Genomic DNA, 71,358 nt, shown 5'->3' with positions numbered 1-71,358 from the left:
CAGCATTTCTTATCTGAACAGCCACCTGCTATTTCAAGACAGCCCAAACCCCACAGCTTTGGAGACATTCTTGTTTAGAGTCAGACTCAAGGTTTTCTAGCCAAGGTCAAGTCTATTGCTGTAAAATATTCTACCTGCTCCATTGTATCCTGCATCTCTAAATGAATTTTTTAAATGTAGGGTTTTAAATGTTTGAAAAGGGGACATTGAATTAGAGCAGAACAAGGCAAGAATAAAAGTGTTTTTAAACAGATTTGATTTTTGCTTTTTTGGCAAGTTTTTCAAATAGCTTTTGGTGACGCATATTGCTAAAATGGAGCCAGAAATAAACTGTTTACAAGAAATTTTTTTCCAGTAAGTGAAAATTCAATTATTTTGATTTGAAGGTTTTGGCATTTTGCTTTTTATTTTTAATAAACATTTTTAAATATTTGGGAGATCGTTCTTTAAAAGAAATAAACAACCACAGTCTGCAGAGGACTGCTCTCCCAAGGTGATGGTCCTTCTCCATCTGAAGAACCAGGCACAAGAAGATAAATCCTAGGTCCCAGATCTTCAATGAGAATTTTTACACCATAGGAAGGTCTAGCCTCAAAAGCTGAGAATGCATTTGCTTGGCACCCTTTTCAAGAAGCATGCACTCCATTACAAGTAAATGTGCATTATCACAGTAATACAATTGCCCTGACAGAGTGTTAATTCAGGCTGCATTTTTTTTCATTTTGCTTTCTGCTGGGCACTTCTGGTGGTGCTTGTTTTCCTGCATAAAGTTGCCTATATCCCCACTGGGGCTATCACATATATCACCTATCTGCCTACATCACCACTGGATTTCTCTTAAACCACAGCTAGTGTGGGTCAGCTCTGCATCAGATTTTATGAAAAGTTACCCTAAAACAGAAAGCATCATTTCAAGTGCATTACTGATAGACATTGTCTGCCTGGACTGACAGTGGACATTGTCTGCCTGCACTTGAGGGAGGCCCTTGTCACAGTCTCACTTAAGATCCTCAGAGAGAAGCTGTTGTTTTAAGTGCTGGATAAGCAGGCAGGGGTTTGGCTTGAGACCTCATTGAGTGGCTGGGACCAGAGGTTGGTGGTCAGTGGTGTGGAGTCTGCTTGGAGGGCAGCAACCAGAAATTGCACCCCAGGGGTCACACACAGAGTGCAGCCCTGTGTAACCCCTCATTAACACCTGGGATGATGGGGCAGAGGGTACCCTCAGCAGGTCTGCCAAGCTGGAAGGAGTGGCTGGTGTGCCAGAGGGTTCTCTGTCCATCCAGAGGGACCTCAGGGGGATGCAGAAATGGGGCCACGGGAACCTCATGGAGTTCAAAAATGAGAAGTGCCAAATCCTGCACCTAGTGAGGAAAAAAATGCAGGCACCAGGACATGCTGGAGACCACCCAGTGGGAAAGCAGCTTGATGGAAAAGGACCTGTGGGTGCTGCTGGACACCAAACTGGGCATGAACCAGCAGCATGCTCTTGTGGTCAAGGTCAGTGGTATCCCTGGCTGCATTAGACAAAGTACTGCCAACAGGTCCAGAGGGGTAATCCCACGTATTCACAGAATTAAGGCAAAACCTGGAGTTCTGTGTCCCATCCTCAGTGCAGACAGTCAGAGCCACTGTAGCACATGGGATGCTGCCTGGCCCTGCCTGGCTCCTCATCTCTGACTGCTCCCCATCAGCACAATTTCATGCATTTTGTCCCATCTAGTTTAAAATGTACCTTCCAACCCAAACATTCAAGGATTTTGTGTGCTGAGCCTATTACCATTTCTTTTTCATGATTGTGTGGGTCCATGCAAATAATTTTGGCACCTAACTTTAATAAAGAGAACCCTGCAGTCTTTACTATGCTATGCAAAATACTGCTAGCCCATGTTGGGAGGGTTAGAGTAACCTGCATGACCACACACCTCTTGCTGTCTTTTTTACTCCTTTTGCTTGGTGCCACTTTGGCTCAGGAGGGTTTTCCTTGAAGAGAGACTTTCAGCAGTGCTGGTAATGGGGATGCCATAAGGAGGTGCAGTGTCCCATCCTCACTTGCATTCCAAAATATTGTGGGCCAATCTCAAGTACAGGCTCCTTGTCCTCCTGTAACCCCTGGCACCAGCACAAACCATGCAGCAAAGCTGCTGTGTCTGCCTTAGAGGCTGGTTTGCTTTTGTGTTGAGATTTCACAAAGCCTTAATAACTCTCACTCATAACTTTACAACCAAAACTTCACTGCCACTGACCCTGAAAAAAATGAATATACAAACAAAAGTCTGAGAAGTGAATGCAGATGAGCTGAAGTAACTCACTGATGAGGACAGTAGTGGTTTAATATGTAAAGCATGTAACCTCTGAGTCTCTTGCCTTGGCTTAGCTGTGGTGATGGAGAAGAGAGAAAGACCAGCTGAACACAGGCAATAGGCAGACAAGATCCACCTGCCCTTGGCTATTGGTTATCTTTGCTACTGCAAGGACTCTCAGGAAGGAAAACCTGATATCTGACAAGATTTGTTATAAAAACCATTAGCACCATCTCCCTCTTACCAGTTTACCACATTCAAAATGGTGGTGTTGGGTAAATACTGTACCAGGGAAATTACAAATGTTAGTAAAAAATATCTCCTCCATCAGAGCTGGACAAGTCCTAAAAACACTGAGCTAAGGCACATTGTGACAGGCATAAAACCAAACAGAAAACGTCACAAGTTTGGTTCACAGCTCAACAACAGCTCCATACATCCTCATCTACCAAACAAATAAGGAAAATAAAATACTTAAAGAAAAGCATTGGGCCTTTGTTTTCCCTTCCTGGCACTCAAAACTTGGCCCCAGATCTACTGTGCATTTCATTGACCACTGAGAAAGTGTCTGACAAACTTCAATTGAGTTTTGGGATTCTAAGTAGACAGCTGGTATCCTCTATAGCATTAATTATCCCCAGTCCTGTCCAGTTCAACAGCCAGAGACAGTGCAACCCTCCTTCAGCTCCTGGAGGTGTTGATGGTTGCTTGCTGCTGTTCCTTTTGTTTATTTCAACTGGGGTGTTCTCCTCTGGGAATTAATCCCATCAGTCTTGAAGGTAGCCTTGCAAAAATAGGAATTATTTAAATTAAGGAACAAGTTTCTCAGGGAAGCTGGGGATTACACACCCCTGGAAGTGTTCAAGGCTGGATGGTGCTCTGAAGAACCTGGTCTAGTGGAAGGTGTCCCTGTCCATGGGGAGGAGTTGGAACTAAATGGTTTTTCAAGTCCCTTCCAACCCAAACCTTTCTATGATGCTGATGTTTGGAGAGGGACAAAGATATATAGAGAAAAAGTAGCAATGCCCAGGGGGAAAGGGAGGAGGCATTTTAATGCTTCAGGAACATTCAGGTTTAGTCCCTGAAGTCTAAATGTACTAATCCATTCTGATTTCCTGAAATGATTGAATACATACTTTAACAATATGGATTCTTGCTTTCAGAGCCCAGCCAGCATAAATCTCAAATCTGCATTGTCTGCAATATATATGCCACACTTTATTACCTTGGTTCACAGCTGATGCTTAATTTAATGCTCACCCTTTCGTGTTGCAAGATATGCATCACTTCACGGTTCTGCACCACGGTGCTCAAATTGCCTATGGTATGGATCTATATGCAGATTAAACCCCAGCATTCTTTAAGAACCTGGGCTCTCAGAGCACTAGATGGTGCTAGAGAATGCTCTTAGCCAGATCCGGGGCTGCATCCCCATAAATTCCCTCCATGTACCATGTGCTTTGTGCAGTGTAACAGCAAAATCTGCATCCAGCATCCACGTTCTCAGCAGAGTTTCAGACGGGCTGCTGGCATTGCCCATCACTTTTCCTCTCTGGGTGATGAGAAGTTGCTTGTTGTTGCCAGGGGCAAGCTGTCACCCTCACGAGTCAAGCACCCAGGTCATAACACTGCCTTCAAAAACAGGGCACACATAAAAATTTTTTTAAGTGTGCTTTTGTTTCCACTCTGGTTCCTAAGCCCGAGGAGTGTTATGATGCTATTTATGTGCTCCCTAGGAAAGCATGGCAGTGCTGGACACTAAAATATCAGAGCCAGGCATGGGTCTGAGCAACAAAGTTCAAACCACAGCTCAGACCTGACTGGGGGGAGAAGGGAAGTTTGGTTTTGAACCATCCAAAGTAAAGAAACCACTGTTAGAAACCAGAGGGAAACCACCCTTGGAAACCACCCTTTCTCACCAGATGAAAAAGACAATTAGCACACAGAGCAGGGAGTTGCACCACTCTGTGTCTGCTAAAAACTAGAGTAATTTTTTGGCTGGAGCACATGCTGGGAGAGAAGGGTTTCAGGGAGACCAGGGCAGCCTGCACCCAGCAAGAGGCTTTCATGTGCCATTGAGGGCAGAGGGAATTTTTAGCTGGTCCAGTAGGGTTATGCTGGGAATGTGTCCTGTGATGTGCAGAAAGGGAAAGCAAGCGAGCTGCACTTCACCTCAGAGATGCCCCTGGCACCAACATCAATGGGTCACTTTGTCACCAGCTGCTGCACCACGTGAGGACAGGCTCTTGGAGAGAAACCCAAGTGTTGGTCCTCCTGCTGCCAGGTGCCCAAGGACATGGGGTGTCCCAGGGAGCCAAGGCTCACAGATCCTGGCAGCATAACAAGGGTGATACAGGCACTTTCCCATGCTCCCATTCTGCTCCTGCTTGATGATGGCATTGAAACCAGATGGAAATGCTTTGGAAACTTATATATGATGTCATGGAATTACAACATCCTCACTAAATCAACCAATCAGACAACAGCTAAAGATCCACATATCCAGGGAGCTGAACTTGTGTTTTCAGCACCTTTAAGATTTTTGAGGGACACACTCAGATCTCATTAGGCCCATAGCCTGTTTTGAGACATCAGTGGAATCATTACCATTTTTCTTCTTGTTGAAATCAAATGAATTGTTTGCATGAATTTAAAGATATCCCTTGAGCACTCAGAGGAGGTGAAACTGCAAACCAAAGGGGGAAACCCCACTGCTGGGCCGGCTCTCCCAGTTCAGTAATGTGCTTGAAGTCTCTGCACTGCTGAAGAAACTTGCCATGGTGCTCTCATGTTATATCACCACAGCCTTCTAACCTCACACAAGGAGGGAAATTTGCTTTTAATTGATTGTTAACCTACCCGTGTCCCTCTGTGTGCCTTTTATTTACATTAGCAGTCTGAAAGAGCAAAGTATTCCCCTTCACATTTCACTCTGCTGGAGAAACGGGTTTGCTGTCATCACTCCTCATAAGCACAGCCTGAGACCTGCTTTCCCAAACTCTCCCTTCCACCATTTGTCTTTACTACCTCATAGCTGTCAGCTTTTCTTCTAGCTGCTACTATGAAATGAGCACAGGGTCGTTTTGGCCAAAAACCACTCAGGAATCAAGAACTGGAGGAGGAGGGGAGCAATTGCTGATCTTTGAGGGGAAAACTGGAGAAATCTGGGAAAGTATCAATTGAATGTTGCCCCCCTCAGCCTCCAGATCGAAAATCACCAATAATCTTACCCAATAATACATTCAAGGGAACTGTAAGCATTTATCCCAGCATCACCAGGGTTCTCTAATCCTTCTGCCACAAAGAAACCTCTTCTCTTCCGAAATAATTTGGTATGTGGAGAAACCCTAAAGTGGCATTCAGTTCTCCTATTGCAACAGCTGAATTAAACAAAGATTGAGATTGACTGTGCTCTGTGACTGCCTTACCCAACAGAATTTTCCTTAAGCAATTTATTTCATCCATGCTGCCTCAGTTTCCCCACCTGTAAAATGGACAGAATGGGAGCTTCTGGTTTGACAGTGTGTGCCAAGATGTGTCCAAGGAGAAATGAGTTTTCTAAGAGCTTGTTGATTTTCTTTCCCCACTGAATGGGTACTCAAACACATAGAGATTGGGGTGAGAAACATTCCCAAGAACCTGGGAGAAGTAAATAGCCCAAATTACTACAGAGAGTCCTTGTTTGACCATCCCATGAAAAACCAGCACATCATGTTTAAGCTCTTTCTGTTAGAAGCTTTAATAGACAATCAGATAGACACATTTATTTTTGTCAAAGAAAGAAACCTTCTGCAGAAAAGGCCACTACATTTCAATGTAGTGAAACTTCCAACTGGACCAGAAACTCTAAACATTTCTTTCCAGGCCTTTGCTTTCCCAAAGGAAACTGGCTAGTGAAAATTCAGGTAATTGCATCAAATACAGGGATTTCAGAATGAAAGAAGAGGTCCATCAGGACCAGAAAGAGTAGGCAAAGAGTAGGCAAAGAGAAAGCAAAGAGAAGGCAAAGAGAAGGCAAAGAGAAGGCACCTTTCTTTACTCTGTTCAAGCTTCTTGGCATCCTGCTGGGTAATTTACCCCCATTTTGCGGATGCAGAGAGAGCCCAAGGAAAACTTGAAGATGGAAGGGGGCTGAATTCTCACTTTTTTAGTGAAGTCCTAGCTAAGAACAGCCCACCAGAGGGGTGCTGGCTCACTACACAACTAGATACAAGCACTACAACACCCACTCTGTGCTCTGAGTGGGAGCCAGCAGGCGCCGGTGGTGGCCCCGACTGCCACCTGGGTGCTCCTGGGTGCTGTCACCACCTGTCTGGCACCAAGCCCCCCAGCACCCCAGCAGCCCTGAGCCGGGTCTGCCAGCGCAGCCCGGAGCCAGGCTGTCCCCTCATCCCCTCCCACCTCCCCCTCGCCGCCCGCCAGGACTTTGTGTCCTAAAAGCTCATTCTTTCCATAGCGTAAAAAATAAACCAGCATGTGCTCCTCTGCAACGCCGCCCGGCTCCACCACGGCCCCGGGTGGGTTGTTGTTGTCGCCCGGCTCTGCCTCTCCTTAAATAACAGAATTACAGCGGGGCTGATCCTGCGAAGTGCTGAGTAACATCTCGTCCCCAATAATTCAGGCAGGCACTCAGCGCCGCAGCCCGATATTCGCATCCGTGTCCTCCCGGATTATCAGGCTCTCCTCCTCGCTCTCTGCCCGGCCCCTCGGGGAGCAATTATCTGTGAATGAGAACAGAATAACTCTTTTAGCAGAAGGTTTCCACACTCGCGCACAAGGAGCGCTCTGAATGGATTTATCATGCTTGCTAAAAAGGGAGGTGGCAAAAAATCCTCTCCCCCCCATCCCTTCTTTTTTTTTTTTTTTTTTTTCTCCTATATTTTAAGGAGAAATCCCTGAAGCGGCAGCTGTTCCCCGGTGGCTCCACACACCAGGGGGAAAAGAAAAAAAAAAAAAAGAGGGAAAAAAATTAGAAAAAAAAAATGGATATAGTAAAACTTTTTAAGGGAGGCATGAATCGGTTCTTCAGAAAAACAAGGCAGTGGTGCCAACTGGAAATGTTTGCTTTGGGGGTGAGTTAGATGGCTGGCGTCAGCCAGGGCTAAAGACATGCCAGCGGAATGCAATATTGGGGAAGCAGCAGGTCACTCAATCACTGGCAATTTGCCCAGGAGCAACTGGATGCCTTCAGATTTTTTTTTCCTTGTGTGTGCATGTTGCTTTTTTTTTTTTTTTTTTTGCTTTTTTTTGCTCTTTTTTTTTTTTTTTTTTTTTGCTAGGCAAACAGAGCCCCAGCAGGAGTTTTGAGGCTGGGGAGCTGGAGAATGGTATTTCTGAAAGGCACGTTCCTGCAGGAATACCCCCGTGGGTCTGCTGGGCTGCACAGCGGTGACATCTGGCACATCTGGCAGAAGTGGCTGCCTTGGGATGGATGAGGCTGAATCCTGCCTGCTGCTGCAGATGCAGAGCACTGGGCAGCCCCAAAGAGGGGATGGAGCAGTGCTGCCAAAAATACCCTCCAGCAAACTAGAATGTTTTTTTCCTCCAGTAGCAAGAATCAAACACTACAGAAAATACTTTTGTTTATATTTTTGGGAAGCAGCAGGATTTTTTTTTCAAGGTCAATATGCTTTATGGGAGTGGAGAAATGAGGTAAAAGACAAAAAGAAAAATTTCCCCCAATGAACCATGTCCATTAACTCCCCACAGCACAGGAGGAGGGAAAGACCCAACAGGCATTTTTGTCTGCACATCTGTAGTTTTTCATTGCTATATCATTTGTGCAGAGTGCCAGGCTGCACGCAGAGCCCAAATAAACCAGGGAGGGAAAGTGTCCCAGCAGGAGAGGCTCTAAACGAGGTGGTGGCCTGACTTGCAGCAAGCAGCAGCATTAGGGATCTGTCTTTTTTGCTAACTCGGGAAATCAGTGCTCAGCCAGGAGATGAATGCAGCGCAGTCACCAGCACATGTTGGGCTGATGTCGGCCGTGGCAGCTCTCCAGAGGTAAAAAGGAGCAGTAAAATTGCCCTCCTTGTTGCCTTCTCCATCCATATGAATAAAACCCAATGTGTGAGAGGGAGGGCACCTCTTGTGAAAGCAAACCCAAAGACCAAGTTTTACCTGAGACTCCAAACTTGCAGGGTTCAGTCCCACTCTGAAGCATTTTCACACTCAAACAGCACCACCACACCCACCCAGTTTCCACCACTCCACAGGAAAAAGTCACCTGGGAGATTGAGGCTGCAGGAGGAGGAGGAGAGGCAAATTACTGCAAGAACAAATCTCATCAAGCCATGAAAAAATTGGAGAGAAAGCAGAGATATTGGGAGGCAAACCACAGCTATGGTCAGCAGGTGGGGATCCCTGAGGGGTCTCCTAAGCAGGGTCTGTGCTCTTCTGATGATTCCTGACCTGGCAGCTGCCCTTGCAGAGTTGTGACACAGCCACCAGCTCACCCAAGTCCAAAGACCACCAGGCTTTGAACTGAAACATCAGCTCAGGACACAATGCTCACTTGAAATACAGCTTTTCCTCCCCCACACTTTTGGTTTCCAGAGTCATTGGTCCAGCAAAGATGGTTTTAGCCTGATCACTCTTGTGTCTCCATCAACACCTTTCTTTTTACATTTTTGTCCTGATTTTGACTCTTGATCCAGCTATGGGTAGAAGGAACTAAAATGTCCTCAGCATTCAAGGTCTGCATTGCTCTCCTTTTCTGAGTTCATTTCCATCTTATTAAGATGCATCCTTTGAACAAGAGTTTGTCATTAGATCACTGGACCAAGGATTTATTTAATATGGATTGCATTCTCAGGTCAGTCTCCAGCTTCTTGTGTGATCTTGAGAAGAATCTCCTTTACCCAGATCCTGTTGCTGTAAAATGGATATTGTAACTTTTCCTCACTGTGCTTTTTTAAATCTCAAGAAAGAGACTGTTTCACACAAAGTGTATGCACAGCAAAACAGTGACAACTATTTGGTTATATTGTAAAGTATCTTTAACCCTTATTTAACAAAATACCCAAGTTTCTGATAATGTATTGGGGGAAAAAAAACCCATTTCACCAACTCCTTTCCCACATGATAAATTCTTGTAAAGAGTATCACACTGGTGTGTCCAGCCCATACAACTGCTCTAGATGCTGTAGTTGTCTGTTCAACCTTGACACTTAATTGCCTGCAAGTGCCTTAATTGCCTTGTTCTTCCCAGAACACCCTCAGTGTGGTCCAAGGGAGCACTGATGGGCAGTGAGGAAGGAAAGGGAGGACACACTCAATCACTCCAAAGGATAAATGTCACAGTGAGTTCTGACACCCAACCCTGTGTTCCAGGGCCGCAGATTGAGCCAGGGTGGCCAACAGAGACAGGCAGGGCTGAGCCATTTGCTTCTCCTGCCTCAGTGCTGCTGTGTAACTTGGGGAAATAGGTTTTGTTTCCCACGCCTCAGTTTCCCCATCTGGAACAGGGAAATAATTGTCTTGGCTTCTTTTTAAAGGCCTTTCACATGAACAGCCCTTTTAAAGAGGTAAGTTGTATTATAAGCAACGGACTCTCGTGTCTGCCAAGAACCAAAAGTGATATGAGGGAGATGAAATTCAGGCCACCTCATCAGCAAAGCATGTTGACCTGGCCTTCAAGACAAGGTTAGGGCTCTTGGTGAGAGCCCATTCCTTTTTGGGATGGAAAGGAGTGGACATAGACCCAGCACATGCTTTCCTATTATTAGTCATTTGTATCCATGTATTGCTGCAAACGTGTACAGCCCTCAACAACCCACCAAAGCAAGGGCACAGCAGCTCGACCTCACAATGGGGGATGAGGAGAAGCTGCCAGGTAATTTCCCTGTGGCGGCTCGGGCAGGATGGATACAACCAGTCCTCACCAAGCCTGCAAGCCCCAGCAGCTCCATGAGCCCTCAGTGGGACTGGAGAGGGACAGGAGCAGGCAGAGGGACCTGCCTGGGGACCAGCTGGGCATCCCTGGAGGGCCAGGTGGGTGACTCGTGTTTGGCCGGGGGAAACAGGCGAGGTGCAGGCACAGGCGAGGTTCGTGAGGAGCTCACAAACAGGCCTGGAAGCACGGCCGGGAGCTGCTTTGCACGGCAGGGCCAAATCCGTGGCTGGCAGCGCTCCTGGTGTGTTTGTGTAAGGATCCAGCCCTGGCCGCGCTGCGAGGCACCGGCTGCGGGGCTGGCATGCCAGCCTGGAGCCCAGACACCGGGACAGTGCCAGATGCCGGGCATATTTTGTCAGCTGTGCAGGCTGTGAGCTGTCACACGGCGCTGGCCGTGCACCTGTGCGACCCCGAGCCGCTGGAACAGCCGGGAACGGCGCTCGGATCGCTGAGCGCCCGTCCCAGCACGGGGTGAACCGGCCTCACCCCCCGGTAACCCCGGGGCTCTGCTGCAGCTGGCACCCATGCAAATGTTAATGCACCACTGCTTGCTGCTCACCCATGCAAATGTTAATGCACCACTGCTTGCTGCCCACCCACGCAAATGCTAATGCACCACTGCTTGCTGCCCACCCATGCAAATGTTAATGCACCACTGCTTGCTGCCCACCCACGCAAATGTTAATGCACCACTGCTTTCCGCCCATCAGGGTTCAGGCTGAGTGGCCAGCCCGGCTCCACCACACCTGGGTGTAGGGGGATAGAACATAAGAAAATAAAGGTGGTATAGAATGTAATCTTACCCCCTAAAGAGTTGCAGCTGCGTTAATTATTAAAGATTAGGAGCAGGCCTTATTTTAACAGGCCGCAGCTGTAGCCAATAAGAGGAGTGTTATAAAAGAGTGGATTGGTTGGCTGAGGGGAACTGGAGTCAGTGCTTAGAGGAGCTGCCTACAAGAAACATCAAGGAGGTACAAAACTCTAGCAATATCGAACCCTTGCAATGTAGTGACAATAGAACTCAACACCTGGGCACCCCAGATCATGGGATGCCCGAGGTTCCTGGTCCAGGCCCTGGAGCTGATGTGGCTCTAAAGGTCTCCTGATGTAAGTGTTGAATGTTTGGGATCCTCCAAGCAAAGATGAGGCCAGCATCTTTGGAGAAGAGCTAACACAGTGACAACTAACACAAGTGTCTCAGTGTCATGGTTTGATGCTGGTGCAATGTCAGTGCCCCCATGAAAATAAATTCTCCTTAACGTCTGCTGTGCGATGTGATCAGAAATAGAGCAAAGCAGAAGCAAGAGCAAAGTGAAAAAGCCAAGGAAAAAGCAAGAGTTAAGTGTGTTTAGTACCCAAAGGCAAGAGCTGCAGCAGGCACTGACTATTTGGAAGTTAAGATCTTCTCAGACATGGGGGATAGCATGTGAAGGGGTCAGGGAAGGAGGCATTGAGGACAAAACTGCATTTACATATTTTATCACCCCCTCCACAACAACCTGAGGACCAGCCCTGAGCAATCCTTGCACATCCAGAGGACAGGTCCTGCCATGTCCAGACCCTTTGCAGGAAGCACTCAATGGGTGATGGCCTTCCCATTCTCTACCTCCTTTTGCTGTTCACCCAAAGTAAGAGCAATCTGACTAATTACCAGAGCTAATTAGCATCAGGATGAAACATCCAACATGGACTGCAGACTCTTAAGAATTACATTTTGGTGCCATGAGACACATAAAAATTATTTCCCAAGCATCATGTGCACAGCCAGCTATGTGACTTTTCCTCTTTTTCCTCACCAGTTCTTGGTTCTCACATGAAGATGATTTTTAATGCCAAAGCATTGTGCTTCATCTCTCTTTATTTCAGGCCGCAGCCTCACCACATTTTGGACTGGTTGCAACCCATCTGGTTTCACTAATACTTCTAATATAATATTTATAACTAGCTAAGGGCTGATCATATGACGGGTGTAATCCATAAGTCACGTGCCAGTTGTGGTTATTCTACACCTCAAGCCATTTTTCTGTATTTTGGTGTCCATAGCCTGCTGGGGTATTTCTATGTTTTGTCACTGTTGTACCTTTCCATCCTTAAAGAAGGCTGTCTCAGTAATTGAGAGAAAAGGGATCACTTTTTTCCCACCCAAAAGTAGAAAATGAGATGAGAGAACAAACCAAAACCTCTGCTTGCCATCATCTTTGGATTTTCTGAAGGAACTTGTGCTTAGGAAAGTTGTTGAATCTAAACAAAATCATCTTCTCAACAAGTTCCTCCTTCCCGCTGCCAGCAGGATCATCCAACAGAAACCAAAACCAGGTCTGACAGCTTTAGCTCACCCCCAGCCAGCTGTGGCAGCCCAAGTTCATCTTCAGCAGACACAGGACACTTCAGACCATCAGGTGCCAGGGAGGAAGGAAGAATCTCTGTATGAAAGGGGGAGTTCCAGCTGCCTGCAGGTAACTTCCTTCTTGTTCTCTTCGCCCTTCTTACCCCACATTGCCAAGTGAGAGGAATCTCTGGAAAGATGCTCAGACACATCAAGAAATGTTCTTGACCCGTCCCAAATAGCACATCATAAAATACCTTGAAGAAATTTTGGGTGAGACCATATTTGAGGGGGAAAAAAAAACCTAAATAAACAAACAAAACTCCACTTTTTCCTTAGTTTTGAAAAGAATGAATATCATTAGTGTTAAGCCACTGGCACCAGGCTAGGATCTGGCCCCAAGTGGCTGCAGAGGCAGAAGGAGAGTGAATTCTCCCTTTCCACGGGTGCTTACAGTTGGCCACAGCCTGCAAGAGCAAATGATTTAATGATTCATGCTGGCAAGCAGGGAAGGATGACTTCAGGTTTGAGCTTCCCACATCACTTCTAGCAACTCCCCCTGCAGATCCAACACTTCAGTGGCCAAGACCATTGCACAAGGCAGAGCCAAGAGGTGCTGCCTTCTCAGCCTCTGGGGCAGGAGCATTTTGTATTTGGGTTCCCCCCAGACAAAAGAAGGAATGATGAATCTGACTCCATGTTCTCAGAAGGTTAGTTTATTATTTTATGATACTATATTATATTAAAGAATAGTATACTATATTATAGTAAAGATTACAGAAAGGATACTTACAGAATGCTAAAAAGATAATAATGAAAACTCGTGACTCTCTCCAGAGCCCCGACACAGCTTGGCCCTGATTGGCCAAAGAGTGAAAACAACTCACAGCAGAACCCAATGAAACAATCACCTGTGGGTAAACAATCTCCAAACACATTCCACATGAGCACAACACAGGAGAAGCAAATGAGATAACGTTTGTTTTGATTTTTCTCTGAGGCTTCTCAGCTTCCCAGGAGAAAAATCCTGGGTGAAGGGATTTTTCAGGAAATGTGAATGCCACAGGAGCACGAAGCTGGGTCCCCACGTGGCACATGGGAATCCAACAGCAAAGCAGAGGCTGTGCATCAAGCCCAGGAGAAGCTAAACCTCTCCTTTTTATGCAGAGCCTTTCAGCAGCAACAGCCTCTTCACCGTGGGTCATTTTATTCAGAACACAGTAATGGGATTAAGGAGCTCTTCACTGCTTGGATCGCTTCACAGAGGGAGGATCCAAAATCAACTGATGGAAAACAGGATAAGTCCTCCTGCAGAGGGAGCAGGATTGTTTGTGGAACAGAACGATCAAACAATGACGCTGAGCACTTCAAACCTGCCATGCCTGGAGTACCCAACCCTGGGGGCACTGGGCACAGTGTCAGGGCTTGGTTGGGACCCCATGGGGGGTCCTGTGGGGCTCTCTGTGCTTGAAGGTAGCAGAGGTGACAGGGAAAAGGAGCAGTCATCCTCTCAGGCAAATCTCACCTGTGAACCTCAGGGCTGGAGGCTCAACTCCCACGAGGAGCTCTTGAAGCAACTTAAAAACCTGAATTGCCCCAGGACTTGTGACTGAGCAATCCCAAATAACACATCCACCATCATCTGAGTGTGGTGTTTGTGAGGTCCCCAGGAGGTGAGAGATGAGGAATCTGACTCCATGTTCTCAGAAGGCTGATTTATTATTTTATTATATTTATATTATATTAAAGAATACTATACTAGAACTATACTAAAGAATACAGAAAGGATACATCAGAAGGCTTCACAAGAATGATAATGAAAGCTGGTGACTGACTCCTCAGTCTGACACAGCTGGCTGTGATTGGTCATTAAGTAAAAACAATTCACATGAAACCAATCAAACATGCACCTGTTGGTAAACAATGTCCAGACCACATTCCAAAGCAGCAAACACAGGAGAAGCAAATCAGATAATTATTACTTACATTTTTCTCAGAGGCTTCTCAACTTCCCAGGAGAAATCCTGGCAAAGGGATTTTTCCAGAAAATATCACAGTGACAATATGAGGATGTACAAAACACTCCTCTCCACTGCAGAGCTGGGTTTCCCCTTCCCCACAGACACCACATGGCCTTGCACCTTGCACAAACCCTATCTCCAAAGAGAAAGGCACTCTCAAATTCCTGCAGTATCTAGCTTGCCAAACTAATTTTCTGGTTCATCCAGCCCTCATGGGATTTGGCACTGGAGAGGGAGAATTGGCTGAGCAGCAGCAGCAGCAGGCACCTAGAGCTTGTGACAGGAGAGCAAGGCAAATTTTGGAAACCCATCAGGCCTCCACCATCAAGAACAGGAGTCACTCAACCAACCTCTCCAAGAGCCTTCGTGGGTGAAAATATTTTACACTAAAGGCAGTCATACATTTAACATGTACACATTATTTCAACTCTGACAAGTTTTAGGGGCTTGTCAGAAATTATTATCAGAGGCTTTGTACATGTCTTGTTTTTCTTCATTCTCTCCCACGACAGGGAGTGAAGTCTTGCGACAGTCAAGACCTTACTAAGGGTTTCCAATGTTCACACAGAGCTTGACACCTCAAAGTTACATTATTCAGGGTCTTCTTCATCTGGAAGAGTGAATGGACTATAGCTGGTCTGAAAAATTCAGTTTTCTTCTCTCACAAAAATTCTGACTTTTGCTTAAAATAAATAGAGACAGCTAAAAATAAACTTTCTGCTTTTAGATATACAACTTCAGTAAACATCTGAAATTTCATGCCAGAAAGAGACACTTTCCAAGGAAAAAAATATTGCTTAATCCACAAAGGCATTTTCTGACAGAAAGCATTTGAGAGGTAAATATTTTGGAGCAGCCCTGGAAATGCTCTTTTGCCTGGATCAGTGCAGTGCACATTGCCTATTTTAACTATCAGTTGGAACACAGAGATCTGGACCTTTAAATAGAGAAATCTTTATTATCCTCCCTTCCAGGTAAGCTCCATAATAGATCCTCAGAATGATTCTATGCTTTCCTCACATCCCATTTCCACCTTGATTGTGACTAGGTTTGATATTTATCGTGATACATCTGTGGATTTGAAAGCAAATTACAATCTCAGGAATGTATCAGGGGCTCTGAATGTCATTAGGAGCAATCAGTAGCAGGAAAAGGGTTTTAAGTTAGGGTAAATGTGAAAATTAAAGAGCCTCAATGTCTTGTTTGACTGTGTATCATGTTTGGCTCTGCTCAAAGGTGGGTGGAAAGCACGGGAATAAAAATGTCCACATGCACACTGGAGTCAGATCCACAGCACATATTTCACCAGGCTCCTGTTTCAGGGCAGCCAAGGTTGGCTTTCTGATCAGCTCAGCCCCAGAACCACAAAGAGAAACATTATCAGCTCTTTCTGGTGTGCTAATATCCAATTTATTTTTCAGCAGTGCAATTTCCTGCCTGCTCTTTGAACAGCTATCAAAGGACAAGACACCAGATCATGGCAGACATTCTTCTAGTGCTGACATCTGCTAAACAAGTCAGTCTGTTCCTATACAGCCCACTCAGTGCATCCTAAAATATTTTATAAGCCACCAGTGAAACAGGCAATGGTAATGTGGGTCCCTGACCTTTATTTGAGCCACCTTGATGTTCAGTGCAGATGGGGAATCACAATCCAGCAGCCAGAATTTCTGGGTCCACTCAGTTTAGGGTTTCTGTTACCTCCAAACCCAATGAAATCCACTTAACGCCATCTGGCACTCCATATCCTTCACAGTTTTTCATCTGAGAGCATTGGCAAATCTGCCTATGAAACTTAATCCAAAAACCTCTGAAAACCAATGCAAAGACAGTTTTGGATCATGTCTAAAAGTGCAAGGCTTTATTTAGAAAACTGCTTTCTACAGCTTTGCTGGAAGGTGTTCGTCCTTTGAACAAGCTCTCAACCAGCAGCAAACATATTCCAAAAAAACATCTGGACACCTAGGAAAAGGTTGGTCCCATTGCATTTAGAGAAGACCAGAAGTATCACTGCTAAGCCATTGCTCAAACTCATATGTGTCAGCTCTGTGGCTATTTTTGCTTTCGGTGACACCATTGATACCATGAATAAATATCAACGTGTTTCACAAACATAGGCAAGTACAGCAAGGGACTACTCACAGCCCATTTTCAGAGTTATTCATGGAACCTGAAGTCTCTGTGTCACTGCCTCTCATGTCCTCTCTGGCTGTGTCCCAAAATATTTCCCATACCGGTGCTGACTTCTGCCTTAGTTTTGAGGTCTGCAGCCAGGGAGGAAAAAAAAAAAGTGCCTGAGCACCTGGTTGTTTTCTTGAAGGTTTGGTTGCAGGTTTGCCTCAAGCAGTCACTGTTTAAGGAGTTCTTTTCATTGCTTTCTGCTCCCTACCATCCCTCTGGGTTGTGATTGTGTCTCCTGAGCATGACCTCTCCTACCCCTGGTCCACATCTCCCTGACTTCATTCCCATCCCATCTGTCCTTGTCCTGGGTCCTCACCTGTGCCACTGCTCTTATCAATCTTCAACTTAATCCCAGGATAAACTTTTATTTTCTTCTTGAAAGAGTTCCTAGATGTATTTTGGCCAAATCTTCAGCTCATCATCTTGCTTATCCAGACCACTGTATTCTTCAAATTCATATCCATTGACCACATTTATGTTTTTTTATTCACTTCTTATAAGCCCTGCCCAATCCTGGCCACCTTTCTGAGACTCTCAGCCTAATTTCTCTTTCCCTGTATTCTTTTGGTACAGTGTTCAGCAGGGCCCTGATCAGGATGGAAGTGAGAAGTTCACAGACCAAACTGTCAGAAAGTTGATAATGCCCACAGAGTATGCATTTATGTGCTGTGAAACATGTTAGGAGGCCAAGGTGGAGAAACTGTATTGAAAAACTGCCTTGAATTTTGGCAGGGGTTGTATTTTATATCATATTAAATGTAGGAAGACATTTACTGACTCGTACTAACCCAAGTCATGCATTAAACTGATGTATTGGTTACCAGTCACATCTTTCATATTTTAAGTAATTGAGCTTTTTCTCTACTTTCAGGATGCTGACAGGCAGTAACACAAAACTGAAGAGTTGTACTGAAAGGAAGCTGAAAGGGAAAGTTAGGAGTCAAATGGTTTCAGGACTCACAGACTTTATTTGAACAGTACCTAAATGTCAGTGGAGTGAAAAACAGAATAAAGTCTATCAGAAGCAAAGTATAGGAATGAACTTCAGAAAGGGAATATGGAAGAAACATGCACTCAGGTAAGCCAGTGTTAGAAGTCAATATAAATGTATTAAAAAACCTTCTGAAAAGCAATTTTCTACAGCTCTGAAAGCTCATAACAAAAGCTGCCTCACAGCAAGTAGTTTTCCAGACAGCTGTTCAGACTGATAGATGATCAATATGTGATAGATGAGCACTCAAAACACATTATCTCATGATAGCAAAGTCAAATAAATACTGAGGATGCATCCCACACTGCAGCCTTTCCCTCTTGAGAACACATCTGAAGAGATACCTCAAACTGAAACATCAGCAGGAAAGATTTTCCAACAAACTGATAAAATGAACAAGACCAATCTGCAAGACCAGACAGCATTCACCCAAGAGCTCTGTGGAAATCCAAAGAGGAAATTGCTGCATGGTTATCCATGGTGCAGAGCCAGCCAGCTGTTTCAATCAGCCTATGCCAAAAGAATAGAAGCAGTAAATGTGATGCAGAATGAAAAAGCAGTTTCCAGAGAAAGAATGGATAGAGACAAGTGTGATTCCATGTAAGGCAAACTGATAAACATTATGAAAAAGAACATTAGAGACATCAGAGAGCAAGGTGCAATGGGGAAGAGTCAAGTGTTGTATCTGTAGGACAAAATTCTGATTCACAAATTGAGTTTTTTGGGGCTGGCACTGAGGCAATGGGGACATGAGTGATGCCATTCATGTGGCTTTACAAATGTGAGAACCTGCGAAAAATTTCATGGTAAGAGCTACCCTGGATGGTTTTCTAAAAATGAGAAGTTAGTGCTCCACAGGAATTTAAAAAAGCAAAGAGAAAATTAAAAACTAGCAGGAAAATACTTCAGAGCAGTATCACAAATTTCTGCATATAGCTCCAATGCACCAATCTCACAGAGGATAGAACAGAACTGCAAAAGGCAAGAAAGGGCAACAAGACACCAGAGACAGGGAACAGTTTCCAGACAAAAGAGCAAGAATAGGCTAAACCCCTTCATCCTGGGAGAAAAACCAGCAGAGGGGATCTGAGAGAGGTCTGTGAAATCATGACTTGCATGGAGAAGGTGAACAGGAAATAACTGCAAATTATTATCCAAAATAAGTGCACCATTTCTCAAAACTTTAAGGGACAGATAGACGCTAACTAATGAAATTATGAGACACCAAGTTAAGAACAGAAAAAAAGGACATTACTCTCAGAAATGAGTTATGGGACTGTCATGGGCACTAAAAATTACAAATTAGTACAAATGGGCTTAAAACAGTAATGGTGGCTAGCTCCAGCAGGGCTGTTAAACACCATAATCCAAATTCAACCTCAGGAGATGCCTTTGGCATTTTGCAATTCCCTGGCTGCTGACTGCCAGAAGCTGGAATGATGTACCACAGGTACCACCACTCTGCACTCAATGTGCTTCTTTTTTTTATTATTATTATTTCTTCCAGTGTCTTAGCATCTTTCTATTTTATGATTTCAAGATAATCACAGCAGCATGACCCTGGACCCCATGTCCTTATTCACTAATATGCCACTAAAGAAATGTGTCCCAACATGAAGTTCAAACTTAACCAGAGACAAGGTGCTACATGAGATTTTGTGGCAAAATGCACAACTGGTTTGCTCAAATAATAAATTCAGCCTTTCTGATGAATGATTAATAGAAGAAAATGATAAATTTAGCAGATGGTAAGACCTCCATGAAGAGCAGCCTCTGTAAGCATCCTCTGCCTTTCCAAAACCTCAATTTCTCCACCATGGTGGGAACAGCCCACTGGAGATGTGGGCACATTAGCTCATCTAAGTGGATCTGTGAGTGATAGTACTCTTCCCTTTTCACCATTAAAAGCTCTTTCACACCTGGAGAATCTGACCAGGATTCTCCAGGTGTAAAAGAGCTTTTAATGGTGAAATAAATATGGAGTAATAAATAAATAATTTGGAATAAATATGCCTCTAATTGCACACTCTTTACATAACCACTAAGAGACACTGGGAGTTCCTGGGACCTTGCAGACCACAGTCAACAGCCACCACTGAAAAACCTGGCAAACAAATGTTTGCATTGCCCTCACCCACAAAAGTAAACTTCCACCCAAAATTTATAGGTTTTAACTAAAAGAGAGTCTGTCCTGCACCTATGTCCTATTTAAGGTCAACTGTCCTTGTTCTAAAATAAAATAATATCCAGTGAAAGACTTTAATATCTTCAGACCTCATAATTTTCACTTTTCTGGTTGGGTTTTTTGTTTTGTTTTGGTTTGGTTTGTTTGTTTGTTTGTTTGCTTGCTTGTTTTCAGGGGTCCTGAAACTTCAAAAGAGAAAAGCCTAAAGAAAGCTGTGTGCACATGACGGGGGTAACTAAGTTTGAGCCCATGTTGATAACTGGGCATCTTGCTGGTCCTGCAGGGGCCAGGGAGCACAGGGAGGAGGTGGGCTGGGGCAAGGAGGACACAGCACTGCTGCTTGCCAGGACCCAGGAGACCAGGGACACTGCAGGGAACAGCCCTCCAGGGGATTTTGGCAGAGCTGGGACTGTACCTCACGTCCATCTCCACACACAGCCCCTCTCCTGACCACAGGAACAACCTCCCAGCCTCAGACAGGTCCTAAGCAAACAAATGGGAGGATTTTATTGGTTTTAATGATGTATGAGGTCAGATGGAGCTGAAGCCAGACCAGCTGCCAGTGCAACTGTGCATAAATCAGTGCATTGGCTCACAGATGGAGAAACAGTTGAGGTTTCTGCAGGTCCTTACCCAGCTATTCAGCCTCCCATACATCTCACACCCAAGCAATGCTGGAGCCAGCACTGCTCTTGCTGAAGCCCCGGGTGAGCTGTCCCTGGCCTCCCAGGGTCACTGTCCAAGCTGGCCCAGCATAGCCCAGCCTCTGACAGTCACTGCAGACCCTTCAATAGTCCCCCCTCAGCTGCAGGGGGGCACTGAGACACTGCTTTGGCTAAAGTAGCACTTCCACTCGGGCTAGGCTGACAACTTCAGTTTCTTTTCAGTTTAAACAGCATTGCTTCTTCAGAAAGCTGAGCCTCTCCACCCGCAGCAGAGTGATCCAAACTGATTGGCAAGACTGCCAAGGACCCAGTGTCTCCCACCAAGGAGTGTGGTGGTGCTTCAGAAAGTCAGATGCCTGCTGGGGATTCAGTGATTGTAGGGCAAGAGGGATCTGTATGATTATTTAGTCCAGCTTTCCACACAAATTCATACAGTAACTCCTGCATCGTGTCCCCAGCTTAAAATGTAACATCTATTTTTGAATTGAGTCCAGTTTTTATTTCTACAATTCCATCAGTATAGACTCCACTATTCTTTTATGTATTGATCATTATGTTTGGCACAACTGCATTGGTTTTCTCACAAGGCTCATTTGTTGTGCCTTTGGGCGTCATTGCATTCTTTCTAAAAGAGAGGAGAGCCATTGGACAGCAGCAATGTCCTCCTCATGGAGATGTGGACAGGCAACAAAAGCATCTCACCCTCTGCTCTGTGCTGAGATACACTGACCAAAAGATATTTTCCAGACCTCAGATCACTGCTAGAGCCAAGGAGAGGAGAGGAGAGGAGAGGAGAGGAGAGGAGAGGAGAGGAGAGGAGAGGAGAGGAGAGGAGAGGAGAGGAGAGGAGAGGAGAGGAGAGGAGAGAGACTTAAATCTCATCATTCTAAACTAAGAGAATAAAATTAAGCTGCAGACTGTCATAAGCACTTCTTTCCTCTAAATGCATATTGACTGTGTCAAGTAAAAAATAAGCATTTAAAAAGAAATACAATTTTAAGTCAATGACAGATATGATTCCAATTTACATTGTGTGTGAATAATTCTCATTTCCTATCTCATTTCACTATCCTTCCTCAGTTTCATATTATTCAAGAGGACTCCCATAATCCTGCCCATGCACATTTGCCAAGTCTCCAAATAGCTTTAAAAAACCCCACTGATGAGAGACCACCAACTTTACAGGTTCTTACAACTCCCACTGTACATTTTATGGGTATTTAGAAATGCTACAAGGTTTTCATAATGCTGGAGAAATTTCACTTCTCTTCACTAATAATAGACATGTGTTTCAGCAGCCTTTCCTCACTTTTCCTCTCCTTGCCTCCCTATATTCTCAAATTGCTGCTTTTTAAGATGTGTTTTTCATAGAACTGTAAAACCAGAGACATTTTTTTCTATTTCTTTTCTTCTTTTTTTTTTTTTTTTATCCTCATATTAAGGACTGGACAAAACTTTCAGCCTGCCAAGCTTATGCTTTCTTTCTTTTTTTCCTTTTTTTTTGGTTGTTATTTAAATACTTCACAATAAAAGAATGTGCTCCCGATGGAATTTTTACTGCAAAAAGAAAAGTTCTCCCTTTCTTCTTTCTTATATCTTGTACATTTTGAAACACATACTGAAGCTCTGAAACCTCCTGAGGAAGATGGCTGCTGAAATGCTGTCAGACTATTAATGATAATGTCAGACTGCATGACACAGATTTAAACATTAAAAGAAGAAGGATTAAGGCTGCATCTCAGCCTCACTTTGATGATTCAACTTTACATTGATATCTTCAACATGCCACTTGCAATCAGACTTCTGCTTTTGCTCTTCAACAGCATTTTAAAATAATTCCTCTTGCCTAAGGAGGGTGTTGGAAACTGTACATGAGAGTAGATGTTCCCTTTTAACAAGTGCAGAGCTCTGGTTTTTCACAGGGTTTGGAGTGTGTTCTGGTTTTCACAAGTACAAAGCTGTCACCAGCTGAATCATCCTCCAGGAATGTTCAGGATGCCTTCCTGGGGAAAATGTCCTGTCCCTTGGGCACTGCTTTTGAGACATCTCCCTGGCACCCACCTGCAGCATGTCTTTCCTGGGCTCTGAAGAGAAGCCTTTCCAACATCCCAACTGCACCTACAGCTAATTCCTGCCACCTAGTCACTTATTTCCATTTCCTTTTCCTTTCTACTTATTTATTTTAAAATATATATATATTGTCTGAAGACACATTCTGGGTTTTCACAGTAATTTCTTACAACCACATTAGTTTTCATCAGGGCAGAGAGCCACCCAACAGGGTGTGTCACCCAGTGGCAGAAGGCAGAGTCTGATTTAGGGTATGGGGCTGATTTAGGGCATAGTGTGAGGGAGAGCTTGACCCTGTATGGGTGGAGTTAATCCATGAATGAGTAGCTCAGTGACCCAGGATACTGGGAGGACAGCTTACCACTTCTCCAGTGATTTTTACCCAGGACTCTTATGTTCTTTACAAGGACTGGCAAAGGGTTTATTTCCTTATTTCCAGTGCCTGACAACCCTTTTGGTCACAACATTTTTCTTCATATCCAATATAAATCTACCCTGGTGTAATCCGAGGCCATTTCCTCTTGTCCTTTATCTACCTTTGAAGGCAAAGGTAGCAGAGTTGCATGACAAGTGATGCTGGTGCTTATGCTGAAGTTATTTTCTCAGTTGGTCTCCAAGCACAGGAGCAACCCCTTTCTCACCTCACCAGTGTGTAGCCATGGCCACATCACCACATCAAATAATGCCAGGCATATCAAACAGGGCTGGGCTGGGCTATCTTTGCTCAGCCAAGCACAGAGAACCTCAGAGCTGGCAAAGGGAGGAAATGGGAGTACAGCAAGAAGGAGAAAGGGCAATGGGATAGGACAGTGGCACCATCAGCTTGGCTGTGCCAGAGAGGAAACCTTCCCTGGAGTGTGTCTGTGTCCTGCAAGTACCTGCATTATCCATATCTGTGAAAAATGGATCCACAGGACATGGCAGGACTGCTAAAATGATACAGCTCTGAGTGCAGACAAGGCTGACATAATGTGGTCTGCAGAAAGGAGAGGACAAAAGTTTCACTACAACTCACAGCCATGGTCCTGTCACTCTGCATCACTCCCCCACAGCCAGGTGATTCCCTCCATCTGCTCTTCACCTCATGCCATCATTCTGGCACGTAGGCACAACGCAGCAGGATGAGCTGCTGCATCCATATGGCACAGAGCAGGCAGCACCACCTGCAGATTTGTTTGCATTTGCTCCCAAAAGCCATGTTTCTCTGGTGGCATTGCACCAGGACACACTGCTCCCAGCCCAAATTCCAATGCCAGCACAGGCACAATGCTTTGTTTTCCAGAGGCCAGGTGGTGAGCTCAGGCATCACTGCCCATCCCCACTGCATGTGGGGGGCTGCCATGGCATGCACTGAAGGGATGGGTTTGCTCTTCAGGAAACTCACCTTTGCCTAACTGAAAGAGCAAACCTTCATCTAAACAACTTAAGCTGGTAGAAAAGGTTGCACAAGCTTTTTCACTGCAGTTTAAATCTCTCTCCCTTCAGTCTAGTCCCAAGCAAGTTCCAGTTTCAATCTCTGTGTAGGCAAAGAGGAGTAACCCAACAGGATGGTGACAGAGAGTCCCCCCCAGACTGCCCTGCTTTAACAAAGGAAGGTGAGTGTTGGAACCCAGGAAATTCCTCTGGCTGCCCTGGAGGACTGGAGCCCCTGCCCAGGAGGCTCAGAGACCTTGGCACAGAGCCCAAGACCCCAGTGCCTTTGATTTAGCCCTTGGAAAAAACAATTACCAACCTTATATGAAGAATTACAAGCCACGAAAGTTTAAGTAGAATGATAGTGAATTTATCACAGGGTGAAAAATAGATTTTTTGGGGCTTTTAGAATGGGGGTTCAAGGGCCAAGATGGAGGAGTCTGGGCATGTCCAGCCTTTCTCCTTCTTCCTCTTGGCCTCCATCTTCTGCTGTGATGTTGGCACTTTTAGATTGGTTTAGAGTAGAAGCTCACTGTCTAACATAGGTGATAGGTATTGGGAAGTTACTCTAAATGTAGTTTTTAGTATAAAAAGACAACACCACCCCAGGGCAGGCAGAGTGCCTCTGTCTGTCCTGCTGAGCGGACCTTGGCAGGACAGGAGAAAGAATTTTATAGATAAGGAACAATGAACAACCTTGAGACCGAGAACTGAAGAGCTCTGACTCCTTCTTCAACCGCTGGGCTGGGAAAAGAGACTTTCTAACACATCTTGGGGTGACTGTGAGCAGCAGAGATCCCGAGAGGTGATCAGGGTGGGAGCAGGTTTGTGCTCACAGTCCAGTCTGTGCTCTGGGGCTGGCAGCTGTCACTGCTGTCCCCTCTGGGAATGGGCACAGGCAGGGACGGGCTGCGGGCACGCGGAGGGACGAGGCCCAGCGTGACTCAGCCCTGAGCTGGGCCACCCCGGCCATCCTGTGATACCCATAACCACAGGGATACTAAAAGGAGAGAAGGGGAAGGTCTGACAGGGGGTTATGTGACTAGGGACACTCAGGTTTAGGTTTCTTCTTGGAAGCACTCCGAAACGCAGCTACCGCCAAGGGAGCAGCTACATAACCAGCACTGAGAAGATAAACATGCCTTAGGGGCAAAATGAGGGAAAAAATGGTGTAAATGGCTGCAAATGCCTTTGGTTTTAATGGCCTTCATCTGTTTACTGCCCAGATGGATTTGGTTCATGGAGTCAAGCTGGAAGAGCGAGGGGATTTTAGGGAGGCAGAATTTAATGGCTGAGACTGCAATTTTGGCCCAAGGTCCTCCTCTCATGAGAAGAGCCCCCAAATGTTTAACAGAGGCTCCCACTGAAGGATAGACCCTGCTGGAGGGGCTGGTGCTACTGCCACTCACTGGGATGCTTGGGAGAAACACGGTCAACTGAAAATCCCTTTGCTGGCTCTCAGCTTTGAGAGTTAGAGGAACTAAGATGAAAGATGGAGAAAATAGTCATTAAGGCATGCCCTAGCATTAGCAGCAATAATTCACAGGCTCTAGCTGAGGACATCAGGGCGGTTTGCCAGCACCACCACAAGGCAGGGGGGTGCTGCTACCCACGCTGGGAAGTCAGGCACTTCTGAGTTCAACTGACTCACCTGAAGCCCTTCTGCAAGGGAAAATCAAACTGCAGTGACACTTGGGACATGGGATGCAATGGAGGAGGCAGCACCGCTGTCACAGATACGGTGCTGAACCAGCACTCTGCACATCTTCTCCAGTACTTTCTCCACAACCTCTGCTTTCTCCACATGAGGAAACCCTTCCAATGTTTGCTCCAGGGCAGCCTGGCCACAGTAGCAAGAGGAAATTAGTCATCAGGCAGCGCTTGTGTTGCATCACAGACCTACAGGAGGCCAATGGAAGCTCCTTCTCCTCACCCCACACAGTGCTGAGGGCTGCTAGGTTGACATACCATGGGAGGAAGAGGAGGAGGAGGAGGGTAAGGAACCAACATCCCTTTCACTGCTGTGAATTCAAGCATCTCACACTTGCATCCCATTGATTCTCAGTACAACTTAATGTCTAAGGGGTTTAGATGACTTGAAAAGCCAGATGCCTCAATAACAGAGATACTTTTAAACGTTACAAAGGATCTCCTGAAGTCCCTTCCACCTCAAAATTTTCCTACAATCCCGATAAATGCAGTTTATTCTCGGCTGTACCACAGCTCTGACTGTGAACTGCACCTCTCCATCCCCCCCTCCCACTCTGTCTGCCCACTCTGCAGAGACCCCTGGCCCCCCAAGGCTGAGGTGAGGGGAATTGAGGGGTTTTGGGGTGCCAGCAGAAGGCAGTCCAAAGCTGGCAGCAGTGACCCACGAGTGCAGACTCCCTTGTTAGCCCTGTGAAAAGCAGGGCAGACTGTTGCTGCGGAATAATTCTTCCTAGCGGGTCCGAGTCGGTGGCGGAGCAGCGACCGGAGGATTCCGCGAGCGGCGGGAGGGATGCGTGTGTGAAAAGCTCCGGATCTCCCCCAGTTTCCCATCCCGCCGGGGTGCCCGCTGTGCTCCCGGGCACATTCAGGAAGGCGACGTGAAGTCAGGCACCCCATGCCTCGCAGATGAGGGTTTTGATGCGGAAAACCAGTGATAAGGGAGGAGAAGCGGAATGAAGCGGGTTGGAAACCAAAGCAAATCCCAGATTTCCCTGGGGAAGCAAAGCAGGGGGCTGGGGGAGAAGCGCACACGGTGGGTCGCGGCGAGTCTCCGGGGGGCAGGATTTCTCTTCCATCGCATGGAAGAGCGAGATTAAAGAAGAAAGTGGGAGTGGGGTGGGAGGAGAGGGAAGGGAAAGGGGGGGGTAGGGGGGGATGAACAAAGGAGATTGGCAGCACAGCTGTTTTGGGAAGAAAAAAAAAAAAAAAAAAAAAAAAAAAAGGCCAGCCTTCCTGTTTCTTTAAAGCCGCTCATCTGCGCGGCGGCCGGCTGCCGGCGGCGGGAGGCAGGCGGGCTGCGGGGAGCTGCGCGGAGCTGCGGCCGGGCGCACGGCTCGGAGCACGGACGGACGGAGCCGGGGCTCCGCTGCCCGCCGCGGCCGGGCGGGCGCAGATGGGCGGCAGCGGGGCGGCGGCAGCAGCGGCAGCATCGGGAGCGGCGCAGCAGCAGCAGCAGCAGCAGCGGCGGAGCGGCCGCGGCTGAGCTTCGCCGCGCAGCGCCCCGCGCCATGCGGAGCGCGCCGCTGGCCGAGGGCGAGCCCTGGCCGCGCCTGTGCCCCGCCGAGCTCGGGGGGCTGCGGCGGCTGCGGCGCAAGCACGGCGGCTGCAAAAGTTTCCGCGTGGAGCTCAAAGTGCTGAGCGGGCGGCGGACCGGGCTCCGCGCCCCCCCCGCGCCGCCCCCCGCCGCCGCCGCCGCCCCGCCGCCCGCCTGGGAGCCGCGCAGCGCCGCGCTCGGCCCCGCCGCCGCCGCCGCCAACAGCGCCTTCCCCGCCGCCCCGCCGCCGCCGCCCGCCGCTTCCCCGCGCCCGCGGCCGGGCGAGGCGTCCGGCGTCTCGCCCGAGATCAAAGCGCTGCAGCAGACGCGGCGGCTGCTGGCCAACGCCCGGGAGAGGACCCGCGTCCACACCATCAGCGCCGCCTTCGAGGCGCTGCGCAAGCAGGTACCTGCCGCCGCCCGGGCACCGCTCCGCCCGGCCCCGCAGTGCCGGCGGGGCGCTCCGGGCAGCGCTCCGCCAGCCCGGCCCGGGCTCTGCCCGCCGGGACCCCGCGGGGTGTGCGGGGAGCGCCCGCGCTGCCCCGGGGCCAGGGGAAGTGAAGGGCAGGAGCAGAGTGGCCGCCTGACAGGAGGGGAAGTCGGTTCAAAATGCCTGGAAGTACCAACCCTAGAACTGTGCTAACACTCAAGATAAAAAATAAGGGCTTTTAATTTGCTTGCAGTTAGAAAGTTTTGGACTTTTTTTTTTCCTCTCCCGGAGGGAGAGTGGTGTAGAGAGCGAAAAATAAAGCAAACCCGATAAATCCCTCCGAGGGAGAGCAGAGCGTGTAGAGAGGCACTTGGTCAAGCTGGGAGCTGGGGTGATGCTCCTGTAGCTAAAGCACGTGTACTTGCCAGCTGTCCAGCTCGGTGAGCTCCCCCAAAGGGATCACCGGGAATTTGGACAGCACCGTGCTCCTGTCGACTTTAGTGCAGGGTGCCTGATCCCTGAGAGCCCCTGGAGCAGCCTGTGAAATGTTCTCTGTGCCCTGTGTGCTAGGGATAGCCAAGCTGAGCTGAGGTCCTCTGCCAGTTAGCTTCCCATGTTTCTTACTGTCGTGTGTGTTTGAAGTGTGTCTGGTGCTGGGCTTTCTTGCTGAGAGGACTTGAAAATCCTCATGGTTGTCTGTAAAGGATATGTTCACAGTGTCAGGGTGGCACTTTTGAAAGGTAAATGAAGGGTTTTGGTCAAAATCCTTCCATTACCTCCCCAGGATAAGAAGAGATGCATAGAAACCACAAGGCTCTTGTATCTTTTGCACGAGGATAAATCAGTGCCCTGGCCCCTGTACTCAGCCTTCTCTGCATGTAGGCACTGTGTAGAGTGCAGTGATAGACAAAGATGTGCTGTCACATTGTGCAAGCCCAGCTGTGCTGCCTTTCTGTTAAATGTTGATGGGACTGTTCCCGGTGTGCAGGAAGGAGGAGATGCACAGGGCTCACTCAGAGTGTGGTAAGTTGCAGATGAGGCTGACTGTGAGAGGTGTTAAGCATCACCTCTCCCAGGATGGTCCCTCCAGCCTGGTGGGAGCAGCGTGCTCTGCTTGCAGGGCAGCTCACACACGCAGGCTTTTCCCTATCATCTTCTGGACATTACTAATCTGAGCCATTCCCCAAGTGTGCTCACTTTAGGACTCAATCCTCTCTCCTGCTGAGAGGAAATCTGCTTGTTCCTATCTTCAGCATGCTGCCTGGAGTTCTCAATGACTGCTGTGTCCTGGGTAGCTGCACCCCAAGAGTTAATCCTTTCCCATCATCTACTTTGACAAACAGATTTCAGGGGCTGAGACCAGGGCTGTGTGTCAGGAGAGAATTGCTGGTGAACAACTAAACTTAGAGCATTTTTGATCACTGTGCAGTGGTGGGATCTCACTGCTCCTTTTATAATCCCAGTAATCCAGTGTGTGCTGGGTGCTGTACCCCAGTGCTGAGAGGCCACCCCTTGTCTGTGCAAACTCCAGACTTGATATATTTTGTTTCTGTGAGCTGCTTCCATATTTCGGTTGTTTGGTGACTGTGTGTAACACGCCTGGAAGTGTCAGTCTGATTCTCCATGGACAGACATCTACACCACCAAAACCGCAAGGGGAAGTAGCACTGATTTCCCAAATCACTGGCAATCTTGTTCTAGGCTGAGCCTCAAGCACAAGTCGGGCAGGCAACAAATTAAAGCCGCACTCTTTTGGGAAATGGGCAACTCTTGAAAAGCCTCAGATTCCTGGCCTTGGCCCTGTCTCTATAAATCACTTCAGCCATGGACTCAGCTGGGAGCCCAAAGAGCCTGGAGAACAAGCTGCTGTCCCCTCCTCCCGTGAAAGCCGGTCTCTAGGGTCAGCACAGGAGCAAACTGGCAGAGCTGTGCTCAATCTGCAGAGAGAAAGAAATCATTCTCTGGGAAATGTTTGCCACGAGGTTTTCCTAGCAATTTGCTGAGGGGTGGGCTGGCTGTCCCGACCATCATTGGATGACATTTGTATTCATTTCTTGTTGGGCTGCCAGCGGCACGCCTGGTGCCGTCGGTGACATCAGGTGACAGCCAGCTTCATTGCACACACGCACGGCGCTGCCTTGGCACTCACGGCATCCGCAGCCCTCACGGCAGACGGGTTTCTGGGGTGCTGCTCAGATCAGGAGACAGGAGGTTCCTTTCTGTCACACCTTGGCCAGCAGGTGGGCAGCAGGGCTATGGAGATGCCCTGGTGGAGGTACACGCAGCAGGGAAGCTTTCTCAGGGCAGCACCAGCTTCCCAGGGCATACCAAGGGCCTTCAGCCCCTTGAGAGAGGCAATCCCTGTGTGCTGTCTGCTGCAGGCCTCCCCTCTTGTTCCTTGGTGAGCCCTCCGTCCCCTCCTTGTCATCACATATCAGGCTCTTAAGCAGCTGGGAGGCTTTTCCTGAGGCACTGAAACTGATCCGTCCCTGCAGACAGGCGGTGAGGAGCAGGGGATTGCGCCGTGCTTGCACACAGCCCACCCTGGCCCCACGCTCCTTTGCCTGGGGGTCAGGTGCTGCGAGTGGAGCTGCTGGAAGCAGGAGCCTTCCTCAGCCTCTGGTACCCAACACCCACAGGTGGTGTCATCCCTGTCCCTGCTGGATGCACGAGTGGAGACACCCATCCTCACTGGCACACGTGAGGTAAAACCCCATTGCCTGCAGGATCAGACCCACCACGGCCACGCTGCAGGGAGCCCATCCCTGCTTGCTGAGGAGGAGGTGGAGCAGGAAAGGGAAGTCATGCCTCTCTGCAGGACACTCTCCCTGTCTCAGCAGCCCACCCGAGGGCAGGCGCCTGGCACACAGCAAGCACAGCGGACAGATGGGCTGACGGCGGCGTCCCGGCGCTCCACAGCTGCCTGCATATGGCACACATGTTTTGGCTTGTGCTGGCTGACTCTCCAGATGGCAGGAAGGGCTGTGAGTTTTTTTTTTTTCTCCCAGTTCTCGGTGGAGGAAGAGCCAAACACAGTTGTTTTGCTCAAGGAGAGGCTAACCCAGCTGTGTCCCTGAGGACTGAGCTGTCCCCAGCTTGCCTCAGAGGCCAGGGCCCCGTCAGAGGTGGGAGGTAGGCGGGCAGCTGCCAGATCTGGGAAGCTGCCTGCTGTTGGGAGAGACATGTCCTTGCCATTGTGTTCACCCCTTGGTGTCACAGCCACCAGGAACGAGGATTTCTCTCCCTCTCTGAACTGAGCTGCTGCCTTTGCCATACGCCCATAGCACTGAAGCTGGACTGAAGAGCAGATGCTCCTGAGAAAGAGCTTCTTCCCCCTGGTCTTGGTACTTGTGGTCTTCAGCTATTAAGTCTGGAAGAGATTTCTACCCCTTAGTCCCCCAAGTATCCTTTTTCCAAGTGATCCTTCCACTGACAGCAAGCTCCTGAGGCTAACAGTGTAGTTCTCCTTGGAAAACACTGACCTGCTCTGAAGCACTTTGAGGTGGTGAGATACTTCTGCTGTACTTGGCTGTCCCTCTGCTGCTGCTTTTCTCATGTCCCCTTCTGGGGACTGCTCCTGTCCCTGTGACTGGGAAGCTCCTATCTGGAGCACTGCTCTCCTGCCCTCAAATGCCCTGGCAGGTGCTGGTCAGTGAGTTCTTGCACTGCCCTGGCTGCTGCAGGACCCTCCACATGTGACATGGGGGGTTGTCACTTCCATCTTTTTCATCTTCCTCTACCTCCCATCGTGGGTGGTCAGTGAAGCCAAACATCTCTGATGCAGACAGAGACAGCACTGAGGTCACAAGGACCTGGGGTCACCTTGTCCTCCATGTGAAGACCTCTACCCATCCTTTTGCTGGTGGGTGTTCAAATTCATGGAGTGGTGCCACTGTCTCGAGGAGACAAGATGTGACAACAACATTGCCTACCTTCAAAGCAACTGTTCTCCATGCAGTGCAATTCTGTCTTTTTTGTCTGCAAATTTCTATTGGCAGCAGGAGACTCATCCTCCAGCAAGTCCCATCTGTGAAACTGAACCATTGTAACTTTTATTGCAGTATGGCCTTAGCCACCAGGTTTTCTGCTAGAAGCCTTAGCCAGAAGAGAATTGTGCTCTTCACCATGAGACTGCATGGACAGCCAAGCAAACCAGTCTGTTGCACTCCCAGGAGCTGGGATCGAGCTCCTCAGCTGTGCTGACAGACCCTAAGGTGGCAGCAAACTCTCCCTGGATGGATGGAGACAACCACAGCAGCCTTCCTGATCTGCAGCCTGCCTGGGCTTGCACATCTGGTTTGTCTCTGGAGCACTGCTGTCCAGCTCCTCCTGCAGAAAGTGATGCATCGAGCCACAGTGAGCTGCAGCCTGTGCCGGCAGCGAATGTGTCCACAGACATTTATCTTCCCTTGAAGTGCACTGGTGTTTTCCTAAATCTTTTCACCACCACGTTGCCAGGACATTCTCTGCCTCAGCAGCTGACAGCCTCACTCTCTGCACTCGTGTGGGTTCTGGAGATACTTTAGGGTTTTATAGGGCTTTTTAGCTGCTGGAATGGAGGCTTTTCCCCACACACACACACACACTAGTATCCTTTCACTTTGTGCCACTGGCATGCACATGGCTGCTGTGGCTTGCTGTTAAATCAGTGCAGAAAAGACCCTGCTCCTTCCCGTTGGGAGCATGGTGGGACATCAGGAGCAGAAGCCTCAAGGCTACAGGAGGAGATTTTGTGGCTGTGGGGACAAACTGTCTGCAGGGATTTGAGGGGACAAACCAGGCAGTAAATGGAGGCAGGAGCTGTGGCTTGAGCCACAAGCCAGCAGAGGCTGAGGCTGCTCTGTGGATGCATCATTCCGTGCTCACCCTCTCTGTGTGTCATCCCAAGGGTGGCTGTGGTTTGTCACCTCTGCAGGCGGGACCCTGCATGTGACCAGTGTTGGTGACATGTCCTTTCTGTGTGGTGGGGAGGCTGAGAGCTATCCTTGGTCACCTGCTGACATCTCCCAGCCCTATTCCCAGTGATTCATCCCTCTGTGATCCTACCAGCAGGAACCCCTAGGATGCTTTAAAACCCAGCTCCTGTAGACAAACCACCCATTGAGCTCTCGGGGCCTGAAGGCTGGGCAGGAAGGTTTGGCTGTTGGAGAGATGCAGTTGGACTTCAGGAGAGCAGGAGCATCTTCCAGACACAGTGTGCAGTGCCACTGCTGTGTGTTGTCACTGAACAGCCCAGTGTTAACCAGAGCATCTCCATGGCTGCTGCCAGTCCCAAGTGACACTGATGGATATTTGGAGCCCAGACTGGGGCAGCCCTGTGGTTTAACAGCTAAAGAAGATGACAAAATACTGGCCTGAAGCAGCACAGGAGGAAAGAAAATAAGGGAGAAACCAAACAAAAGGACAAAAATCCTGAAAACAATGGCTGTGTGTCACCAAGAACAGGGCTTTTTTGCTCCCTTGGCTGCTGTCTAGCTGATTTTATCCTTTGCTACAAATCCTGCTCCTGTTGGGAGGTGTTTGCTCTGCCTGCTGCAGCCACCCTGAGTTAACCTCTGTGTTTTCTTATGGCTCCCACTGAAATTGGAGAAAAGAGTCTGCTTTTCTCCATCAAGCTTTGACTCCAGCCTCTGCTCCCTGCCTTAATCCACTGTCAAATTCCTTTCTGGGCTGCAGTAGGGAGGTGGGACACTTTTCAGTACCTTGCAGCAGAGCTCCCCAGGCTCTTTGTTCCCAGCCTGCATCTCCTTTGGTCAGTGCCATGTGTATTCCCCAGGTGATATATCCCATCCTGGTCCTCGTTTGCACTGTCCCCTGTGCCATGCAGGGATGCAGACAGAGCCATGTGTGTGCTGTGGGAGCCTGTGCTCCTCTGCAGCTGCCACAGGCTCATGATCACAGCTCCTGGGGCTCAGCAGTGACAGCAAGGGAGGGGAAAATCTCATGGTGTCCAGCAGTGGCTGGTGACTGAAGAGTCACCAAGTCCAAGCTGAGTTAATGCCATTATCTCCAGTGGAGCTTGCTCTTGTATTTACCAGGGGTTTTGGATCCATTGGACTTCAGAGATGCAGATGGCCACTACTAAACTTCCACTCAAAAAAGTGTTTCCCTACTGTAGTGCTGGAAGGCAGCCCCTTTCAGAGGAGATTTTCTGTGCCCAGTAGCCCTGGGATTTCTCCTCTGATAATCCCAGGAATTGTCTGTCTAGTTACTATTTTGGGGAGTGGTTCAAAGAACCAGCAATGTGATATTTTTCAGGCATGATACTGAGGATGTGTGCTGTGTGCCCTGAGGACGTGCAGGAGGCTTTGGGGGTGCAAAACCTCTGTGGGAAGTTCAGGACAACTGTCCAAAAGGGAGCAGAGCCAGGCCTGGGGCAGCATTAACCAGACTGCCATTTGGAAGGGATTCCTGGGGTGAACTCACCCAGCACCACACCTAGGTTTTGTTTGGAGGAAGCCAATTCATTCGCTCCAAGGAGTGAACTCATGTTTTTGTAATGTGAGTGATGGGGGAGCCAGGAGCTGGGAGGGAACCAGGAGCTGGGTTGTTTGACAGCCTGGACCCACCCAAGAGGCAAAGGCACCTCAGTCAGGACTGGGGCTCCTGCCTGAGCGGTGCTGCTTTTGTTCTTGTTGGCATTTTCCAGCTGGGTTTGGGCCTGGGCTGAGCACTCTGCTCCCCGTGGTGAGGCAGGGGTGAGGCTTGCTTTCAAACTGCTGGGATTGCATTGCTAGCAAGGGCTGCCCCTTTCTGCCACTGCATTTGGGGGCAGAGAAAACAAAAACCTCTCAAAGACCCATGGCGTGGAGTAGCTGCCCATTGCTGGCTGGAGTAGAGCTCTGTGGAACATCTGACACTGTCACACCACAGATGGTCAGGGGAGGTGACTCTTCCCCTCTGCTCTGCTCTGTGAGGCTCCACCTGCAGTGCTGCATCCAGCTCTGGAATCCTCAGGGCAGGAAAGATGTGGATCTGTTGGAGCAAGCACAGAGGAGGCCACCAGGTTGATCAAGTGAATGGCTGAGAAAGTTGGGATTGTTCAGCCTGGAGAACAGAAGGTTCTGGGAGTTTCTTTAGCCCCCTCACCCCTTCCCCTTAAAGGAGGACTATAAGAAAAATGAGAACAAACTGTTTAGTACATCCTATTGTCATAGGACATGGCATAATGGTTTTAAACTAAAAGAGGGTAGATTTAGACTAGATATAAGGAAGAAGGTTTTTTCAATAAGGCTTGTAAAACACTGGCACAGGTTGCCCAGAGAGGTGATACATATCCCATCCCTAAAAACATTCAAGGTCAGGCTAGACAGGTCTCTGAGCAACCTGATCTAGTTAAAGATCTCCCTGCACACTGCAGGGGGTTGGACTAGATGACCTTTAAAGGTCCTTTTCAACTCAAACTATTCTGTGATTCTTTGGGGCCCTTTTCCAGCAGCAGTTCCCTGAGAGCCATGCCATATATCCACAGATGGCCTCAGATCTGGCTGGGTTCAAACCCAAGGGTGCTGCCCCAAAGGTCCAGGTCAGGGTAGTGAGCACCAGTGGCACAGAGGAGCCATGGGTGGGTCCTGGTTGCTGCTGTGCTTCAGGAGGGATATTTGGGAATCAGCTCTGAAGGGATCTGATAGGACTGTGAAAGGATGTCCCAGGAATACTTGCAGGCTTTTCCATCCTACAGCTGTGTAAGTCATCTTTGTCCCACCTGGAATATTAGAAGGACTCAGGGCCTGCAGCTGTTGAGAGCAAGGTAGGGAGGCCGAGTCACCTTGCTGGTGAACCTGAACCAAGTCATCAGATGGGTCCTGCAAGCAGCAAAAGGACACATTTGTGTTCACTTCACCCCCAGATCTGGGCGGGAAGAGAAAAAGGCTGGCTCCAAACCCTTCCCAAAAACACCCTACAATGTAACATATCTTGAATAGAGGCAATGATCTGGTCAAGGCCTTCAGCTTGTTAAGGATCTTACTCATGGAATCACAGAAGGGTTTAGGTTGGAAGGGACCTTAAGGATCATCCAATTCCAACCCCACTGCTGTGGGCAGGGGCCCTTCCACTAGCCCAGGTTATTCAAAATCACATCCAGCTTGGCCTTGGGATGAGACATCCTTTCAGGGATGAGCATTCACACATCCACAGCAGCTCTACAGATGCCAGCCTGGAGATAGTTTGAGATCATGCAAGAGGGGCTTCCCCTGTCAGGGCTGACAAGCCAGGGACACTGTCAGTCCCCTGCCCCACCCTGCCACTGTTCCCCCAAGGTGCCTTAGCCCCAGGAAGTGTCTGACTCACCCTGGGCTAGAAAGGGATGTGCAACAGCCAGAACTGTTAAGTACTGGACATTTATATGAACCTCTGGAAATGTTTTTGGCAGGAAGCTCAGCACAAACAATGAGGCAGCGCCGCTGGGCTGCGTGTTGGGATGCAGGGAGAGGCAGCCAAATGTTTTCCTGGGGGAGGGGGGCAAGGAGAGGGGCCCTGATGTGTTTTAACTCCAAGCATAAAAAATAAACCAGATGAATTAGCAGACAGGTAGATTCAGCAGCTTATTATGGCATCTTGAGGAACTAGCTGTCAGGAGGGCTTGGCTTGTGCTGCATCTCAAACTCTGCCTTAGAGCAGTGCCTTAGAGCTCTACACTGCCTTAGAGCTGTCCCATCTTCCCTGCTGGGCCTGTGGGGCCCAATTCTGCCCTGTGTGACCTTCTGTGGAGAGGATCTGTGCATGTCTGTACTGGCAAATCACATTTGGAGCACAGTAACAGAGACACCTGGACCCCCAGCACTCAACACCCTTCTTTACCCCAGCATTTTCACACAGTGTAAAAGCAGACTTGGTTTCACAGATGTTATCTGCACAGGTCCAGAGGGTGTTTATGGAAATGGTACCTATTTTATAAAGACAGAAGCTCAATGGTGTGAGGAGCTTAATGCTCCCAAAGTGCACAGGATGCTCCTGGTGTTGCCATCACAGTGAGCACACTCTGTACCCTCACATGGCAGGGTGACAGCTGTGCCCTTTCACCCATCTCCAGCTTTCCCCAAACTCCTCCTGCAGCCTCCTCTCCTGTGCCATGTCAGAACCAGCTCTCAGCCCACGGCTTTGGTGGGTGACAGTGATGCTCTGGGGAGCTGCAGTGGATCTCTGCCCCCCTCAGGAGGGCTGGCTGCAGGTCAAGAGCACAGCAGACTTCCCACGGACTTCAAAGGAGCATCTCTGGTTTTCCAAGGGCGCTGCCCCTGAGTCTGAGACGTCAAGGATAGAACAGACCTGTTAGGTCACATCCCTTTCTATTTTCCTGCCAAAGAAGGGCTCTTCTGCACAGGAATATGTCCCAGGAGCATTCATCTTGCCTTGCTTCAACTCCTGCCAGCCTGGGGATCACTGATAAGACCCATGAGACTCCGCAGAGCCCTTTGCAGACACAACTAACAAACATCCTCTGGCTGGAGCTCTGGTTCCTGTGGTCCCAGCTCACTCTGTGCTGATGTCCCAAAGCTGAGGATGGTGCTGGTGTCCTTGCCTTTCTAGCAGACAGCTGCATTCCTCAGGACTGGTGTGAAATATCAGTTGCAGTTCCTTCCTAATTCCTTTTAATAATCACTGCAAATTTTGCAGGCAAGATGGTGAGCTGTGCTGCTGCTCAGCAGAGACCAGTGAGGTCAGATAAGGGAAATATTTTCATTAACTGCCCAGGAATTCGAGCCTGGTTCCCCCTGGCTCTGGATGGACCTGCTCAGCTCACAGCTGCCCCATTAAAGCACTGAAGTCTGTTCAGTTCAGGCATGAGGAGCAAGAAGGAAAGGGTTTGGTCCTTGCCAGGAGCATGACAGATACCTGCTCACGTTACTGCCTGCCAAAGACCTGTGTGGAGGCTCTGTGGGAGCTGGGAGGGTTACACCTGCAGGGCCACACCAGCCTCAGGTGTTTTTCCCACCTCTAAAACACTCTCTCTCTGTTTTAAGTTGGACTTTGAAGATTTCTTGGCATCCAGGTGTGCCACTGACACCCTTTACTGCAGTTTGTACAAATCTGTCCCCTCTTTCCTGTAGACTTTGTGTTAAAGAAGAGGTAATACCAAAGTTACACACAGACACACTTGGGGAAGTTTTGGCTCTGGATTTGAACTAAGTGGCTCATTCCTCTCCTAATTTCCCATGTTTAATTCAAAAGGAAACATTAAAATGGCAGGAGCTGAGCCAAGACAGGGAGGGTTCCTATGAAATAGTTTTTCTAACACTGTTACCATAGCAAAAAAACCTCTTATCTCTTAATGTTGGTGCCCTGCACCCATCACAGGAGTATCTGAACACCTCAAGGTGAACCTCTTCCCATGGGCATTCCGGGCAGCTCCAGTTTGGACTCTGCTGCAGTAGTGTGGGAAAAGTGCTGTGTAATCCCAGATGAGGGTTTTGTCAGCTGTGTTAGCACTGAAATCTTCCTTGCCTTTTGTAGCAAACACGTCCTACAAAATAGTTTGGGTTTTGTTTTGTTTCTTTTTGTTTCCTTAAGAAAAAGAAAAATCCCAAAACACAAAAGAAAGAGCAAAACAGATGAGGAAAGGAGACATTAGCCTGCCTGCTCGTGTTGTAACTGGACAGCGTCTGTGCATCAGCCTCAAGGATTTCATGGTCTATTTTCCTTCCACTCAATTTAACTTCCCTCTTGCTCTAATTCTGAAATTACTCCCACATTTCACAGAATCCTTCCATTTTAGTTTCCATCTTGCTTTGTTCTTCCCTGATGCCGTTTGATCTGGGGTCTCTGCCGCTTTCCTTGCGTTGGCGTCCAAAGAGCCTTGGGTGTTTCTGCTGCCTGGAGCTCTTGCTTTCAAAATAACTCAGCTCATTGCATCTGGGGACCAGGTACTGAGGGCAGGGGCATTGCTGGGAGCATAATGCTGGCAAAAAAAAAAAGTGAAGGCAGGGATTTAGAGAGAGGTTTTGTCAGATAAAAAGGGGCTCTTAAACAGAATCTCTGCGATGTCCCTGCTGATTGCAGGGGGAGTTTGGACTAGGGGACCTTCAAAGGTCTCTCCCAGCCCAAGCTATTCTCTGATTCCTTGTATTTTTAGGGGAATCAGTAGTAGATGGTGCTTATGAAAAAAAGGCCATTTGAAGTTTTATGGCTGGTTTCTGGAGAGGCACCTCAGCCACATCACAGCTCCAATCCTGTGTTCAGTTTTGGGTCTCTCTTGACAAGGACATTAAGGGGCTGCAGCATGTCCAGAGAAGGGCACAGAGCTGGGGAAGGGTCTGGAGCACAAGTCTGATGAGCAGCAGCTGAGGGAGCTGGGGGCCACAGCCTGAGAAAAAGAGGCTTGGGGGGACCTTCTGGCTCTGCCCAACTCATGACAGGAGGGGGCAGCCAGGTGGGATTCGGTCTCTTCTTGCAGGTAACAAGTGATAGCACAAGAGGAAATGTCCTCAAGTTGTGCCAGGGGAGGTTTAGATTGGGTGTTAGAAAAATACCTTCACTAAAAGTGTGGTCAATCATTGGAACAGGCTGCCCAGGGAGGTGGCAGAGTCAGCATCCCTGGAAGTGCCCAGAAAATGTGTGGGTGTGGGGCTTGGGGACAGGGTCTAGTGGTGGCCTTGGCCGTGCTGGGTTAATGGTTGGAGTCCATGTCCTTGGGGGTGTTTTCCAGCCTAAAGAATTCTATGTGTTGTACAAGACATGGCCCATAGGATCAACAGCAGTAAAACCCTTGTGCTCTTGGGTTAGGGTGAGCCAGGCAATCAGTTTGGATTTCCATAAGCACCATGGCAGAGGTTTTCCCTAGGAAGAAGAAACCAAGCAGCTTGGCTGGGAGTGTGGATCAGTGATCAGTGTAGAGGCAGGCAATGGTGGGTAGGGAAACAGGGCCAGTTCCTGCAGGGAGGGACATCATGGATGGACAAACCAGGATCTGACTCTGAGCTTAGCTCTGCTTTAAACAGGGAATGTCAGGTTCCACTCCCTGAAATTGTGGCTGTGTGAACTGTGCTGAAGTTCATGACTCTGAGTGATGAGGTAATCATATGGCAGAAGAAATAAATACCACACAGATAAAGTGGAGTGATGCATATGGAAAAACCCATACCAGAGTCCACATATGAAGTGATAGACCCTGAACTGACCATTATTTCAGAGAAGGGAGACCTTGGGGTTTCTCTAGATGGTTCAAGGAGAGTCTCAGGTCAGTGTCTGGGAGCAGTCACAAATCAAATCAGGAATTAGGAAGAAAGGAATATTAAACAAAACAGAGAACATAAGCATCTGTTAGATATATGCACCCACAGCATGAACACTTTGTGTTGTTCTGATCATCTCGTCTCCAAAGGGACTAAGAAAGGTTCAGGAAAGAGCAGCAAGGGTCCTCAAAGATATGGGATGGCTTCCATAGAACTGTCTGCTGAGGGGGATTAATCTTTTTCTTTTGGAGAAGAGGCTGAAAAGATGATGGTGAACTAAAAAACATATGTCACACAGGAGGTGAATAAATATCTGTTGTCTTCTCTTCTAATACAGAACTGTAGTACCTCAAGGAAAGACAGTAGGAGCCAAGTTCAAAACAAGCAAAAAAAGAAAAAAAATTACATAGACTGGAGAGAACGCTTTGCAAAAAGATATTGTGATTCCTCAAAATCAACAGGGTTGGTTCAGCTTACCAGAGCAAGTTCATGGGCAGAAAAGATCTATCATGGGTTGCTAAATTCAGGGATGGTGAAGTGAAGGAGGTGATGGTAGCTGGAGCCTGACAGAACACTTGGGGAAATCCTGTCTATGCCTGAGCTGTTCTGCTCCTCCTTTGGCATCTGTGTGTGGCTGCTGGGGGGTTTGTGGAGGGGCTGGACCCATTTTACCCTCTGTAAAGTCAGTGAGAGGATTCCAGGGGTGATCCCATCTTTGTGTCCCTGTGGAGGAGAGAGAAGCTGAGGCACAAGCACGGCAAGAGGAAACAAAAATCTGCAGCCCTAAGCTGAGTGTGACACCCTAGAGGGCTGTGGAGAATGGAGACTGGCATGGAGGCAGGTGGTGGAGAAACATTGAGGTGTTCCAGTGATTGATGACTGTGAAGACTTTGGCAGGTGGTCAGACAACCTGAGGGGCTCGGATGGATTTCAGATGAATGCACAGCTTCAGTTTCCTGTAGGCAAGAGACTCTTGCTCATTAAAGGCTGAGTGACCTTCAGCAATTTTGCAAACTAGAAAATGGGGTGCCCAAGCCTGTCGAATTCAGAAGACCTCTCTTAAAGCTGGACATATTAAAGTTTTATGCCTAAAATCAAGTTTAGATGTAGAGTTTTGCTAGATGATGATTGAAAAGCAACCCACCCTTCTGCAGCAAGAACCACATACTGCTCAGTTGTTGAGACCCATTCAGTTTAGTTTGAATTGTTCAAATGTTTCACATTAGACTAGAAATCTTTAAGGGTGAAGAAATAAATTGCATAAGATACACCCAGCTCCCTGAAACAGGCTCTGTTTTGGTCTCTTTTGTGGGCTGAGGTACCATGATGGAGTGTTTAAACAGGTAGAAATTACTGCCTGCTCAAGGTCCTGCTACTCAACAGCACCATGTTTTTGCACGGGCTGAAAGTCGCAATTGATGATGTTTGAGCACAAAAATACCAGGCTGTGATATGACTGCTCATACCTTCTTATTGCCCTATTCTGCAAGACCTGTGATGACATGGGAGCTAATTGTGGGGAGTAAGTTACTCCAGACAAGTTACTGGGAGTCATGGGGATGCAGGTTTCTAAGAAACAGGGCCTCCAAGAAGTGACCTGAGCAGCAGGCAGATGTCCTGGGCCGTATCCTGCCATCACATTTTAAGCAGAACTGCCCTGCTGAAATCAAGAGGCTTCGTGCTGCTTTCATCCCCATGGAGATCAGCAGGGGAGTTCTTCTTAAAAACCTGTTGGGACCATATGGTATTTTATCACTAGAGTTTCTATTTGTGTTAAAACTGCTAAGAAAATAACTGAGAGTTGTTTTGTCATGCTTCAAGCGAGATATTTTGTTTATCTGGCCTAATTTTTAATTATTTCTTTTTCCCTGTTGCCCTTTCTAGGTTCCCTGCTATTCTTATGGTCAAAAGTTGTCCAAACTGGCCATCTTGAGAATAGCCTGTAACTATATCCTTTCCCTGGCCAGACTAGCAGACCTGGATTACAGCGCTGACCACAGTAACATGAGCTTCTCTGAATGCGTGGAGCAGTGCACTAGGACCTTACAAGCAGAAGGAAGATCTAAAAAAAGGAAGGTATGTTACAGCCTCTCCCCCAACTCACCCCCTAAAAAATGGTAAAAGTTACAAAAGGGAGGGAAAAAAAAACTGAAAAAAAAATCCAAAGTGGTTTCCTTCTTTTCTGAACCTTGTGAAATTTGCCTGATATTTTTTATTCCTTGCCTTTCTCTCTCTCTGTTTTTCTCCTCCATCCATCTGATCTTGTAATAACCACATTCCTCCCTAATCAAAAGCTTTTCTCTCCTCCCCGTCCTCTGCGCCGGGCTCTTCCCCTCGTTAGTCGCCCATCGTGTGTTTCAACACGAGCTGATCCCATTAAGAGTCATCTTGGGACTGTTACTTGTTAAACCAAACCAACCTTGAGTCGCCTTTGGGAGCCTGTAAAACACTGTCACCCTCCTGTGTTTTCTGTTTTGTTTAATCTCACACTTATCTCTGAGAAAAATCACCCAACAACAAAAAAAAAGGTAGCTAATGGAGACATTATATGTATAAACACATTAGTAAGATGTATGACCTGAAGGACGTGTGGGTATCTTGAGGAAACAACGTTAAATCTAATTATGCCTTGCATTCCTTTAGGTTACTTAACACTGAACCAATTAGGTGAAATCATCGTCAAGCGGCGGGAGGAAGAAGCAGAGCGTTCTGCCAGTTTTCCTCTCAGAGAGTGACATGGGTGAATTAAAGGAGTGATTGATGTCTTTGTTCAGGCTTTTATGACAAAAAGAGTTTTGTAAACTTGAATTGAACTTCCCCCTGCTCTCTGAGCTTGCTTGTCAGGCAGGATAATAAATCAGCAGGATTTTAATGGATGAATGGGCAGCTAAGCTGGGGAGCAGGCTCCTTCCCCGGTGTTGTTAAGATCTGCCTCTGATTCGGGCAGGTTTCCTCACTTTTCCTCCTCTTTAGCCCAACAAATCATCCTGCAGCAATTCAGTTTATAAATAAACACAATAGCACACTCCCTGTTGCTTCCTCTGGCTGTCAGGGGCTGTGTTTATGCCCACGGAGCAGCAGTGCCAGGCAGAGAGAGACACAGCGCCACATGCCCACAGCTGACAGCACTGCCTGGGGCTGGGAGGTGAGGGGGAGCTCCAGGGCACAGCCCCAAACTGGGGGTTCACTCTGGGCTCTGTAGTGCCACAGGCAGCGGTGACCCAGGGACACTGAAGCAGTGCCACCAACCCTGGGGCAAGGTGAGAGTTGGTTCTTGGGTCTCCTCTCCAAGTTAAGATGGGGGAGGAGAAAAGCATAATTTTTGGGGCTTTAGCAGGTTGCTGGTTGGGTCTTGGAGCCCCTCTCCATGTCAAGAAGAGGATGAGCATCCTTTGTGAGGCTTTAGTAGATTGCTAGTTAGGTCTTGGGTCCCCTCCCAAAGTCACAATGGAGGGAAAGAAGAGAATGAGCATCCTTCATGGGGCTGCTCTTCAGGCTTTGGGTGCCCAGTGGGCTGAGACCCATTGTCTTGGCATATGTAAACCAGTGCAGGCTTAAAGACAGGAAACAAGGAGCCAGATTTTAAGTGGCTCCAAATCCCAGGGTGTTTACATCTGAGGGTTAGAGCTGGGCCCATCCTTAATTTAAAAACTAAATGAAGATTTAAGAGCCTTCCATTTACAGTGGTTCCCTTCAGAGTGGATGCGTGGAGAAAAGCCCCAAGCCAACCAAGAGTGCCTGAACAATGGAACATTACCAGGGCACCTCCCAGTCACCACCAACCCACAGAAACAGCATCACCAGGAGAAAATCTGCCTTTTCTCCACATTCTTGAAGGACATCCACCCTAAACTTTCTCCAAAAGCCCCCTCAGAAAAGAAAGCCGGGCTTGGTACCCGAGGCAGGGTCTTAATCCCTGCTCTGCCTTGCATTTCTTGCTGGAAATTATAGTTCTGCTGCCAGTTTAGGGCAACCCCGGAGCACACAGATTCCCTTAAGGATGACAAGTACAGTTTTATTTCCAGCAGTATTTGCTCAGGTGATGGCAAGAGCACATCCAGCTGCTGATGAAGCCAAAACCATCAGGTACCACTGAGTAACTCCGGTAAATCCCCGTAGACGGGAGCAGGGATGCAAAGCCTGGGTTGGGAGGACTCATCTTGCACGTCTCCCTTTCTCCTTGAGCCAAGCAAATCGTGAGCACAGGGGAGGAAAAGGCTGTTGTCAGAGGGAGATTACAGATCTGGGGTGGCTGTGCAGCTGATCCAAGCTCTGGGTGTCAGGTGGTGAGAAGGGATGTCTCTCCTGGGGGGTCTCACACAGGCGGCTGGATGAGGATACAATGGCTTGGCCCAAAATCGCCGCGCCCTCATTCATGTTGAGATCGGCACGTTTTTGTGAGCTCTGTGTGGTTTTAATCAGGTCTCTGAAACCACTACTCACTGAGCAGTTCCTCTGAATTATCGACCTTGGGGTGGTTGTTATTTTGTTACTGGTTTTTTTGAGTTTCCCTTTATATTCTCTCTTTAAAAAAATCCCAGCGATCCTGAGCACAGACCTGCGCTCCTTGAGCTGCACGTTGGGTCCACAACACCCTTATCTCCTGTCATCTCCATTTTATTGTGTGTCTGCCTCTCTCACTCTCTCAGCTCTCTGGTTGCAATGTGCTGTGGCACCGTGATCTTTTCGCACAAAAAAGTAGCTGGTTGGAGTTTGTTTTGGCAGGCAGAGACTCCAGATGTTGCATTTGCTGGATTGTGCGTTGCCTTTTGCTTTGTTTTTGGGGGCAAATTATCCTGTGTCCCTAACGCTAGGTTGTTGTTCATATTTTGCTGTTGCAATAGGAAATTTACTGAGTGGTTTTACCCCCCCCCCCCTTTCTATTCCCATTTTTGTTAATTAGAAAAGTTGGCTTTAGTCTTTCAAAAGTTGATTAGGAAAAAAAAATCCCCTTCTCTGTCTTAACTACAGTTATAAGGTGATTTTAGTTCTTGCGATTGAGACTTGACTGAGGGTGTTTGGTGATGGGAGATCTCATTTATAAGCAACAAAGGAAGCTTCAGATGCCTTTTCTTAAAAAAGAAGAAAAAAGCTGACTTTGGGGGGGGCGGGTGGTGGTGAATTCTGATGATAGTTTTCATTCTTTAAAGCTGCCTCTTGCTTGGTTATAAATGATCTGCACTAAGCCTTGTCCTTAACCATGCACCCAAGAGTTGCACCACGTTGGAGATCTGGGTTGCAACACCCTCAGCAGAGCCCCAAGTCCTGCAGGGGCCACACTGATATCCTGGAAAAAGGGGGGGAATTGCCTTCAGCTCCAGCCAGGAGCATTCTCCAGCAGCCCAGAGAAAGGAAAGGCAGCAGCAGCAGCAAGAGAAAGGGAAGTCCAAGTTTTCCTTACCCCCAAAGTACCCCGTTTCTGCATGGCACAGGATGCTCAGTGGCCAGGGGTTATCTGAAAGCCTCACAGGGATTCTGTGGTGTTTGGGGTCCAGCTTGCTGGTCCCCGAATCTCTTCTTTCCAGCTTTTCCCCCCCAGGGCTGAATTCTGGTGCCCTGCAGGAAAGCAGCTCAGGGTCAGGATAAGGTTGTAGGGTGCATGGCTGGGGGCTCTCCCTGGAATTTGTAGGCTGCAGAGCTGTGTGTGCATCACAGCCCCACAGGATCTGACCCGAAAGCTGTGGGGCAGAACTTTATTCACAACCACAGTCACTCAGTGCACACAGAGCAGGATCCAGCCACGGACCAACACCCTGCACAGCACACCCAGCACCCAAAACCCCAAACACCCATGGCAAGGCTCCTTCTCCTTCCCTTCCCCTCGGGATCAGCCCCCGTGCTAGGCAGCAGCATCGCCGCGGCCATGGGAGCTCAGCCGGAGCAGGGAGGGATGGGTGAGGGATTTTTTTTTCTCTCTCTCCTCTCTCTCTCTGCTTCATCCTCCCCCCGTCGCGGCTCTTCTGGCAGTCGCAGACTCCAGATGTTCGGAGCGCGAGCTGGGAAGTCCTGCTGGCGCCACTTGGGGCAGAGGGCAGGGGAAAGGCACGCGAGCTGGAACCCGGAGTACTCAGTCACTGCAGGACTTGGCGCATTCCCCAGCTCGCTGCTGGCACATTCCCCAGCTCTCTCCTGGCCATCTGTTCCAAAAAAACACTTTCAGAACCTCATCATCACTCAGGATACAACACTGCGAGCAGCTGTTAGCGAGGCAGAAGGGGGGGAAAAAAAAAAAAAGAAGAAAAAAAAAAAAGAAACACACACATTAAAAAAAAAAAAAAAAAACCAAAACCATGCGAAAGGTCTCTTTGTGAGAGAGGAAACTGGGTTATGAATAACAGGCGAGCTGTTGGAGCTCAATAAAAGTTTTCGGCTGGAATTTAGTTTCTTGTTTTTGTGCCTGTGTGTGTGTGTGGATGAGCACAGACGCAAGGAATTAAAAATTAAAAATAAGCTGTATATATGTCTTTTCCCAGATAATTAAATTATATAGAAACATATATGGAATGAAAGGCTTCTCTGTTTGTTGCAGCCTGCTGCACTAAAAGGACTGACATTATGTATGTAATTATTGCATTATATAAAATAGTTATTGTGGTGTTGTGCCATGCCTTGATGCCCCCTTATTGCTATTTTGCTAAAAGCAAAGCCCCTGCTGTAGGTAACACTCATTCCTGCTGAAAAAATTAGAAGGAGGGCGTTCTGCAGGCATATTTACCTGCAGGAGTGAACAAGTTGAGGGTTTATATTATAAAAGAGAAATGGTAGTGGCAGACTTGATTTGTACAGCACTGAAACCATTTGCTTGGAGCATATTTTTTTGATAACACTGTATCATGACTCGTGATTTATTTTGACAAAGCCCCGAGATAAAGCCACAGCTCCCACCCCCTGGTTTGTGCGGATGGTCCTGGCTGCAGGGTCTCGCTGTTATTGATCATCTGATATTGATTATCAAAACCATTCAGAGCCAGCACAGTAAAACCTTGATGATCTGCATGGCATTTCTTCCTCGTGGCTTCCCATCCTGTGTGGGGAGGAGGGAGGGAGGGGGGGGGGTGTCTCATAATGAGATTCGACCTCCCTTTCCCCTGCAGTTTGCCTTAGCAGAGGTTCCTCTTTAAAAATAGCTTCATTTCCCTGCTAGGACTTGCCGGCGCGAGCGGGCAGCCAGCCAGTCTGATCCCCACGGCCGCCAGCTCCGCGGGCTCCAGGGAGGAGCTGGACCACAGGAGAGCAGCAGCCCGCCCTGAGCTGCCTGTCCCTCTGTCCATCTGCCACGGGACGGCATCCCTGGGGGCGCAGAGGGGACTGGGTGTGCCCAGCCATGAGTTAGCCCTGCTGCATGCTGGCTGAAGGATTACCCACCCAGGGACCTGGTTACAAACAAGGCAGTGAGAGGGTAGTGAGATTAATTTGTTTAATCACTTTATCACTTGTGCCTTTTATGTCCTGCAGCCCAAAACAAGGATTGCAGGTGGGGCATGGGTGCTAAGGCTTGTGATGAGCTCATGAGCAAGATCACCCAACTCTGGGCAGGGAGGCAGCAGCAGGTACCCCAAGGGCATCCCCAAGGGCACTGCACACCCTGCATCAGCCCCCAAAGAGCAGGGCCAGAAGCTTTTCCTTACAAAAGGATGTGATGTGGTACTCCCCTGTTGCATCACAGCCCCTTTGCTTTAAAGGGTGTTGGAGCAGTCATGTCAGCAGTCACAGCACAGGGGTGGGACCAGGGATTTGCTCCCTTGGTGGGAGCAGGATCCCAGCAGAAGGTCCATCCCCTCTGTAGCAAGGGTGTTGCCAAGAATGGGGTGAGATCCACCCCGCAGATATTGGGTAACTGCAGCAAAAGGAAGATGTGAGTAGAAGAGACAGGAGAAGCCCTGGAACAAAGGCTGACTCAATTCCAGAAGTGCTTTGATTTATAGAGATTGAAATGCTCCGGGATGCTGCAAACTCACCAAGGTCATTGGGCCAGTTGTCAAATTCAAGAGCCATGGGAGTTCTGATGTTATTAGTTTAAAGCAGACCCAGGCTCATAAATCTGTCTTCAGAGCTCCTGGCTGAGTGAAAAAGGGTGGAGGGGGAAATAAAAGCCTCTTCCCACCAAACATAACCCATGGCCAAGCATTGGGCAATGCCTGGGGACCCATCAAGTGGTGCCAGTGAGGTGCGCTGAGCATCTCCATCGTGTTGCAGGGGCATCTCTCCATTCCCCTTCCCATTTCCTGTGTCTGGAAGGTACAGCACAAATGCTCTGGCCTGGTTTGTGCATATTCCCTCTTGTCCCCCCATGGTTGATCTTCTGCAGTTATAGAGACTTCAGAGCAGAGACCTGGCCCTGAGACTCCTCTTCCTAAAGCCATCCTGCTTCCCCAAACCCACAAATGCTTTTGATCTCTCTGCTGTCTTTTAATATTAATGACAGCAGTCATTGCTTCCCTTCGTTTACATTTTCTTTCCATAGGTAAATGTGGGATAAATTAAACAACCTACTTTTCTATTACAGGTTATTAATATATATTACCTATTGTTGAAGGGTCCCAACAGAAACATTGGCAATACATAAGGCTGTTTGTCATTCTCCCACCTGAACCTCATTTATTCAAAATCCCAAATAAAGCCTTGAATTAGAGCAAGTTCCTACATCTTCTCTGAGCAGCACTAGGTAGGATTGTCCAGAGACAACTCCAGGAATCTGGGGTCCAGCAGGCGCCAGCATTTATTGCATGGAGGATGACCTGGGTGCTTTTAGTGGAATATTCTTTTCAAGAGAAACCTTGATGGTCCTGGGGCAGTCCTGACCTTCCCTGGGTCTGCACTTGACAGGAGGGGGTGAAAGGAAGATTTTAGGTTCCCCTGTCCCTTAGCCTGTCATGGATGATCAGCTGTAATTGTTGATCTCACAGCAGCTGCCCTAATGATAGCCATAAATCAAATAAACACCAGTAGGTTACTAGTACTTTATACCCTGATGTTACAATATGCAGTGATGGAAAAGGAGAGGCAGTATAGAAACAAAAAGACTGGGGAAAAAAGTTTTTCAGGCCAGGCTTTAAGGAGTTTGACCTTGTTAAGACTGACAGAAATATGGCTGACCTGTTCAGGCAATTGGTGACTATGTCCAAAGGACTTTCAGAAGCTGTACTGCGCCCTGAAAGGTTCTTAAATCCACTGGCAAAAAGCAAGAAACACTGGTAGCCCTAGCTAAATGTGATCTCATTTCCAAGTTTCTAATTCCTAAGTTATTTAAAAGAGGATTTAGGGCCCACGTGATGAAGGCAGTTTGGACAATGGGGATGTGATCTCATGAAATCCTCAGGCCCTGAGGATTTTCTTCTGTTTTGAACTATGTTAACCATTGTTTGTGGGATATTTGTGGGGCTTATTTTAATGCTGAAGGGGGTTTAGATGAGATTTCCTCGTCTAAAGCTGCCATGGTTTGGAGTTGACCATTTTCCTACGGACCTGGCCATAATATTCTGTAGCCCAGTGTAATTTCCCAAGTAATCTGCCACAGCTGTGACTCACAGGGGATGCACAGGCACATGGGACAAGTTGCAGTCCCACAGACTGAGCAGCCATGCCTGCAGAAAACTCAATACAACAACTAAAATGTGGAAGGAAAGCCCATCTCCTGCTTAAACCCATCTAGTTGCCACTCCTTTGCTTTCTGAGATCAGCTCCTGAAGTGAAAATAGCAGGTATTTGCCATCACTTCTAATTTTTTTTTTTCAGTAGGAGTTGGACCCAACACCAAATTACTGCGTTGTTTTTCTTCCCCAAGCCTTCCTCTTCCTTTCTGCCACTCCCTCTCCTCTGTGCAGGCTCTGGCCTCCATTGTGGCACCTACAGATGGTTCCACTGTGAGCCCAGCTCTTAAAAATCGCAGCTCCACGGCCAGCAGTCCCCAAGGATGGTCCCGTGTGCGTCAGCGACGGTCCGTGCGAGGGACACCACGTGTTCACTGATCTCATGGTGCATCTTTCTCTTTCCAGGAGTAACAACCAGGGAGGGAGGATTCAGAAGAGCTTCCAGCCAGAGTTACATCTGGTCTTGGCAAAGGTTGCACGATCCAGATGAAGACTGAAAGCAGCTTTTTTGCAGAAACCCCTATTGGAGATGACGATTGGCCAAGGAACTTTCTTAATCTCTGGAACAGAAAGGAAAAAAGGAAAAGAAAAGGAAAAACAAAAGGACAGGGATGCTTCTTATTGTTGTTAAGCCAGCCACCTTTTCGTACGTGCAATTTATTTAGCACTTTTCCCTTTGCTTAACTGGGAAATGTTACCCTCTCAGCTCATGTGTACAGTAATTTTTTGTTGTTGTTGTTGTTGCTGTTGTGCCAAAGATTTGATGGAGCTTCTACACCGTGTCTTATTTTTGCCTTAATGTTAAATCTTTGAGCCAAAGAAAAGTCAGAGGAGCCATTCAGATCGTGGCAAGCAGGCCAGCCAGCTGTCGGTGACAAAGCCCAATTTCTGTACCCTTCTGTGAGTTACCTCTTACTCTGCAGCCTGCACTTCCCTGCCTGCAGCCCTGGAGCCAGCATTTGGTGTGGGCAAGAGCTGGGACAACACCAAACCATGCTGTGGCGTTCAGGTTTGCTTCTTCCTTTGAGCTACTCTGTAGTTCTGCCTTTTGGGCAATTTCCTGATGTTCCTGCCTCTGTGACACATCCACAGGGTAAAAGTACTGACACAAAGTGAGAGCTGAAACAGGAGCTATGAATTTATTTTTTTTTAATAAAGAAATAAAATTAAACAAGCAAAAGCAAATGCCATGTAAAGCAAAGAGAGAGAGAGAAAAAAAAAACCAAAAAGAATTCATAAGAAAGTTCAGCCAGGCAGAAAGAAGTGCAGCAAAATGATTCAGCCAGTGTTTCAGGTTTGTGAAGTCATTTTTTCCAAGGGGTTTTTCAAGTGGTCAGAAACCCGTGTAATGCAAAAGCATTTGAATCCTATACTGTACCTTTCACTTCAAATTGAAGTTAAAAAAAAAGAGAAGAGATGGAGAAACATTTGCTTGGAGTAAGCAGACTTTATAGGTAATGCAGTTCGTGTGCAGGACATCTGCTAATGATGGAGGGACGGAGCTCTGTGTTCAAGTAAAAAAATATGAGTTTCCAAACCAAGAAGATTAACATGTTTTGTTAATCTCAAGGGGAAATGTTATTTGTGAGGCCAGATTCACGTCCTGGCACTCAGTGTGAATCGGGTTCCCGTGTATCTGACTTAGGCCAGTGGGGTCTGGCCCAGCCCCGCCAGGCCCTGGGGCGGGTGAGGGGAGTGGGCAGGCAGGAGGCACTGGGCAAGGGAGGGAATAGTCTCTGTTTTACTGACATGAATATACAAAACTTGAACTCCTCTGTGCCTGCCTGCTTATTTCCCAAGCTGAGCAATGGGCTGGGGAGCCCTGAGCTGGGGAGCTGCTGTGCCAAACCTGAGTCTGGGGTGCCAGGCTGCTCAGTGCCAGGTCCCCTGGCTCCCAGTGGGCTCGAGATGTCTTCTACCACATTGCTGGGGCACGTGGGACAGCTGTGTCCAAACCCCCTCCCAGGAGCTCATTATATTGCTCCCCCCTCCACTCTCACTGCTGGTCATTATTAGCAGCCCAATAAAATACATTTTTAGATTGTCATTTGTATTTCTTTATTAAAGCGCAGTTTTTAACGATGTCTTTTATTATATACATTAAAGCCAGCTTTTTAGCTTATAATGGGGAGAGGGGCTGAGCTCACTGACTGTGGGAAATGCTCCAGGGCTGTTTGCACTCATGTCAAAGGACTGGGTTTAAAGTGCATTTGCTTTCAAGAAGCAGCAAGCAACTGGACCTGGTGTGCGTGGCCCAGCCAGAGAAAACAGTGAGAAAAAGGGAGATGGAAGGCAGTAGGGGACAAAAAAAAAGAACAAAACAAAACAACTTCACAAGATGACCTAAAGGGAGAATAGTAGGTTTTGCCATGGCCATGCTGCAATTCTCCCTTCTGGGTTTTGAGCAAGAGCAATGGGGACATACCCCAGGTTGTCCTGGTACACACAGGAAACCCTGTGGGCATTTCTTTCTTTAAACAGAGTGAAGCATTCCCTGAGCATTTTTGATTTGAGAAGTACCATCATATTTTAGTTATGAGTTCTGCAATGGCTCTCAGTTTGAGTTAATAATTATCAGCAAAGCAAGGTCTGCAGGGAGAGTCAACGATACAATACTGCTGATAGGCTTTATTTACCCTTTTTTTTCCTTTCAATGCCTGTTATAGATAAGGAATTGGCTGCAAATACGTAAGTCACAAGCTGGACACCATCACTGGGTTGCAACTGGGGCTTGAGGTCACACAGTATTTTTTGTCCCCCTGATTAGGGAAATATTAACCCTTGGGATTATGTTGCTCACTTAAAAATTCCCATATTCACATTCCTTAAATATTCCCTGCTATTCCCACCCTCCAGTACGTGATGGCAGAGCAAAAGTCCCTAAAAGCTAAAAAAATAAACTGGTTTGCCTGATTTAAGTGAGCGAGCCTCCGAAGAGGCCGCGTGGGTGCTTTTGAATCACAGGGAGGTCAGGCAAGGTGAGAAGAGCAGCAATGCCACCCCTGCCACTGCCCCTGCATCTCAGCCCAGCTCCACCAACCAGCCCTGGCAACAACAAGAAGGATAAATGTTTACCAAAGGGTGGCAAACATGTGAGTTTGAGCACTGTCATGGAGGCTCTCATGGGCGGGCACTCAGTGGTGTCAGCTGAGGTACAGAGCTGACCTTGCCTCACTCCTCCCCTCCCCAAGAGGTCTCTCTCTCTCTGAAGATAACAGGGGAATGATGTTTGTTATCATGCTGGAGAAGCAAAACAGCCCTCGTGCTGTCACCTCCCTGGGGTCAGCAGAGCCAAAACCTTTGCTCCCAGTTGGCGCCGACTCCCAGCTCCACATATTGGATGGGAGGGCACAAGAGCCTTGGACACACAGCCCCACAAAGGATGACAGCTCTGCTCAGCTGACCCTGACCCACTGTGGGACCAGGGGGGATGATGTTCACTATGTAAAGGGGAGATATTTGGGTTTTTCATGGATGCTGAATGCCACATTAGACCCAGATGCCATATTAAATCAGAATTCACACACCAACACAGTAACATTGCCTGGCTGTGAAGAACTGCACCCACTGCTCATACTGCATCCACTGCAAAGGTGCCAGCTGTGGTGGGTGAAGAGCATCAGCTCTTCCCCTTAATTCTGATCTAGCAATTGCTGAAGGAATTCAGTGGCCAAGTTGATACCACACCAAAGCACACCAAAGGATCTCCTCTTATAAAGTGACAACACTACTAGACTTGTTCAAAATACTGCTCAGGATTTGCAGCAGCAGTCACCTTTTACCTGCTTGTTAAATAATGTCCTGGCAGCTGCCAAGTCCTCCTTGCACAAGGAGCTCTGTCCTGCAGACACCTCTAAATCCAAACTTTTTCAAGCCAGGTTTTGTATCACCACTTATATAACACTTGAGGTTGCCAGGGGTTGAAAGGCAGTCTATGAAGGCTGTCTATGAAGTCTCAAAGATGTGTGGAATAATCTGCCCCATAAAGCCAGATTCCTTTCTTTTGAGGGTTTCCTGTTGCTTGTGGTTGATGGGGTTAGTAGAGATGCAGAGGAGTAATATAACTTTTTCTTACCATTTCTATCCTTGAACACTGAGCCCAAAGTGGCTTTCAGTGTTGGATGTAACCATTAGAACCCAAAGGAACAACATGAAGTTGTGTCAGGGAATGTTTAGGTTGGATATTAAGAAAATGTACATCACCCAGAAGATGCTGGGAACTGGAACAGGCTCCCCAGCAAAGTGGCCACAGCACCAAGCCTGGCAGAGTTTGAGGTGTGTTGGGATAACTCTGTCAGGCACACTGTGGGATTTTTGGGCTTCTCCTGTGTAGGGCTGGGAGTTGAGCTTTGATGATCCTTGTGGGTCCTCCCCAGTTCAGGATATTCTATGATCATATGATTTCTAGACCAACACAACCACATTTGCACAACAACCCTCACCAGGCTCAGCTGAGCATCTCCTCCCTCTGGCCCACATCAATAGAAATACTCCCACTCAGGCTAACCCATCAGTCTTTGCATGGCTGGGTAAAATCCCTTTGGCAGGCTGGTTCTGGCTGCCATGGTTCCCATTCATCATCTCTGCTCTAACTGGGGTATTTCCATACCAAAATGTGGCCAAAACAGAAACTTTCTGCCCAAACCGAGGTGGCCAAGTGCAAACTAGGTCCTCTTAATAACTCCCAACAATGTGCCCCTGAGGCCATGCCTCAGGGCAGACCCAAGCATATTGGTTTTTTCTCCTCCTGTTGTCACTTTGAAGTGCTCTGGAGACCTGAGCAGAATGAGAGTGGCTGACCCTTGTCCTGCTGCTGTGGAAAAGGGGGGCTCAGCATTGTAAATCCAGGTTAGTGTTGGCAAAGGTGCTGGTGGGCTGCTGCAGACAGAGCCCAGAAAGCAGGTTAACCTGTCAGCAAAGGAAACAAATCTCAGCCTAAACTATGCAGCAGATATAAATATGTAGATGTTGAAACAAAAGCCACTGCCTGAACTTTTTGATAAAGTAGTACAGGAAAAAGAAATCTCCATTGTTTCTACCCTCCACCAAGCTGCCCTCCTGCCAAGGGCTCAGATGGGGCATCTTGGGGTGCTGGGACAGCAGTGCTTAATCAACCCATGAACCAATGTGCATCAACCCAAATCACTCATAAAGCCTCATAAACCCACTTGTATGAACACAAATCCCTCACAGAGCTGCATGCAAAGGTCAGGACTGGACTTGAACCCTTCCTGTGTCCTTAATCCCCACCCAGGGCTGTCTGACAGATGCCAGCACTAACACCTTCTCCCTACAAGCTACGTGCCTTTGGCAGGGATCACCTTTTAGGGGAGATCTACTGTGACTCAAAGCACTTTTATTACAAATCCTGGGCTGAGCCCAGCTTTTCCAAGCTGGAAGGTGAGACACAGCTCACCTGGTGACCTGCTGCCTCAACTCTCTTTGCTGCTGCATTTACAGGATTCCTTCCCTCCCTCCACAACTCTGGGGTCTTGAAAACCATCTCCCCCTTCCCATAAATAACTAGGAAATCCAAGCAAGAAAATGTGGATCCCTCTTCTTGGGTGTTGATGAATCAAATTTTTCTATATAAACTATAAAGAGAGCGTTTCCACCTTGGTTTTTTGGTATTTCATGGACTCAACCATATTTCAGTGGAAGTTTCCTTTCTCCTGCCCCTGCCCTGCTTCATGTCACAGTGGCACCAAGTACACTGCAGCTGTAAGATGGGTATTGTCATTATTAGTAATTGTATTCACCCACTCCATATAAAAATATCAGCACAGGAACATGAATGATTTGTGTAATGATATATTTGCTGTTATTAGGACCTAATATGTTATGCCTGTAATTACATACTATGGCCCATATAATAAGCTTGGAATTGCTGTGTAAATTTTGGGTAATTGAGGAAAACTATGTTACAAACAGGTCCCCCTAGACCAAGTTCAGCATTCACTACCAGGAAATAACCATTATTAAAGGTTTTGCAATAGACAAAACACTAGACTAGGAGCTAAAAGCCTTTTGAATAAGTAACAGCAATGAAGAGAAACAAATAACCAGTGCAGGAGAGCAAGAGGAGCACCAGTCCAGCTAGTGTCATCCCTGGGGAATATTTCTTCTAACTCTGGTTTCAGGAATGCTCCAGCAAAAGCCCAAGGAACTTCCAGAGGGTGCAATGTAAGCTGCAAGTAGCATAAACCCATTCAGATGCAACTGTTTGAGAGGATTTAGAAGCCATGCTCCTCGTTGCAAAAGAAGTTAAAATGCTCACATCTAGATTAAAAGTCTGCCAGAGGTCATTACAGCTAAATGCATAGTCAGGCTTTTCTGAATAGGCAGGAAACATTGACATTGATTAAATTTATCCTCTCCTTCACAGGCCCAAGAGCTTTTCCAGATTTCAATGCATTTTTTTGGTGAAGCTGATCCTTCCTGTCCTCACTGCAGTACCTGCACATCTTCCATCTAAAATCAATAGCCACAGCATGGTCCCCCATGGGCTCCTTGCAGTTGTGAGAGTTTCTGCTGAGGATGGGACGTGATGGGAAGAAATGAGATCAGCCACTTTTATGGCCCAGTGAATAGTTATGGGCTTCAAGGGCTCTCTCATGGTCATGAACCTCTGAACAATTTCTGATTGTTCAAATTTCACTGCAGCCTTCCAGCTTCGTCATCTGCACTGCCAACTTCTATTAAGGTTCCATTAAAAGGCAATGAAACACAGGGCCTTTTACAATACCCTTGACAAAACAATTTCCCTTTCTGGATACAGTAAAAATTTTCAGCCAAAAATACGACTTTTTGGTTAAAAAAAAAAAAGACAAAAAAGAAAGGGAGACAATGTCAAGCAGATCAAAATATTTCATAAAATGCTGTCAGATTGTCTCAGCCAGAAAAAACAATCTAGAAAAGGCTAATTTTCAAATCAAAACATTGATTTTTCTCTCTGCCTATCATAATTACATTTGTTTCTACTTGCTTATGAAAAGGCCTAGGTATCAGACAATATTTCATTTTATGTAGAGCTAAGTGTTTTATTCAGATCAAAGTGTTTTCCACAACACTTTGTCATTGATAGGTATTTGGTAATTTAATTTTACTGTTATTAGTGTACCTTTTCCTTCAAGGATCATTTTAAGTGTAACCACACTTAGCAGGAGAGAAGGACAAATGCTGCCCTCAGATATAACCAGGTGCATTCAAGCAAATCCTGATTGAATCAAAATGTGTTATAAAAGTTAAGGGCTGGGGGGGGTATAAAATTTAACCCAAAGTGACACATAGAATAAGCTTGCCCAAGACACTGCTTCAAAAGTTTTAACCCATAACACACCAATTATCTTATAAAACCAGTGCCTTTTTGTATCAATATTGAAACAAGTGTGATTTGGGGACATCAATGTGCTGGATCTTTCTGAAGCCCAAGGGATTTCTCACAGCATTAAGCACAAGAAGCCAGTTTGGTGTCCCAGTGACAGTGTCAGGGAGGGTTTTGTGCAAGGAAAAATCATTTACTGCAAACACTGGTAGGTATTAAAATCGAGGTCTTGTCCCCATGAGCATGTTCCCTCTGATAAAATCATGGAATCATAGGATCATTAAGGTTGGAAAAGGCCAAGTCCAACTTTTGACCAAATGCCAACATGAGCCAGATCACAAAATGCCACACCTACTTGTTTTCTGAACACTTCCAGGGATGGAGACTCCACCACTTTCCTGGGGACCCTATTCCAGTGCTTAACCACTCTTCCAGTGAAGAACTGGAACTCCTGGCCCCCATCCCAAACACGTAAGAGAGTGTAAACCATGGGCTTAAGTTTAGGGGTCTTTGCAATGAAGCAGAAGATCCCATTGCTCTACCCCTTTCTGTGATACACATTTTAATAGTACATAACTCATTCATTACACCATAAATCACCCCTGGGCTTGCTGCACAGAGGAAAGCAAGGGAGTTGTTTTGGAAGAAGACTGGGAGGGCTGAAAGTGAGGCAAGTTGGCAAGACCTTGGACAGCAGAAGAGAGAAAGGACCCTTGAGCCAGCAGAAGAGAGAAAGGGCTCCAAGCAGCCAAGGCTGAGAGGGGTAGAGCTGTCCCACCTCATTGGCAGCACACATTGGAGCAGCCCTGAGGCTGACATGAAATGTGAGTGGCTGCTCCTTGCAAGAGCAGTGCCTCTTTGGTGAGCTGAAAGGAGCAGATCCTGCACAAAAACACTGCAAAGTGGTCACGAGTCCTCCACAAGACATATGTTTATAAAAGCTAAAGGAACCCTGGAGAGCAAGTCTTCACTCTGGAGTCTCCTGACTTCTCCATGATGGAGTTTATAGCCTCAGGGTGGCTTACAGACATATACTACCTCAGTACTGACCTGAGTTTTACAGACTGCACGTTTGCAGGTCTGCAGTTCAAAACTAATTGCTATGACCTCACATAAAATAGTAATAATCAACTATCAATAATACTTTGGGAACTGGGGGGAAAATGAAGGGAAAATGTTCATTCTTAGTAAAAGCTGGTGCTGACAGTCAGGAAATTGAACCTTCTGCAAGCATTAGTCACAGGAGCCAAAAACATTGCTGCTGAGTGTTTCTGGGGAGCATATGCTTCATATATTGAAAGATATTCTTCTATATCAAGTCTTTGTAATTACAGAGACATGGCAAATAAAGGCAGAAATCATAAAGATTTCCTTTTCTTCTGGTAGATAATCAGTCCAGGGTGTATTTATGTACAAGCAGAGAGCTGTCTCCATCCCAGCCTCTCTGCTCCCTGCATCTCCAGGACGCAGTCTGATGAGCAGCTAGCTGGTGTTTCCCTGATGAATCAAACCATTTGCTGCAGAAACACAAGATGTAGGGCCAATATTTTCAAAAGCTGCCTTTAAAACTCTGGCAGCAATTTAGTGTGGTCATGTTTCCGAGTGTGAAGTTCTCCATGTATGAATGCTTGCACTCAGGATTTATTTGCTTGGACTGCACTCACATCCGTGCAGGGAGTATGACCGTGAACACAAAGTTTTCCATGTGCTATCTGCTAGATGGGGGAAAATGGGTTTAAAGGATTAAAAGCCAGGTAAGGACTAGAAATCTGGTAAGGATTTGTAGTTCCAGGGTGGTGTTTAGGGCTTTAGGGCAGTCAGTGAATTAGAGGAAAGGAAAAAAAATTACATTTACAAACCCAACAGCTTTGCTACATTCACTACTCCCTTTCTTTCCTTGCACTTCACTAAGTGGAGGAGCAGTGTCTTTCTGTGGACACCTGGAAACACAGCAGCACAAAGCACAGTGCACAGATCCCAGAGCTGACCTCAGAGCTGGAAATGGTCTGGCCACATCAGCATCATCCAAAACCAGAACTAATTAGTTCTTCTGGGAGCACATCAACCCCAGTTATGTGATGTTAACATGACATGAGACTGCAATCAGGACCTGAATGGGGACCTGCTGTTTGGGGGTACTAAACCTTTCTGACTTTGCTTGGGGACTCCTTGCACGCCCCTACCTCACACCTCATTTGTTATCCACTGTGCTTAGAAGGGAAAGGCCACTGCTCAAACTGAGCAAGATATTTGCAATGTGTATTTTTGAATGTTCTGTGATGTGCAGCGTCTCATCCACAGGGCAAGACCACACCACACTGTGCAAACCAGAAAGATGCCAATTGCCCCAGCCCACAGTCAAATCCACCTATCTCTGTATCACCCCCATTTTAAGCCTTTTCTACTTTTAAAGAAAAGCCAGATTTAACCCAGAAATAAACCCACCAAGAGTCCTGCAGTTTTCATGGACAACAGTGTGCTTGCTCAGGAAGCGTGAAATTAAAAGCTCTGGAGCGTGCCTTTGCCCAGCTCCACATCACATGTACCTCATCAGCTCTGCAGCAGGGCAGGAGCTCAGTCACCAATTCTCTCCATGGCCTCATCCTGCAAGCATGCACCCCTGCAAGCGAGGCTTACTCATGGAAACACTATGCCTGCATTCCCAACAGCGAGCAGCTCAGGAGGAACCTGCTCCCTGGGCTGCCCTGGGGACACGGCTGGCACCTGGCACTGCCCCAGAGTCAGCCTGGCACCATCAGGAGGGCTCCAGCAGCACAGCAAGCCACCAAGCCCGGCCAAGAAATCCCATGTGCTCTGAAGGACACCCTCTGGCCGTGATCAGGACTCACTCGGATGTTTTCTGACAACACAGGACACCAAAATCTCTTCTCGAAATAAAGTGCCTCCAAACAGCTTCCAAGAGGCTCCAGAGACATGCCCAGGAGTTTTACTAAAAGCAGCTTGCCTGCCTCTCCATCCCTGTGTTACCAGAGCTTGCTTTGTGGTGTGCCTTCCTTCTCCTTATGAAAATTTGGATGCTGGAACAGCCCCCTTCAGCAGCCTTCATGTCCTCAGGGCTGGGCATGAGACACACAAAATGGACTCCTGAGGGCTGAATCCCAGACTACAACAGCCCCTCACATGTTTCCAAGGCTGAGTGGTGGCCAGTGTCCTGCTCCTCAACATCTCAGACACAGCAGGGCAGGAGAGCCTTCAGTCCCAAAAGATTTTTCTGGGGCAGGACTGGACCACACCAGGTCTGGAAGCTTTGTCACGTGTGAGGGTTCTCAGCTCAACCCATGGAGGCTGTAACTGTGTGCTGTGACACATCACCCTGTGTCCCTGGCATCCCCTGCTGGGAGGCTCTTCCCATGTGGAAGAGAAGAAAGCCAAGGGACCTGCCCTTCTTTGAGGGATGGGCTAGCAAAATGTCACTTGCTTGCAAACCTAAGAGGGTCCAAATTCTCATAAGGAGAACAAAAGCATACCACAAAGCAAAATTTGGTGACACAGGGATGGAGAGACAGGCAAGCTGCTTTTAGTAAAAGATTTGTGACCCCTGGAGAGAATCCCCCTTGGGTTTGAGGGGTTCAGGTACCTCCTAGGACCTCATACATGCCCCATGGACCACGGTGTCTCCATGGGGTTCAGGAGCCCCTGCCGTGACCCCCCCTCCCCGTGGCTCCAGCTCTGTTGGTCACAGTGCCCCAACACACACATGTAACACATTCCAAACTCCTCTGGTTTGACAGATGAGTATTTTGACAGCTCAGAGAAAACATTTTGCAAGATGCACAGTCAAAGGCTCTTTCAAGGCGAGATGTTGTGGAAAGCCGCGTGAGCTCTCCAAGGCGCTATCGCTCTCTCTCTCTGCCAGCCGCGCCAATGAAAGCTCCCTGTGCAGGCCAGAAGATGCAGCAGGGAATAATACAGTCCTTTAAATAGCATCCTGGCTGGCTTGAGGAGGCCACGGACGTTTTAACTCACTTGTAATTTCCCTGTGGTTCAACCCTCTCTCCCGCAGCAGCCTGCTCTGGGCACTGCGGCCGGGCAAAGGCTTGGGGAGCCTTGGAAATGGCATTAACCAACAACCCGTGACTGTTCTGGGACTGCTCGTGCTCGTGTCCTTTCCCAAGCAATTCCCACCCTGGATGTGCTGCTCAGACCTTCATTACCTGGAGGAATTTGGCACACAGCACTGAGATCAGCAGAGGAGACTTTGTTCCGCCCATGACTGAACTCAAAGAGCTGATTGCTTCAATGACACAAGGCACTGGCCAGAAATGCTCCCCTAACATCTTCCATGTGACATTTTTCCAGAGGCAAAGCCAGCTAAAGAGGTCCCTGAATGTTTTCCTCCTTAGGACCTGTTCAACCATCTGAAAAGCAGGTCAGTGAAAGAAAACACTTGGCACCAAAGAGGGGGAAACAAAATCAGCGAGATTTAAAGAAATTGCACACACCCCATTTGCAGCACGACCCACAAGCAGCAGTTTTGTCATGGCTGCAGGACAGAGGACTGCCAAGCAACAGAAGGAAAATGTGTGGGGCTAAGAAGCATTGGGAGTCCCTTCAAGCAGCTTTGCTCAAGAACAATCTTGAATAGGGGACTGAGTCCTGAATAATGAGGAGAAGAAGAAAGATGAGGGCATCATTGAGAGGTTTAGAACTTCCATATAGAAAGAATTATTTCAATTAATTCCCAGTCTCATGCCCCACAGGAAATGTTGAAGAAAATCTTGAGATTCAGTGGCAACAGCAGCCTAAACAAAAAATAAAGAGAGGAAAATTTCTTTGGGGAAAAAATATCAAAAGGATCATTTTCTCTGCTGAAAGCTGAAATTCTTCCACAAAAGAGTCATTTTGCCACTCCCCAAAAAAACCAGAAAAAATACCAGCATTTTCCATTTTAATGGCTGCCTCATTGTCTTCAACTTCAATGTTCCTTCTGCAAAACCTCCCAGCCCTGCCCTGGCCTCCTGGTGCCCATCAGCTCTTCAGGAAAGAAGGTTTCTCTTTTGTGCAGTTCACAGCACACAGTGTCAGTGTTTTAATCAGGTTATATTACTGATGGCAATACTCTGACACTGCCATAGCTTCAGAGCTTTGTGATGCTGAAAGTGTGTGTTACCAGAGCATGTCCAAGGTTCTGGGCTTTCTCTCTGTTTTAATTTCTTCTTGCTTTTCTCTGCCACTGCCTCAGAATATGTCAACTTCTCATCCCAAAGGTTTGGTGCTATGGAAATAACCAGTGGCACTGTAATATTTTTTGTGAAGCAAATGGTGTCAAACAGCCTCAACACAAATGTCCCATATTTTACAGGGGTATTTTAGGGACTGTACCTAAGTTTTATCAGGTGTTTTACTTTGTTGTGCAGGTCTACAAAGGATATTTTAAATCACTCATCTTGTCGTGGGTTTTTTGCAGATCTGAATGATTTGTGTTGCATAGATCTATCAGCAATCTGCTCAAGTTTATTATATTAGAAAAAAGGTTTATGGAAGTGTCAGCAGAACCAGATCTTCTTTTATCTGGGAACATCTGGTTTATCTATGAGCCGTTACCCTGAGAAAAGCAGTTCTTTGTACTTTTCACAAAAAGAAATTTGGCCTCTTCCTCACTTATTTTGTGTTTGGGAACAGATAATTTGCATTACGCTAACCATGGTCAGAGTTCCTCAAACTTAAAGCACAATTCTGTTTTCTACAAATCCATCTCCATTCAGCACTTCCAGCACAAGAAAAAGGCAGCAAAAGAGTTCTTAGTGGGAGCTGGACTACTTTCACTCTTCCAGCTGCAGCTGTGTCAGAAGGAACCATTCTGAAATATCATGGCTCTTCTGGTGACAATGAGTACAGATAGTTTTCCATCCCCTTTCCAAACTACAATTGCAACAGCTCCAGATTTCAGGCTGTAAAACAGCCCTTTGGCAAGTTTGTGGTGAGGGTGCCCCATGCCCTGTCACCAGCACAGTGGGGACCAGGGCAGGCTGATAGCACTCTCCCAATGCCCAAATCAGTGTCAGCACCAGGCATGGCCCTGCTGCTGTAGGACTTGCCCTTGATTGCAGAGGTTTGCTCACAAGAGAACAGATTTGGTGCCTGGTTTGATCTTCCCCAGCACCTGTTTAAAACATTCAGTGTTCACAGTACTCAAACACGGAGTCACTCTGCACTCAAATTTTGATGAGGCCATGTCATAAAATCCCCACAGGGTTTGGGATAGAAAGGGACCTTGAAGATCATCTCTGTCCAAGCTCCCAGCCATGGACAGGGACACTTTCCCCTAGTCCAGGTTGTTCAGAGCCTCATCCAACTTGGCCTTGAGACCTTCCAGTGATGGGTTCAGCTGTCATTTCTTAGCTTCTCTGAGAAACCTGTGCTAGTGCATCACCACCTGCAGAGTAAACTATTTCTTACTCATATTGAATCTAAACCTGCCCTCTGTCAGTTTGAAGCCATTTTTCCTTATCCTGTCACTCAATGTCCTTGTAAAAGGTCACTCTTCAGCTCTCTTGAATTCTTTTTAGGTACTGGAAGGTGTAGCCTTCTCCATGCTGAACTACCCCAGCTGTCTCAGCCTGTCCCCACAGCACAGGGGCTCCAGCCCTCTGATCATCTCTGTGACCTCCTCTGGACTCGCTCCAGCAGGATCAGATCCTTCTGGTGTTGGGGGCCCAGAGCTGGACACAGCACTGCTGGTGGGGCTTCCTGAGAGCAGAGCAGAGGGGCAGAATCTCCTCCCCTGACCTTCTGGTCACCCTTCTTGTGATGCAGCCCAGGAGACAGTTGTGTTTTTGGGCTTCATGTGCACATTGACAATCTTCTTCAGGGGCTCTGTTGAGCTTCTCAACCACCAACACCGCCAAGTCCTTCTCCCCAGGGCTGGTCTCAACCCATTCTCCACTCAGCCTGTGTTTGTGCTCGGGATTGCCCCGGGGCTGGCACATACAGAGGTGCCATCCAGGGACTTCAGTGACATTTGTGACCCCCAGCCAGGAGGAAGCAGCCTGAGAGCACATCCACAGCTCAGCTGCAGGAGCCTGCAGCCCAGAGAATTAAGCATTCAACAACCACTAAACTCCAAAATAGACAGTAGGCGCCAAAATCCTCAGCTGTGGCTCCTTGGACTAGGCTGGATTTACGCTGATTTAAGCCAGCTGAGGATCAGCACCAGCGGGCCAAGTCCTGCTGTCCTACCTCAAGCTGATGGCCAGTTGACGTGACTGATGACTGAGATTTCCATTTAGCCTAACTGGAAGCATGAGCAGGGCCTGTGTAGTGCTACCATTGTTGACTCCAGCCTTTTGTCTCGGGCTGTAACCGATAGGCCTAATAACCGAAATCATACTGCATGCATTCATTCACCCTCTTCACAAACAGCATGTTATTGAGCTCCGTGGTGAAAAGGCATGCACAAACACAATGGGGCTGGGATTAAGCCCAGCTGCATTACCAAAGTAAATACTTTTGCTGCTGACAGTTTGTCTGTGGGGATTTGGAGAAAAGTTTTGTGCATCTACTTAGGCAACATATGGTTTTATTTTTCCTGTTAACAAAAACAGTAGTGGTCAAAAGTCAACACCCTCTGATGACTGTTCGGTGGCCAGTGTGGAATGGACTTGGTGGTCTAAGTCCAGTTCCTTACATGTCCACAAAAAAAAATCATCCTCTTCCTGCATTCCTCTCTCACTTGGTACTGCGGTTTGCAGGAAGCCAGGGGGGTTTTGAGGTTAATCTCATCTGTCCTCCTTTCTGATTGAAAGCAATGGGTGACGTGGTTTGGGTTAAGATACTCTGCTAGCTTCTTTCATTCCCCTTGTGATGAAAACCCCTCCACAATCTGTTTCCTTGAAGCCTGAAGAGAGTCAGAATTAATCCGCATTAGCTGGCGGCCGGGGCATGTCAGCCAGTCAGACTTCTAAAGCAAACACACAGCCATGAGGAGGAGCAGCATGCCAAGAGCACAAATGGTCTGAATTTAGCCCTTCATCTCCAAGCTGAATGCACACTGTTCTCCAAAGATCTCTGCAACACTCAATCAACAGCTGGTCACCTCCACATCTGAAACCAAGAAGAAAACCCACTAGGGCCTGGCTTTAAATTTGGCAATGATTTCAGCAGGCTGGTAAAGGGCAAAAAGATTGGCTGAGCTGCCACAAGTGCCCATCTCACATAGCTCCAGTGAAGGAGCTGGCAAATACTGGCATTCAGCATTTTTGGGAAGAAAGAAAACATCCCCATCATCAAACCCTCCGCAGGGATTCCCCTAAAAGATTTTAAAGCTTTTAAGGTGCAAACAGGTCTTGTCTACACTGAGGTAATGAGAATTACAGCAACTAGAGCACAACTGCTAACACTTAGCATCTGCAGGGTCAGAGGCAGCTCAGAGCCTGAAGGAGTGTTAACTAGATCCACCACATGAAGTAATTGTTTTTAAGGGAGTGTATCCAAGCTGGAACACAGCAATGTAGAACATGCACTCTCAGACAGGTGTAATCCCAGGCACAGTGGGTGGTAAGCAAGGCTGAAAAATCACAATTAGGAAGCCAAGATGTGTTGCCTAATCCAGGCTTCCCCACCAAGATGAAGGTATATTTTTGAGGGCCAGATCCTGCATAATGCCCAGCTAGTCCTGTAATGTCTTTGCAACCCTCAGATACTCCTGACATCTCTGGAAGCTGAAGGCTCAAAGTGTTTTGCAGGGGATGCTCAAACCTGCCCACAAACAGCCAGAAATGGGCAGAGAGCCAGGGCTGGAGGGATTATAACCAGGCAGAGAAAGTGCTGCAGCTCAGGTTGACAGGCAAATGGAGCTCAGAAATGGAACATCACAGTCCCGTTGTCACACACATCCATCTACGGAGGAAAAAGGGAAAAGGCAGAAATTGTTTCTGCTCCTATGAAAGACAATCGGTGAAAACAAAAGCTTATCTTAACATTCTTCTGCAGAAGTTCTGGGGTTTTCATTCAAGAAGCAAAAACTGAAAAATGTTTGGTTTCTGGCAATCAAAAACTGGAAACATTTTGGCCAGAAACCAAAACAATTTGGGATTTCTGGTTTTTGGTTTTCATCTGGTTTTTTGCCAAACTCCTTAGCTTACTTTTGCCAAAAAACTGCACATTTTTCAAGCTTTTTCTTCCTCAATGAAAACCTTAAAATTGTTGTTGAAATTGGACATTTCCCACAGATTTTTGTTTTGATTTTTTTTTAAAGGCATTTTCAGCAAAAATAATGTTTTGAATGAACAATTTCACCCAAGAGCTCTGTAAGCAGATCCATTGGAGGGACTACCATACCCTCACTTTCATCTCCTCTCCCCTCCTCTCTTCTCTCACCCAGGGGACTCAGGGTGGTGATCCTGGTCTGGTTTTGACCACCACATGGCCAAGTTTTAGAGCAGTGGAGCTGCCTTGGAGGACAGACAACTCTGAGCTGGGAATGGCTTGGGCTTTTTCTGAGATACCAACTCTCAGGAAAGAAGACATGCAGCACAGAAAAATAAATATCTGGAGTCTGGATTCAGCAGTGTTTGTACTGGGAACATATTTGGGCGTGTGGCTCTGGGAGAAGAAGCTGCTGGTACGTGTCCTCCAAAGTGCCTAAATGTCAATTACCCTCAGGTTTGTTAAAGCTGCTGGCCCTGGGTCTACCACAGACAACTGGTACAATCTGTGTTAACGTTCAAAGTTTGGCACAAAAAACGTGGATGTGAAAGATGGACAAGAAAAATTAGCTATTATGGACTCCTGACATAAATCCAGTGCTAGGGACTAAACAGAAAATGAAAAACACGAATATACGTCTGCTCTGAGCACTGAACTTGGAGGTGGAACTGAAGAGCAAACCCAGATCAGAATGGAGAGGGTGTAGTCATCCTGTCTCCAGGGATAACTTTGATCTGACCCAACACTGAAACCAAAAACTGCACAGAAGAGAAGGAAATCTGGACTGGAGTCAGAGTGCCAGAGTTTAATACTGCACCTTTACAAAGCAAACTACAATAAAAATTTGGACTGGGTTTTGAATTTCAGTCATCCAACCAAAGAGAGCTTGGAGCCCTTGTAAGCAGAGCCATCTTATGGCTGCATTCCCCCTTTAAGTACCCTATTTTTTCTTGCTTTCAAGGCCTGTTTGGGTGTTTTCTGTGGTTGTTATTTGATGCCCTGCCAGAGCAGGCAGAGGAAGACCAGGCAAAGGAAGGCCAGCACAGGGACAGCAACCACACATCAGTGATGAGTGGAAGAGTGTGCCAGGAAGAGGAGAGGTGAATAGTCTCAAATTTAGGCAAAAATGGGATTGCCACACAGCAAAAATGCCAACTTTGAGGACTTTGAGGCAGGACGTTTGGAGAGATCAGCCAAGACAAGAACTGCTGACAGAAGGAGATGGATTTGGGGTGGGTTGGAGAAGGGGAGGAATAAAGAATGTGTGGGTGAGGAGGAGAGAGGTCATCAGCTGGTTATGAGGATGGAGGTATTGTCAGGATTTGGGGATGGGTCAGGGATAAGGAGGAGGGTCTGAGAGGCTGGTAAATTCTCATAATCCAGGCAATAAAGGAGTAATGAGGGATTATCAGGGGGCTGGGTGGTCAGTGAGGAAGAGGAGCAGATGAAGGGTTTTCTTTTCTTTTTCCACGTTTGGATAATAATGGCCCTTTACACTTTTTAAACTCTGATTTTCAGCAAAGTTTATTTAAGCTTTGACACAGTGCAATGCTGTCAGCTGAGCCGTGGTTAACAATGCTGTCTCCTAAGCCCAAGGCAAGCAGGGCAAGGGGAATAAATTAGTTTAAACCTCTGCAAAGTTTTCCCAGTTGCAACAGGGTGAAAGCACAGGCGCAGTAAATTATTGCAGTTCATCTCGCTGTTAATTCAGTGTCTGAATTCTCCAAACACAGAAGAGACACTCTGTCATTGATGCAAACCTAGAAACAAGCTAAAATAACAGCGCAGGCTGGTTTCAGATGCTCTGACATGGAGCAGTTAGCTTGGGTGGTGAGCTGGAGCTGCTCGTGGTGAAAGCTTCACAAACGGAGAGGTGGGTGAAATGCCAGACAGCCCTGGGACAGAAGGAAATGTTTATATTGATTTATTCTGACATTTTGAACTGTTCTGTCCTTGTAATAAACCCCGCCCCAGGCGTGGGTGTTACTTGGATGGTCCTGACACAGAGTGCAAGAAAGCCTAGAAGGGGAAACTGAGGCAGGGCAAAGACCTGACACCCATCTGCACAAGCCCCTCTTGTGGCCCTTTATCGGGGCTGTTTTCACCCATTGTGTACTCACATAGTTAAGAGGATCTAGGAAGCTGCGATTGCTTTGCTTTCCAAAGCCTTTACTCAGGAAAAGACTAATTAAGTGGCTGTGTTATTACAGCAGGTCCTGGAGTCTCCGAACACAACCAGCGGCGATTAGGCAGGCGTCAGCTACTGGGCGGGATTTCCCACTGCCCAGCTGTGTAATTATCGCCGCAACTCAGCCAAAATCCTCTGACAAAGAAAGCCAGCTGCAGGCTGCGGGGCTGGGAGATAGCACATGTCCAGTGGGGAGAGAAAGAATAACCTCCTCTCTGTATTTTTCCAAAAGAAAGACCGGTGAAGAGAAGCGCGCACATCCCTGTGTTGGAGCAGATGGCAATGATGGTTTTTGGGGAGCTCCTAGAATAGGAATCAGGGGTGCAGCCCAGCTTGCTGCACTTTTTTTGGGGAAGTGAATATTCACTGCTTTCCTCATGTAGGGGCATGGAGGTGGCAGATGAGAGCTGCTAAGGAGGGAGAATCTGTTGCGTTGCTCTGTCTCGGGTTGCTGTTGGCAATGGCTGCCCCGAGGTGTGCAGGGTGTCTGTGCTTCAGCCCACACAGCTGAAGAACGAGTCTGGACCCTTCACTTTTCGCTCTTGAGGTTGTTTCTTAATTCTTATCTATAAAATTTTCTTTCTGCCCAACCGAGGTCGGCTCAGCAGGGCAGCCACGAGCACTCTGACCGCCCCTGAGGCGGTGTTGTCCTTTTATACTACAAACTACATAGTATACCATATTTACACTTAATTTACAAGTATAACATAGATACACTTATATACACTTAATTTACTATATTTACAAGTATAACATATTTACACTTAATTCCCAATACCCATCACCTATGTCAGACAGTGCACTTCTACTCTAAACCAATCCCAAAGTGCCAGCATCACTGCAGAAAATGGAGAACAAGAAGAAGAAGGAGAAAGGCTGGACACACCCAGATTCCTCCATCTTGTCCCCAAAACCCCCATACCAAAAATCCTAAAATCTACATTTTCCCCCGGTGATCATTTTGCTATTACACTATTCATACCTGTGTGACTTTCGGGTCCTCATACAAAGCTGGTAACTTGCTCCAAGGGTCAAAATCAAATCCCCAGGTGTTCTGGGCTGTGTGCCAGGGTCTCTGAGCCTCCCAGCAGGGTCCTTGGCAACTCTGGACACCTGGAGGGATGCACTGAGCTCCGACAGCTTTGAAATGTGGACCCCATGCTGCAGCATCATCCCTGCAGGGAGAGGCTGAGGGCTGTCTTTAATAACCCCAATAAAGCACTGAAGTGCACTTTGAGCAATGGAGAAGCTTTGGGTTAGTTTCTAGAAAAGATGAGATTTCCCTTGTCTGTGACCCTGACGAACCTCCCACCTCAGTGTCCCCATCTCTAAGGTGAAGGTGTCTGTGTTAGGTACCCCAGGGGCTGTCTCAGCCACATCCCATGATACCTTCAAACAAGCTGTGCAGAACCAGACCACCACACAGGAGCTTTCTCCTGTCAAATGCACCTTCAAGAGATGTCTTCCTTGGTCACAAGGCTTTGTCAAAAGCCAATGCACAAAAACATTCATTTCCATTTATGTGCGGTAGCTCCCTTCCCAATGTCATATCATCATTGAGAGCTTTCTTTTCACTCACATCTGAATTTATTTGGAGCAATCCTCCCCCTTCCTACAAACAGCCTGACAGGACCCTTTCAAACAGTGTTTGCTTGGTGGAGCCTGCAAGCAGGGACAGATCTCACCTGATCTGCTGCATGAAGAACCCACCTCATCATAAACATCCCAGCCCCAGCCTCCCACTGCATCCTCAGTGTCTGTGCAAATCTGCCAACCATTACTAAATCCTTTCTCAGAGGGCTCTTCAACCCACAAATCCATTTACTCTGAAATTGCCTGACACACGGCCTGGATGCGGAACGGAGAGTGTGACCTTCCAGCCATCAAGCATTGCTAATATCTCAACTATTGCAAGTGTTTAATAACCAAATTTAATGCAGTGAGAACAATTTGATTGAATGCACAATATCTGTAGCAGCTAATTAACCACAGTAGCCCAGAGAGGTCTTGGACTTCGTACAACCTTTCAATATAATTACAAATTTTTAACAGCAAAATGAATTTAAATCCAGTCTGACACAGCAATCCATCTTCATCTCCAGATAAAAGGTAGCACATGGGGTATTAACATTTAAACAAGAGCCATGGGCAGTGGAGAGAGACAAGGAGCATTAGCAGATGTGCTGAATTAATTACTAACAGCACCACAGGAGGGGAGGGGGGTGAGTACTTCACATTTTACAGGTCTGACTTACAACACAGCCACTCATTCTGCTGGCTTTGCCTGCAGAAATTAGACTTCATGTCAAATGCAAAGCCATTTAGAACTGCCTGTGTCTGCTCCACAGCTCCAGGTGTGTGATTCCTGACTCATCCTTCTCTTCCATGTGCTGCAGAGCTCACAGCAGCAAGCACACATCATCACACCCCTGATTTTATTAGAGCTGTTCCCCTGAAAATTGTGTCTGAACACAACCCCCATTCCTCTGTGCTTGGGTAAGCAGAAGAAAAGTCCAAATTATCTTCTTGCTCCTGTCTTGCAGGGGAACACTCAAGGGAACCATTTACTCTCCTGTGAGCTATGCCTGGAGCTTCTCCTGCAGATTTCCTCCTATCCCCTCTTCCTGGACATGTTCTGTGGCTTGCAGGGACATGAGGATCTGGGTACAGACCTTGCAGGGTCAAAGTTTGAATTCACCTGTTAAATTCATGATGGCAATTAAACTGGATTTTAGGACAGTAGGTGGGATTCATGATCCCCTGATGGAGCATGCCAGGTAGTCTGGGGGATTTGAGGTGTGTGTTCCTCTCCATTGGAGCTAAAATATTTCAGATGTGATACAGAACAGGAGAGGGTTTGGTCCATTCCACAAGCAGAGCTTCTTGGAGACCAAAACTGTGGCTGGCATTGATGGGTGCAGCAGGCATGGGGTAACTTCCATGCAAAACCCTGACATTGAGCAGAGTCTGACCTGAAAACTCAACAACCACGAGACACCTTCCCAGCCAGCCCTCAGGCAACAAGAACAGGAGGGGAAGAATAAAACATTTGCTGTTTTAGTTTGCTTTCTTGGTTTGAGACTGCTGCATTCAGAGAGCCTCTCCTAAAATCCAGGAAGGCAGGAGCCAGATTTTAAGTGCAAGGTGAGATATCTCTACTTCAACAAGCAACCACCTGCCCTCAGCTGCTTGGAT

At 47.5% G+C, this 71,358-nt stretch overlaps 1 protein-coding gene across 1 annotated transcript; it reads left to right on the top strand.

Moving 5' to 3' along the window:
* Positions 1-26,944: 26,944 nt before the first annotated feature.
* Positions 26,945-50,258, top strand: ATOH8 (atonal bHLH transcription factor 8). The gene is made up of 3 exons (XM_071447321.1): positions 26,945-27,696; positions 41,778-41,969; positions 49,889-50,258. The coding sequence occupies exons 1-3, from the start codon at positions 27,265-27,267 to the stop codon at positions 49,892-49,894; spliced, it is 630 nt and encodes a 209-aa protein (XP_071303422.1). The 5' UTR covers positions 26,945-27,264; the 3' UTR covers positions 49,895-50,258.
* Positions 50,259-71,358: the final 21,100 nt, after the last annotated feature.

The sequence above is a fragment of the Agelaius tricolor genome, unplaced genomic scaffold, assembly GCF_023055355.1.
Source record: "Agelaius tricolor isolate 1412-34295 unplaced genomic scaffold, bAgeTri1.0.p SCAF_24, whole genome shotgun sequence".
NCBI lineage: Eukaryota > Metazoa > Chordata > Aves > Passeriformes > Icteridae > Agelaius > Agelaius tricolor.
The sequence above is the reverse complement of the archived record's forward strand: the minus strand, read 5'-3'. Positions and strand labels throughout refer to the sequence as shown.

What these genes read in the sequence shown, in the direction of transcription:
- ATOH8 (XM_071447321.1), top strand. Translation starts at nt 27,265, where the DNA reads ATGCGGAGCGCGCCGCTGGCCGAGGGCGAGCCCTGGCCGCGCCTGTGC. An exon ending in TCGAGGCGCTGCGCAAGCAG is followed by an intron (nt 27,697 to 41,777) that starts GTACCTGCCGCC and finishes TGCCCTTTCTAG; the next exon opens with GTTCCCTGCTATTCTTATGG.